Consider the following 72,089-nt stretch of genomic DNA (forward strand, 5'->3'; position numbering starts at 1 on the left):
TAATATTTATTTTTCTTATAACTTCTATCTTTTTGTAAGTAAATAATATTTTATCAGTGTCACTGTATCTTAAATAAAAGATAATATTATGTATACAAAACGACTAATAGCACAAATAATTCTTCGCAAAAATCAATAAAAGTATTTCAAAATTGCTTTACATAGATTATGTAATAGAGACTCAAAGAACATTCAAAGAATTTAATTTAAAAAATTTAATAAATGTCTTCTAACATTTTTTTTATATTTAAAATATTTAAACACATCAGAGAAAGAAATTAGTTGCGACAGCTAAATCGATTACTATTATATAGATAACAATTATTTTTAGCTGACGCACTAATAATTATTTTTTTCCTGACTATTTTAATGATACAGCTAATAATTTGCTTACATCTACACGCAGAGAAAAAGTTAATTTGACTTAACCAAACAGTTTAATTAACCTATTCTTTTGACATAATTAAAAAGTTTAGTTGATTTAGTTAAACGCAAGAAATCATCTTGTTCATTCAAATCAAATTATTCTATTGAATAATTTAGTTGAATCGACCAAACGTTTATTTATAACTGTATAGCAATGCATGTATTAGGTTAAGAGCATTTGAACCTTCGTGACGTCACAAATCATGGCGCATGACACGCAAACTTCTCAGGTATGTGAAAAACACAATTTTGAATATTTTTTAAAAAAACCTTTTGGAAAATGTTCAGAGAAACATAGACTATGTCTGTTATGTGCGAAAAATTCAAAATTTTGCGTATAAAACGTTTTTTAAACAATGCCTACATATAAGCAATTCATGTATTTTTCCTTACTTGTGACAACCAACTTAAACATTGTTTAAAAAACGTTTTATACGCAAAATTTTGAATTTTTCGCACATAACAGACATAGTCTATGTTTCTCTGAACATTTTCCAAAAGGTTTTTTTAAAAAATATTCAAAATTGTGTTTTTCACATACCTGAGAAGTTTGCGTGTCATGCGCCATGATTTGTGACGTCACGAAGGTTCAAATGCTCTTAATATTCAACCAAAATTTAGTTGTTTCAAACAAATTTTTCTCTGACAATGAGTGTAATGAATAGTTAGCTATTTTCCCAGATAGCACGTAAGTTTGCAGTAGCAAGCTTGTGGCCACGAAGTAATAATAAGGAGCTGGAACTCTATGGGCGATTGCCTGGCAAAAGCGTGCCGGTTTTCTAGGCATAGTACTTAGCAACTAGAATAAACGACAGTGGCGTTCCTTGCGGGTACTTGAAGAAGTTTAATGTTTCCAAGTTTGTTTGTCGTCTGCTTCACTGACAGCACGAAGGCTGACAAAATATAATTTAAACCGAAACATATAAAAGTGTGTTTTAAATATTTATTTTTAAGAAAGTTGTAAAAGTTTTATATATAATGAGTGTAGAAGAAGGGAAGAAATTCGTAGACGTAAGTATTTAATGTGATTACGTTTTGAATTAAAGTAAACAAAGTTGTAATTAATGTTTTCTGCAATGTTTGTTGATAGTTTTTCATTAAAGTTGTTATTGCATTGGTGAAAATTTATTCTTTTAGTTTTCAGTGTTATAAATTTTAATAAAATAAAAAAAGTGAAAATAAGTAAATGATGCCTGCAAATAATTTTTTTTTCGTTTGTAGGTTATGGTGCAGTGCCGTTTGGAAGAAAACCAAAATTTCGAGTTATTACAAGATAATTTGATGTCAGTACATCTTCCGTCAAAAAGCTGGGGTTATACAAGAGGAAATAAATTTTTTCTTGGTTTTGAGAAGGCTGAGAAAGAAGCATTGATTCGAAAAAGAATTGTATTAAGAATTTTCGACATTTATATTATTGTATATATGTTGAAAGAATGTGATTTTTACAAAAGAAATAAATTGTATATTATTTTTTAAGAATGTAGTTTATTTTAAATATTTTTAAATAAATATTCAATGTACTTTAAACATTTTCGAAGATACAGTAATTTTAAATTATAATTTAAACCAAAAACAAACAAAATGGCGATAAACACATTTCACTATTGATCACGTGATCATCCGTGATTCCACAATTACCCGCAAGGATCGCCACTATCGCTTATTCTAGCTTCTAAGTACTTTACCAAGGGAATCGGCACGCATTTTGCCCACGAGTTCCAGCTCCTTATTATTACTTCGTGCTTGTGGCTAGATTATCATGCAAGTTTTGTATAAGATTGCGGTCACAGAAAAAACCTGAATTCAAATTGAGTATAGATTCTATACTCAATTTGATTCGCAACAAAAATGAAACTGGTTGTCTCATTTCGAGTTCTAAGGTAAAAGTATCAAAATGAAACAGGCAAGTTTCATTTTGAGAAAAAGAAAAATCGAAAAATATTGTGAAATAACGAATAGTTTTGCACAAAAACATGAAAGATAATAATTACAAAGAAGTAAATAACACGCTAGACTTAATATATTTGATTAAAAATTGCTTGTAATCGCGTAATAAAATAATAAAGGAAATATGTTTTTAGGTTAGAAAAATGAAAACATGTGTTTTGACAACAGGAACGGTACTGCCAACTTAAATAATAGCGGTAAATTTAAAAACTTATGAAATTAATTATTATCTACGTAAATAATAATAAATAATTTTTATTTAAAAACTTCTAAATATTCGTACTGGTCAAAATAATCTTTCAGGTGTTGTTGAAATATTAGAAACAATAATTGAAATACAAAATTACTCTGCTTATGATGCCAACTTAGAAATCTGAAATTCCAGCCAATATCATTTTGAATAACATGAAGTTTGTCCCATACTCATTTCGATACCCAAAAGAAAATGAGTTGCAACAAAAATGAGTCCAAGTTTTTTCTGTGCGTGCAAACTTGCCACAAGCTTTAAATCTCTTATACCCTTAAGGGTCAGTCCATAAACTACGTTACCACTTCTTCATTCTTTTTAGACCCCCTCCCAACCCTCGTTACCATTGCGTTAAATGCATTTTTTTAGATTTTTTGACCCCCTCCCCCCTAAAATAGGTAACGTAGTTTATGGACGGCCCCTAACAGCATCGGTTTATCCGTTTATCCCAAGGACATCCGTATAGGATATCTTGAACATCCGGATGCTGTAAGGGACCTATATGGCAAGCTTGCAACAAACTTGCGCAACAAGGTTGCTTTTAAACTTGCAGAAAGTTTGATATAAATAATGTTATATTTTCTTAATTATTGGTATTATCAATAAATTATAAATATCAAATTAATTTATTATTGAAATTGTTTATTGAAATGAAATATAATTAAGTATAATCATGATAAAACACTGTATTAGATCTCTTTAATTCTTTAATTTTTGTCATAATATTTTGTTGACTCTTCAATATTTCATCAGAATTGTAAACATATTCTAAAGTTACTTCATTATATGTACCGTATAAAGACGAAGATAGGCTTCTAATATTAATTATTTTAAATTTAGTATCAGGAAGTAGGACCGTGTCAAATTTTTCTTCAAAATGAAGTTCTTCAATAGATGCTCTCAAATATTGTCCTTTGAAATTTATTTTATAAAGTATTTTTTTACTTTCATCGTCTGCAAAAGAATAATTTGGTGGTATTGTTTTCGATGCTAAAATAAATCTTCTAAATATGAATTCAATACCAGTCTCTAAAGACATTGCCGTCCATGCATTTTTAGACTTTAATTCCCATGTGTACAAAATTTTTGTGAAATTTTCATCAGAATCATCTAATTGCCTAATTGCTATTCTGTATAAGGCGTTCTTCATTCGCCTAGTTATATCTGTACTTTTTGTCATGTTTTTATATCCATTGAACAAAAAAAAATTTATTGCCAAAAAGTCCTCGAATTTTACTAACTCATATGCAGAAAATCTATCGTAAATTTCAACAAGATTTTCCAATGCATCATTGATGCCAAGTAGTTGCATTTGCACCGATGAATAAAGCTGATTGATTCTGCTTTCTAATTTGGAATGTATTACAACTGATTTATCAACGTATTTAGCAAATTTCAATTGAAAGAAAAGTTCAGGCTCATTTATTTTATATTTTGCACACCATGCGGGTGCTTCTAAGTTTTTAGTATTCAATATATCATCTATAAATTTGATTGCGTTATCTTGATTTGGAAAATTGTACTGTTTAAATTGTTTAAGAACTGCTTCCTTTGGCATTTTTTTATTTTCTATTATTTTTAAAATTTGCAACTCTTCACGTTGAAAGTGATCTCGAAGTTTATGTTTTCTATCTGCTGTTGAAATGTGTTTAACGTTTTTGTCAAAAGAAGAGGGAGTATGAACTATTTTTGGTTGAAATATATTATGCTCGAGAATTAATTTCGGTCCATAAGTTTTTCCAGTCAATACATCAAATGCTGAATATTCATTAGCTCCTATTTTTATCACTGGTTTTTTAGCATTTGAATAAGGAATTGATCTTAATGTCGCTTTAAATTCTTTATTAGTAATTTTAATATATTTATATCCGGAATTTAAAAAATTTGATGTACTTAGAGAATTAACGTAAACATCAGCTTTATCATATAATTGATTAAGTTTTTTTGAAATAATTGTGGGAATTTCTCTTGCCCTTGCCAGCAACAATTTGATAGATTCAAAAGAGATAAGATTTTTTATTTCCGCAATATTCAAGAGCATTTTCATTATTTTAATGCTTGATTTAGATAATAAATATATTAATTCAAATCCAGGATCTATTATACGAAGTAATTCTTTTCCTACTTTTAGTGCAATTTTTTTTGTAAATATCCCTGAAAATTGTTGTCCAACTGTTCGCGCTGTAAATTTTAATGTCGATTGAAATGATAATCTTAATGTAACAGTTCGTATTGTTAGTCCAACTGAAGATAAGAACGCTCGAAGTGTTGACGACATTAATTTTAAACTAATACCGGACAAAGTACCTATACCGGGAATTAAAAATACTGCGTCCATTAGACATGATATTGGAATAGTTTGTTCTTTTATTTCTGTTATACATGAGTAAAATGGAAGAAGAGAAAGAGAAAATTCAATCCAAAAATTTGTCTTCTCTTTTACGTGATGTGTTTCGATTATATTTAAATTTTCAAATAATGTAGTAGATCTTTTACTTGCAATTGCATTTGAAAAATCATCGAATGTTTCAATTGTATTTTTCAAACGTATAGCAGTAGATTTTGATAAATCTAAATTAAACAAAGGTTCTACAAATATTTCAGGATTATTGATTTGACTATATAATTTTAATTTTAATTCTGTTCTACTTAAAATATAGTATTCAACTGTATTGTTAAGATAATCAAACATTAAGAAATCGTCTTTACTTGTATTATTGAAATCATCACATATTATTTTATAAATAATAACCGTTAAATTATTTATCGTTTTTATAAATGTCTCTCCAAATTCTTCATAAATTGAATTATTTTCAAAATTGTAATGCTTGTATTTAATATTTAAATTCTGTTCCTCAAATAATTCGTTTAAATTAGGTAATACTATTTGTTCTTCTTTGTCATTTGTACAAAAACTATTGTTAGGAATTGCCTGATAATTTTCAATTTCATCATTGTTTATATTTAAACAATTTTCTTCTTGCATAATAAATGTGGCTAAAGCTGAATGATTTTTATACTCGTACAGAGATAAGTAAAATTGTTGTTTATAATCTTCTTCTTGAGATTTTTTTACCATAGCAAATGTATTACTTAAATATTTGAACAAATAATCGTAAGCTAGTGACCAGTAATAAGAGTCTGCAACTATGTCTTTTGTATCAATTAATTTAACAAAATCATCTTCAATAAAAAGATAATAGCAAAGAGCAGAAAATGAAAAAATTCTCATTGCTTCCGGTTCCAATTTATCTACAGTGACTGCATGCTCTATTGAAAGTGCTATGCCTATATATTGTTGATACATGATATCTGCTTGAGTTTTATTATTAACATCGTACAAATTTTTTTCATAAACATCTTTATCAATTAATTTCATTGATTGTACGAACGATAAACCTGATAGAGCATAAATATATTCAACTGAAAAAATATTATGATTTCGATCAAGTTGTAAAAAATGTGGATCAATTAAATTATGCATAATATAATTAATTGAATTAATCATCAACATTGAATTTGGACCATCTTCATTCTCAAAAGTTAATAAACTAAGTCCTAAGTAAGACTCCTCATGAATTTTCAAAGTGCTTGTGAATTTAGTTTTACGTACAATGTATGCTAAATATCCTTGTACATTGCCGTAATCTTCAAAAACAAAAATTTCAACAATATGATTAATTAATGCAGTCATATAATATTCATCTAGAATTTCATTGGGCATTTCTCCATATAAATCACTGTTTTTTAATATTGCCTGAGTCAATAAGCTTTTGCCAATTCTATCATAAGAATTATATTCCAAATAGTGAGAAAGAGCATTGACTATTGGTATTTGTTTATATTGATCTACTTCAGACAAGAAATGATTCTCAAATAAATAATCACTGAGAGCATTAATACAATTGTATATAGAAATTATTTGAATTACCTCAGGTGGACTCAATGATTTCAGTTCATTCATTTTTTAGTGATTAATCGTTAGAAAATTAAATTCGAATTCTGAAAATAAAAAAACGGGAAATATTATTAATTATTTCATTGTTATTATCTAATATTATACACTAAAAAATATTCCATTGAAAGTAAAAATGCTTTATAATTTTATAAATTTTAATTTGTCATATTTATATATCTGTTTGAATATATTAAAAATTTACTTTTCTCTGTGACATGCATAATTTCCTATACTTCCTCGAAATCGGAATGTACGCTAAATTCGTTGTACATTCGTTACACATTGGTTAAACATTTAGTTGGAGTGAAAATTGTGTAGAAACTGAGTGGAAACTGTGGAAAAGTGTAATGGAATTGAATAATAAAAGTATTTATAGTGATAGATTTGTTCTGTATTTGTGATAAATTAACGTGTTATTATTAAATAAATAAAGTTTAAAGTGTAAAATGTTCGCGTAAGTGAGTTTGACAGGCTAGGGAATTTTCTAGTGACATCCAAATTGATAGTCGATAAAGAAGTTGAGCCGCCGACTTTGCACGATAGGTGGCAGCATTCATACTTTCTCCTTTTTAAAATTTCTCTTTTTCAATTGTAAATAGAAAAATTAATTAATTAATAAGTTATATAGTTTCTATGTTGTCATTTTTTTAACAATTGAATTTTTGAAGATTGTTTAATGAGATAAATTAAACTTGTATAATCGATGCAAATTGTTGTTTTTTAATTAAATTCAATTAAATTAATTTAATCATAATTTTAATAAAGAAAACTTTTTTTATCTTTCTCTATTTTATTATTATTTATTTTTAATATAAATGTAATTAAAAGAAAAGATTTAATTTATGTCATTAAACAATCTTCAAAAATTCAATTGTTAAAAAAAATGACAACATAGAAACTATATAACTTATTAATTAATTAATTTTTCTATTTACAATTAAAACAGAGTATTTTTAAAAAGGAGAAAGTATGAATGCTGCCACCTATCGTGCAAAGTCGGCGGCTCAACTTCTTTATCGACTATCAATTTGGATGTCACTAGAAAATTCCCTAGCCTGTCAAACTCACTTACGCGAACATTTTACACTTTAAACTTTATTTATTTAATAATAACACGTTAATTTATCACAAATACAGAACAAATCTATCACTAAATACTTTTATTATTCAATTCCATTACACTTTTCCACAGTTTCCACTCAGTTTCTACACAATTTTCACTCCAACTAAATGTTTAACCAATGTGTAACGAATGTACAACGAATTCAGCTTACATTCCGATTTCGAGATCCGCCAGGGTAACATTACATTCATAATCAGCGTATTTTTTTCTATTAAAATTGCCAAAAAATTAAAATTCGATTTTTTGGTAGATAAGCATCTTTTTTTTAAATCGCGATCGCAATATTAATATATTTTGTGCAACACCAACAAAAAAAAACGCTACTTTACTTTAACGCAAATGCAGTACAAAGTTGTTGATTTTTGTATTCTGATAAAGCAAAGTACACTGTTTTGCACACTTTAAGGCATATATTAGGCAATATAATCTTAAATTTATTCTTTAAAACAGCATATAAAATAGCATTTCTCCAACGCCTGCTCTGAAAGTGCAACTTTCTTAATTAGAAAAGTATTTGGGAAGTTGAACATTTATTAACTCTTCGGCCAAGGAGTAAAAGTAAATTTGGCGTGGGGAAAGTAAATCGTAATATTTTTTTAGTTTTTCTTTGATCTGAGTAATCTGATTTGACTGCATGCAGGATTAGATTTCTTTGTGTTTTAAGGCCAGGTCCAAGTCGTGTCAGCTGTTTCATTGAAACTTCAAAGGAACAGCTGACTCGACTTGGACCTGGCCTTAAAGAAATGAAATAAATAAAAGAACTTATTACTAGCGACATCTAACGTGACTTAAACGAACTGCGTGATTAAAGTTTTAACTCTGAGTGTGCTCAGCTAATTCACGAAAACAACCATAGTGTTGTTTAGTACAAAAAATAGTGTTGACAATTTTGTTCTTGTTTTTCGTTTTAATTTTTGTGACAAGATAGACTTTGATATCGATGACGATATTAGTGATTTAATAGATAATTTAACTCAACCTGAAGAACGAAACGAGGCTCTTAATGCAGAAAAGGATCTAATTTCGGAAAAGTCACGTGGAATTCTTCCTAATTAATAAAAATGCATTTCCTCGCGAGGCGTTGGAGAAAACGTCGTATGAGACACGTGGGAAAGAATGATTTTTCTCGAGTGATTGCTACTCTCGCTGCACTCGAGCAGCAAACTTAACTCTCGAAAAATCATCCACTTTCCCCACTAGTTGCACAATGTACTATTTTCTTGCAGATGTTGCCCAAAGCAATGTGTGCAACTCGAGCGGAAAGTAGCATTTTCCAACGAGATTGACTGCTGCTCTCGTTTCGCTCGAGCATCAACTTACAAAAACTCGCCGGAAAACTGCTTCTTTCCACTTTCGTTGCACAATGTACTATTTTGAAATATTTTTTTGTTCTTATATTGTAATTTGCATGCACACAATGGTCTTTACTATAAAAAATAAATTTAAATATAACTTACCACTTTTAGTTTTTTTTTATATCGAATATGAGAATTTAAAGAAAGAAATAATTAAATTTGTTAGAATAATCAGTATAGTGTTAATTAAGATTTGTATTTTTAATTATTCTTAGTTTAGAAAAGTGTTATATTCTTAAACTTCTCTATCACTATGACAATTTTTCTTCAGTATTATATATATATACAGCTGTAATAATTTGACCTATAATAGTTATTGTAATCTAATTTCAATATTTACAGAATTATATTATTTAAAACGTGGAATCTTAATGTTTTAAAGTCACGTACGACAATAATTATTGTTCTCTAAAAACGATATATACTGAAAAAAATATAATAGTTAAACTTTCATTACAAACTGAATAAATACTCAGTTAATAAGGTATATATTATAATATTTTATTTAAAACAAGGGAAAAGAATTGATCATTGGTTCTCTCGGTATATCAGTCTGTTAAGGTGAAGAATCAATCACATAAACTTAAAAGTAAATTCTCAAAATTAATGTTTTGAATTCAAATTAAAAAGGAGTTAAATTGGATTAATAAAAATCTAAATCTATTCCCTACGCACACAAAAATAAGTATTACGTGTAGTTTATATATAGTGTTATTTTAACCGTTTTGTGTTAAAATAACACTGGCTAATATAAGATAATTATCACGTGGCTGCTAGCTTTAAATTTATACTTTTATTAAAATACTTAAATTTTAGATAATAAATATTCAATATTTATATTTATTTTTGAGTGAAATGACACTTCGTTTAAGGGACACTCTCTAAAACTGAATCAGTCATATTTTACTGATTAGCAGTAGAAATCTACTAATTACCATAGCGAGAATTGAGCAACTGAGCCTCCGGAAAGTAAAACCACACATAGAATTTCCACGGGCGTTTGAGTTGGCCCCTGATGATTAAAAAATCGATTTTCAAAAAATGCAATTTCATGATCACTATCTTATAGGAAATTTTATGGCGCATCTTTTTTTTCTTATGAAAAAAATTCATAACTCTTACCAATTTCGAGAAAAATGCAAAAAACTGTTTTTTTTGAAAACACAAATTTAATTAAATTTTTCACTTCAACTCGCTGGCAAATGAAAAGTTATGAATATTTTTGGATGAAATTTATATGGGATATAGTTTAAACTATCCTAAAGACAACAAACTTTGAATAAACGCAAATTTTTTCATTTGAAGAAAGTTAATATATTTTTTTATTGAGCAGTGTAAAAATTATGGTTTTCAAACTGCAGGCACTAGGTTTATCTGAAAAATTTTCACTTCGGAAAAACTTCCAGTGAAGAAATTGTTCATTAAGGTGTAATACAGATTTTTGTAAAATAGTTTTACAATCCGATTAACCGTTTAGAAAATATAAGTGAAAAACTATTTTCCGTCATCTGCGCGAGAGTCAACAATTGGCCGTTTCCACGGAGCAAGGCACGTTGCCGTCACAGCGGTCTCAAGGTCATTTTTGTTTACTATAATATGTACCAGAAGTCTTTTAACATCTAACTAATGACTTTCAAGAATGTAAAAAAAGTATTCTTTTTATTTAATTTTGGATAAGCAGTACGTAAATTCTTTTTTAAAAAAATGTCTGATTTCATCAGAAGCTCGGATCTTGGTAGAAAGAGACTACAGAATAAAGAATCTTGGTTAGATAATTTGCGAAAAATAAAAAGAAATAAGGTAAGTGAAGTTTCATTTTTTTCAATAGAAAATCTTTAGTGTTATTTATTGAAATTTATTTTATAATTAAATTTTTTAAATTAGATTGTGAATATATGAAGAAATTAGACTAAAATCAAAGTTTTACAGGTTTAAATAAAAATATTTTTTTTAAATGAAAAATATTCTACTAATTATTTTTTTAAATGTAAAATGTTTAATTAATTTTTTTAAAATAGTATTATGTCAAAGACTTAAAAAAAATCGTGTATTGTTTTTTCAATTAACAATACTAAATTTTTTTGAAACAGGAGTGCTGTGATTTCAAAAAACAGTATTACGCTTATACTGTTTAAGACTGCTGTTTAATCAAAAATGTAATAGGGTTAAGAAATAAAAAATTTTCTAGAATACATAAATAAATGTTACCTTTTCTATAGTAAGTAAATCCAAATGACCTTGAGACCGCTGCGATGGCAACGGGCCTTGCTCCGTGGAAACGGCCAATTGTTGACTCTCGCGCAGATGACGGAAAATAGTTTTTCACTTATACTTTCTAAACGGTTAATCGGATTGTAAAACTATTTTACAAAAATCTTTATTACACCTTAATGAACAACTTCTTCACTGGAAGTTTTTCCGAAGTGAAAATTTTTCAGATAAACCTAGCGCCTGAAGTTTAAAAACCGTAATTTTTACACTGCTCAATAAAAAAATTATTAACTTTCTTCAAATGAAACAATTTGCGTTTATTCAAAGTTTGTTGTCTTTAGGATAGTTTAAACTATATCCCTTATAAATTTCATCCAAAAATATTCATAACTTTTCATTTGCCAGCGAGTTGAAGTGAAAAATTTAATTAAATTTGTGTTTTAAAAAAAAACAGTTTTTTGCATTTTTCTCGAAATTGGTAAGAGTTATGAATTTTTTTCATAAGAAAAAAAGATGCGCCATAAAATTTCCTATAAGATAGTGGTCATGAAATTGCATTTTTTGAAAATCGATTTTTTAATCATCAGGGGCCAACTCAAACGCCCGTGGAAATTCTATGTGTGGTTTTACTTTCCGGAGGCTCAACTGACAATTAGTAGAATTTTACTGATTCAATTAGTAAAATATCAGTTACGGATTGAATCAGTAATATAAATATATGGCTGCGGTCACAAAATCTACTGATTTAATAGTTAATTTTAAAGGTTATATTATATATGCAAATTACTGATTTACATAAGTTATTTTCTATTGGTTGCATATTCACTAATTATATTAGTAAATTTCAAAAAATAACTGAAACTTCAGTTAAAATGAAAAGTACTGATTGAATTAGTAAAATTTCTACTGATTCAGATTTAGAGAGCACACCCAGAGAAATGATATATTTATTTTAACTAAAAATGTATATTTAAAATTTTTTTATTTGTTACAAATAAATTTTTTATTTAAAAGAAATAAACTGATATTTAATCGAAATATTTGTGGTTTATTCTCAGAAATATATAAAATTATTTGCATTTAATACAAAATGTTTATTTGTAAGAAATAAATGAATATTTGATTCAAATATAAGTATATTTGGTGCAATAATGCACGCCTGCGCAACTCGCTTCACTGTATGTATATCGTCTGCAGATCTCCGCCGCGATGGTGTGAATTTATCGTGCAAAAAAAATTCGTCGAATCTTAATTAAAGGTAAGATCAAAACATATTTCTATTTAACAAGCAATTAAATTAATTTAATCTAATATGTTTTATTTATTTCGTTGGGTATTTTTGGCGTCCCAACGAATAATATGCAGTCGTCTGTTCAAACACGATTTTAACACGAGGCATTCGTAACTTTCAGTATTTTTTATATTTTTAAATTGATAAACACAATAGAAACTTGGTTAACAATTTTTTAAATTTAATGGAAAAATTAATTGAATATTGGCGATTCAAACAGCTACACTAGCGCCACAGTTGAACTAACTTAGGCGTGACTCGCTCTGTAGCACTCCATGTGTTTTAAATTATTTTTTTTTATTTAACGCTTAAAAATTATTTTACAAACGCAATAAAAATATCAGAATAATTAAATAATTTGAAATAAACTGTCACAACAGAGACTGCTTTAGAGCGAGTCACACCTAAGTTAGTTCAACTGTGGCGCTAGTGTAGCTGTTTGAATCGCCAATTAATCATATATTATTATCTTTTTTGAAAAAGTTTTTATTTAGTTTGTCGAAGAACATAAGAACAGATTTCGCGCCTGAGTACTGCAGGAGGCATTAACATTATTTATTGACATTAACAATTTTTTTTATTTGTCCTAAATATAAATATATTTGTAACAAATAAGAAATTTATTTGAATCAAATAAAAAATATATTTAATTTAAATATACGAATTTAAATAAAAAATTTTATTTGAAACAAATAGAAGTTTAATAGGCTCTGAGACAAATATTTTTTTTTATTTAAGTCAAATAAATTTTATTTAATTCAAATAAATCATTTCTCTGGGTGCAATAAACTCGTTAAATAACAGTTGTATCAAATGAGAATTCGGTTGCCAATAGCAAATTTGATAATTTTATTTAAATGAAAATTATAAATATTATAATACAGAAAACGTAATTAACTTTCAGTTTTGAAAAAACTATGAAATAAGTAGTTTAAAGATTTTGTGAATAAAATTCATTTCATGCACAGCCTGTGTAATAGTGTTTTTATAAGCTCACATGCTATGATGGTTGCTATTTTATAGGCGTTACTATATTATACAAGAAAGTACAATTTTTTAAGAAATATTTTAAAAGGATGAAAAAATTTTATAATTTCTAGTTTTATTATATTAATCCAATTAATAATATAAAAATTACTTTTATTTATTTAAAAAAAATATGATACAGAATCATATTTTTATCGATAATGCAATCATATATTTTCTTAAATAAGTTATTATCATCAACATTTATTATTGATTACAATTATTATTTTATTTTACTCACGGTTTTAGTAAGAGATATGTATTTGTTAACTACTCCAAGAGCTGATGAGCGAATAAAGATTAAGAATTCCAGTCAGTCTCTTATACTTCAAATCTTATTCTTCATCAACTCTTTTTAATTGAGTTATTAAAGTCTAATTGCATTGATTTTATATTGAATGTGATTCTGGAGCATTCACACATATGTATATAGGTATCAGTATATTCTGATCATCATTTTTTATCTGATGAGCCTGTCACAATATAATTCTAATTTAATTCTCAATTATTAAAGAAATAATAATAATAATAATAATAATAATAATGTCATAAGAAACATTAAATATAATATAATATACGGAAAATTTAAGTATGAACATAAAAAGAAATATCTTACTTTCAGAAGAGATCTTAAACATCTTAATGTCTTAAAAATGCTACCAAAACATCTTAAAATAAGATACTTCTTTTTGCAGTGAATATTCTTTATTCCAGAATCATAAAAATTTTTACAATGATGAGCAGGCTTTTTTAAGTATTAGTTATTTTCGCATTGCTCTTTTGTTATGTTTAGATTTTTCAGTTTGACATATTTTTGGTTAAAATAGCCATCAAGTACGACTGTATCTATTCCAATAATTTTGTATGGTATAAACATACAAATAATTCTGTCAGTATTGACCAGTTATTTCTATCAGTGATTATACAAATATCTCGAAAGACTCCGTAAGATTTAACAGATTAAAAATTAAACTTCTTTTTTTAATGAAAGACTAATTGCTGACTATGGCGTCGATTTTAACATTTTATTGGATGATAATTGCTTCTGAATTGTCTAACATATAATAAGCTTCTCATGTACAATATTTTTTCTAGAATATTTAACAGAAGCTGCATTAATGACACAAAAATTTTTCGTACAATATAAAAACAATGGTAAATGAAAATTGAGTTGAATATAAACATTTGAATCCTATGTGATGAAATCACAATTTTAGAGATTATAAAAATAATAATTTCCCAATCTTAGAAAATATGAGATCCCATCCTTTTCCCATAATGGATAAAACAACTAATTTTGCTAAGTTGTTTTTAGACTCAATATAAGTTAATAATTATAGACCTTGATGTAGTTGCGTTGATTATATTAGTTATATTTGCAAATTGTGCCCCCTTCCAAAAGTATATTATTGTAAGTCCTTTCATCAAAGACAGGGTGATCCTTTCACCACTCACTCTTGATTATAAATTGCCTCTTATGGTATTTTTGAGATGACTATAGGTACTCTCTCTGATCGCGTCTATTCTATAACCGGAAATTGAGAGACTCACCTGACGGATATATCAATACGGAAGTGATAGTCCTTAAAATTAAATCTATTTTCTATCTTCTTTCTCCTGCAAAATAAACTTCATTTTTTTGTACAATTAATAGTCTTCTATTGTTTGGCTGACATGCTTGTTCAACCAGAACTGTGGTTTATAATTTATAACTCTATATATATATATATATCTGATATGATTGAATGCAACATTATGATAATTTAATCGAAATACCTACTATATAAATTTTATGTGAATTTTTAGTTGTACTTCATATACAATTCTTGTTATGATACTTTTTGTCTTTTCTCAACACTTCTTTCTTTTGTATTGAAAAAAAATAATGCTATATTGAATCAACATCATCGTCAAAACTATAAAAAATGTTGATTCAAAATATTATAGACTGTAAAATTTGTAGGTATATGATATAAATGGGTGATTCTCCTGAAAGTGTCTTTTTAGATGTCTCGATTAATTTTATAAAATCTATTTACTAATAATTATTGGCAATTTCCATAGTGAAAGTTTTGCGTTTATTAGAGTATTAGAAAAAAAAATTCATCAATTTTATTGAATAGATTTGCTATAAAAACTAAAATGATTTCATCTCATTTTGCCATGTCTCCAACACAACTTCTGTCACTATATTAACTTTTAGTATAGGTTTTTTAATCTATTCCCACATAGCACATTTTTAAAAATTTAAAAATTATACTTTTCAGAAACTATAGTGCATTTTCTATTACATACATATGTTAAAAATTTTTAGCCTGCTGCATTCTTGATAATAAAAATGTTTAAACTTTGTCTTTATTTTTAGATTAAAATTAAGGTAAATGCCCTAGTTACCGTCAACTTTGCTTCAGTATAATCGTCACATAAGTAATTTGAGAATTTCAAGCAATGTACTTAAATAATTGTTATTATAATTTATTATTTGTATAAAAGTAATTATTTAAAATTGAAAAACCATAATAAATAATAACAAAAAATTAACTGAATGTGATTTTTAAGCATGGTTTGTAATGGAATTTGTTTATTGGAGTAAAAACTATAATTTTACTCAAGAAAATAAGAACCAAAGGGCTGCAAAATTTTTCAAACCAATTTGGGGATTTTACTCTGCTGGGGTAGTGCTTTCATCCCATCATAGTAAAGTCTTAACCCAAAAAAATTTTTTCTAAAATTGTTCCACTGTGTTATTTTGACAATTAATAACCTGTTATAAAACAAAAATAACTTTGATTTTAGCAGCAAGTATCGAATTTTTGTTCATTTATTATTTATGAAGAATGAATTAAGAATTAATTGTCTTTTATAAACGTATATATTATAATGAGACAATAAAATTGTTTCAATTAGTAGCCCGTGTGGAAAAGTCGACTGGGCCCCAATCTGGTCCAGACTGGGTTCCCCAATGTCCAAAGTGGGCAACCCAGACAACGCCCAAACTAGGCGCGTAACGCTGATCCCAAAGATTTCCCAAGGTCGGGAAATCCCAGCTGGGGACAGATTGAGTTTATTTATTTATTTATTTATCAAATAAACGGGACATGCCCTTTCATACAGTAGTATTTATAAGAAAAGATTACAATTATACTTAAAAATACAGTAACTAACAACTAGGTTGGCTCAATACTTTCTATGCTAAACACTAATCTACGCAATGCTGAGGTGAATCTTTGTAAATTTATATCAAAAAAGTTAACTTGATCAGAAACTGTATTAGCCTCTCTACTAATTCTATTAATTAATTCATTATTTCCATAATTAGTTCTATAAAAAGTCACTCGAAACGGCAAATAGTTTCTAGTATTTCTTGTTGGAATGGCCAAATTAATTACAGATAAAAGAGGAGGACATTGAAAAAAGCCATTCAAAACTTTAAATAAAAAAACCAAATCAGAATAAAGAAATCTTGACAATACCAATGGAATATTCAAAACATCACGCAACTTATTATATTCATGGGAATGACTATTAAATGGTAAATTAAGTTGTCTTGCAGCAAATCTAAGAAATCGATTCTGAACATGTTCAATTCTTATAATATTAAAAACATACATTGGTGACCAAATAATAGAGGCATATTCAAGTATCGATCTAACAAGTGTGAGATCGTGTAAGAGTTATTCCATTTTTATTTATAATTGTTAATTAATAATTATATAAATAATTTAACAACAAAAGATTAAATTAAATGAATAAGTATAATTTCCTTTTAAATTAAATTGTATTAAAGATGACGACTAACAAACAATGTATATAGTAAAAAAAGTAAAAAAATATTTATATAATTTAAAAATTAAATAATAGTGTATGTATTAGATTTTCAAGTTTTGGTACAACTTATAAATTAAAATCTAGAAATAACGCAAACCTATGAAATAAAGAAAACTGCGCACGAGGGGAATCGAACCTACGACCTACGGACTTATAGATTAACGCTCTAACCACTATGCTAACAACGCGTACCTGCAGACAAGTTTTAATTTCTCAGTATCATTATATCATACAATTATTGAATCAAAGATGTGAAAAATATGATTAGGTTAGACAATAAATTAAAATATAATAAATTTTTAATTATTATAGTAAAAATATCACTTACTTAATTTCATTTATTTTAATTTAACATTTTTACCAGTAATAATTTGGATTAATAAGTACCAAAGTATAGTTGTCGTTGAAGTCAAAATTTTGTTTACAGTATAAGTTTGTTTAAATAATTTATTAAATTAGAAAATTATGTTCAATTATTATTAATAAATTGAATAAAAATAGGAAATAAATGATTGAGAATGGGGTCAGAGTGGGAAAGCCCAAACTCAATAAAACGACTAAGTTATTATTATTAATTAGCTTAGTTCAATAAATTAAAAACTAAGAACTTGACATACATTTTATTTATTCAGGGAAGGTATTATTTAAGCATTAGTGCGATTCCAAGTGAGATTTTGACTTTTTCGGAGTAGGTTAACCGATTGCAATGAAACTTTGGAATTTTGTTATATATAGTAAGACTAATCTTTAACGTAAATTTCAGCCTAAAATATTTGTTAGTTTACGAGATTTGCAATAATAACAAAAAATTTAAAACTGCTATATCTTTCGTTCTAATAAACGGATTGAGGTCTACTTTTTTTTAAAATGTCAAGGAAAATGAGAGCAATAAATCTCTTTCAGAACATTTTTTTATAATTTTACAACTAAAAAAATTATTAAATAATAATTGAATAACTTTCGCGCGACTAACTAAAATTCAATCACTTAAACGCTAAAATGATTTTACCTGTGTTTTCTTTAATGTTCCAAAGGATTTTTATTGTAAATGTAAGTTTAACTTAAGAAATTTTATTAATTTATTAGTATAAACAATTGAGATTTCTGCTAGTTGACGTGCAGACGACATTGCGCACGCAGCATTCTCACATAGCCAACTGACGTGATTCGTGGACTAAATTGGCTATGTGAGAATGCTGCGTGCGCAATGTCGTCTGCACGTCAACTAGCAGAAATCTCAATTGTTTATACTAATAAATTAATAAAATTTCTTAAGTTAAACTTACATTTACAATAAAAATCCTTTGGAACATTAAAGAAAACACAGGTAAAATCATTTTAGCGTTTAAGTGATTGAATTTTAGTTAGTCGCGCGAAAGTTATTCAATTATTATTTAATAATTTTTTTAGTTGTAAAATTATAAAAAAATGTTCTGAAAGAGATTTATTGCTCTCATTTTCCTTGACATTTTAAAAAAAAGTAGACCTCAATCCGTTTATTAGAACGAAAGATATAGCAGTTTTAAATTTTTTGTTATTATTGCAAATCTCGTAAACTAACAAATATTTTAGGCTGAAATTTACGTTAAAGATTAGTCTTACTATATATAACAAAATTCCAAAGTTTCATTGCAATCGGTTAACCTACTCCGAAAAAGTCAAAATCTCACTTGGAATCGCACATTAATATAATTAACTAAAGTTTTCAATTTCCTTATTTTTCCTTAAGGAAGTTCTCTCGCAAACAGAAATGACGAAGAGTTAATTATCAAACTTGATAAACTGATAGATAATGGTTTAAAGAAGATGTAGTTAAATTTTTAGAGGTCTAGGTGGATTTTGACAGAAGATATAAATAATTTTCTCTTTTCACATTTAACACGGGTTCTTATGGGAAATTGAATTTTTTGGTCTGAAATCTCAAATTGTGAAAAATCTGACGAAAAGATATTACTGGAACTTTATATACATAAAGTTTAATAGCCAATGTTCACTTACTTTTAATAAAATTGATCAGACCTGGCTTAGGAGACTCACAATTAATTATTTTGTCTAAAAAAACACCGTATTTTGACAATCAGAAATTACTTAGCACAACGCTTGGCAACGTTGCGTCTTGTAGGTTAGGTATAGAAAAAGCGCGAAATTTGAAAGTAATATAAGTAGTATATACATATAATAGTATATTCTTCAAAGATTCATAATAATGAATAATAATTTGAATTTGCTTATAAAAAATTAAGATTTGTAAAATAATAAATTATTATTATTATTATTTAACGAAAATAAATCAAACAATAGCAGACGACACGAAACGGAACGGGGAAAATATAATCCAACGTTGCCAAGCGTTGAGCTAGTACTACGTGATACAAATGAAAACTTAAATGGGCATTGATTTGACTGACGTTGGAGGGGGAGAACTTCCTTAAATGTGAATTTTGCCCAAATTGGCTTTTTGGAAAAATCTCCAAACATCATATAAATTAAATATAAATATAATTAACTAGTTTTATTATTTCTCATTTTTTCTCAAATTTTTTATTTATTTATAACAGAATATTAAATTAAATTTCAGTTTGGGAATACTTTGGAAAATCCCAGTTGGGGCCAGGTTGGGTTGACCCAAACTTTGCCCAAGTACAATGAAAAACAAAAATTTTTTCAGCTTTTCACAGTTGCGCTTTTTTGTACACGGAGAAAAAGAAAAAGTAATTTTTACTACTTTCAGAGTAAAACTGGACCAACTCGAAGTTTCTGCGCATCTCTGGCAATTTTTACTCCAAAAATAGTAAAATTTACTCTAGAAATAGTAAAACTTACTACGGAAACAGTAAAATTTACTACAGAAATAATAAATTTTACTATTTTTGGAGTAAAAATTGCCAGAGATGCGCAGAAACTTCGAGTTGGTCCAGTTTTACTCTGAAAGTAGTAAAAATTACTTTTTCTTTTTCTCCGTGTATATATATTTGTTCAGCATATTATTTAAATTATAATTTAATTAACTTAATTCTTTTATTTCTTCATTTTTCAAACTTTGGGAAGCCAAGTTGGGTCCAGATTGGCGCCCAGTCTCACTTTGGGCGACTTTGGGAAGATTTCCACACGGGAGGATACAAATCAGAAAGATATTATAATTAAACTAAGAGATTATATCTTACGATTATGTAATAGATGTAACACTTTGCATTAATATAATTATGTTTTTATAATTTCTGTACTGTAATAACACCTTTCACTTTTAAAGTGACTATATTATTATTCTTCTGTATATAATAAATTGATAAGATTTTTTTTCCTCCTAATGAAAGTCAAGGATTTTTAAAATTATTTAAATAAAAAATATACATGAAATAAATAAAAGAATGTAATAAAAAATAAAGTAAATAAAAAAAATACTAAAAGCAATATATCTTCCTAAATTACATTTAGTTAAATTTTCTTATTCAGGAAATGCAGAGTAACGTTGTATATATATATATATATATATATATGAAGTAAAGTCTTAAATTACTTAAATCACAGTTAATTCACAGTTTACAAAAATTATTTCTTTACGTGATTCATTTCTCTTTCTCCTTTCTAAATTGGTAAAAAAGATTAACAGAGAAAAACGGATATTTAGATTTTCTTCTTGAGAAAATAAATAAAAATTTTTGCTTTTTTTTGAAAATAATTTCAAATATGCAAAATTTAAATACAAAATTTAATTTAAAAAGTTTTTCTATTTCTCTTTTTACTTTATATATGCAATTTAGAATTTTTTTCTTAGCATTGTTATAACATTAAAAAAAGTTTATTTTTATATGAATAAATCTAGAGATTTAGACAATGGATCACGACAGCTTATCATGAAATCTGATTTTATCAGAGAAGAATAGTGGCTGGTTCATTGAACTTATTTGATGGAAGAAAAATTTTAAACTAGATTGTCGAATGCAATGTAGTAGGAGAGTGCTTTCTTCATAAATGACGGTGAAGGTCTTTGTATATAAGCAACAAATCTGATCTACAATTGTCAGTACGGCTCTTCTTTAAGAAAATAACTTTCTTTATATAGTGAAATGATGTTAAATATTGTAAGTTTTAATTAATTAAAAAAAATTCATTTTTATAAACTTTAAGTTTTAAACAGAAGTGTCTGTATAATATATGCTCTAAATTGAATTTAAAGTTGAACAGTGAAAATCAAAACAGATTTGTGATTATAATTGTTCAATTGATTTTCAACTAATTTTAATTATTATTAATGTTTTAAAATAAAGTAAAATTTTTGTTTTTTTTGTGAATAGTAGTAGATTTTTTGTTTTTTTTTTAAATAAATTTTTTTCTTTTTGTGAAGAGAAAAATAGATGAAATGCAAAGAAAATAGAAAAATTGTGTAATTTTTAATGAGTTGTATTTAGTTTTTAGTAATGACGGTCGTGGCCATGATAAAGGCCTCTCACTTTGAAATTGACGGTCATGGTCTTGATCATTTGCAAATTCATCCGAAGCTCATCTCCCAGTCAGTTCAATTAAAAGAAGTGCCAACTAAAATTATCAAGATCACTAAAACGATTGCAATCAGAGTCCCCGTACCATATCCTGTCAAGGTAGTTTTATTGCAAAATATTTCGAAAATATATACAGAAACCTATATTCAAACAGAAACATTCTTCAAATATTTGTCATTGATAATTATATAATTAAATAATAAAATTATTAGTTTAATAATTAAAATATAAATAATCCACTACATATAGAATTTTGTATCGAGTTTTATTTTTTGATTTTAATTATTTTTTTTTTCTTCGGTGAAAAAAATGAAATATTGACTTACTCAATAATTGAAAGCAATTAAAAGGTGACATGCGTCGAATTAAACGTCAGGGGGTATCATATATTTTAGTAGAATAATATTTTTAATTAAGCCAATAATTTACATGGAATTTATACGGCCATGAAGCAGAGATTATTAATCATTATAACTATATATGTATATATGTATATTTTGATCATGTACTTGTAAAATATTTTTTAATTTCATTCAGAAATGAAAGATCTTAATTAAAAAATTTTTCATTCTTAATAGTAAGCAAAGTAGAAGAATAACACAAATTATAAATTTTATTATGCAATACAAAATAATTAATAATCATCTTTATAAATTACCATTTTACAATTTATTAGTCATTTATAATATTTTATTCCACATTATTAATTTATTTAATTTTCAAGATTAAATGGTTTTTTAGGTACCTCACCATGTACCAGTTCCAGTTCCAGTGACACAACCTGTGGCAATTCCTGTTCCTCAGATAGTAAAAGTGCCTCATCATGTACCTGTTGAAGTTCAAAAACCTTATCCAGTTGAAGTTCATCAACAGGTGCCTTTACTTGTATCAAAGCCAATAGCAGTTCCTCATCCAGTTCCGGTTCCGCACCCTGTAACTATCAATAAACCCATCTATTATCCTGTCCCTCATCCAGTGCCTTATCATCATCATCAATCTGGCGAATCATCTCACAATGATTATAGTGACAGTAACGGTGGTTCTGATCACAACTACTTATCAAGATCTTTTCACCGTGATCTTAATAAAGATTCTACAAACGAGGGTGATGAATCTAATGCACAAACATATCAAGTTTCTCAACATGATTTAACACAAGAAAAAGATTATGGCTCTGAACAGGAATTTTCTTCATCATCAAATCAAAATTATGAGACGCCACAAGATTTTCCAAAAGAATCTAAAGCTGAAAAGGAAATTATTTCTGAACAAAATTATTCATCAAGTCAAGTTTATAGTGGCAAAAATTATGGAGGACAATATTAGAAACGGAATTATATTACAATTAAATATTTTTAAATTTCTTGTTAAAAATTGTAAATTTCTCCAAATTTTCAAATAACTTCCATTAGCTAATGGATTTTATGATAAAAATTTGTTTTTGTTATTAAATAATGATATCTACTTATTGTAAAGTTAGTTGTACAAAGAAATTGTTATTGACACAAAAATTTTACAAATCAAAAATGTTTGCTTCAAATTTTTAAAATATAATTCTTAATTAATTTCAAACAAATATTTTTGAATTGTTTAAAATTTGTTTTGTTTTTCATATTTGTGTAAATAATTTAATGTGAGAATAATAATATTATAAGTGTTATATTGTTATTTGTTATCAATACGGTTTTTGTAAGAAAAAGAAAATAAAAGTAAAAAAAATTTTAATTGTATCGTTCATTGTTTTTCTTGTAATAAAATAAAAAGGTTCTTTTATTTATAATGAAAAGTAAATCATTTCGTACATGAATTGCAATAAATATTAAATTGCATTTGTTCAACCATGACAAAATGATAAAAATAAGAGAAAATTGTGCACTTAAAAACATGAACTCATTTTAAGTCCATTTCAAGTCTTTTATATTATAAATTTGAAAAGAGAATAAACACATATTCAAAATTTCATGTAAAAATATATACTGTAATCTATATGGGTGTTAGGTACGTATGAGAAACTTCTCATATCACGACCGTTAAATTAATAATAGTCGTACAGGATATAAAAATGAATTCGAAACTGGTTGGGTTAATACATATATTTAACATAATAAGTAAACATTGTTACAATTTCTATTGCGCGAGTTAACATGGTTTTCGTGTTACTTCTCAATTTTGAGTGATGTGATGACAAGATGCAAAAAAAAACAAGATACCAAAATTTTGTGAGTGGGAGACAAATTACATAGTGGGGGAAATGTTGGAAACGCCCATTGATAAAATGCATTAAAAACGCCCCATAAGGTAAAGGGACTTAAATTCATAAACTTGACCTGAAATAGAATTTAGCTACTTTAATGACTTAATTGCCTCATAAAAGGCTAAAGACTCGTCAAGCTGATCCTTGATTGTTGACAATAGCAATGGTTTTATAGTTTTCGTCCGAAACGTGAGATATCTTATTTTTGTCATCTTATGTTTATTATTTGTTATTTTTACTTTCTAAATTGAAGAGTGTCAAGCTATTTACAATTTAAAAAAGGTGTAATAAATATGACGATTACATTTCTTTGCTAACTTATACAGAGTATTTTTGTTTGTGAATAGAAAATTTAATACTTTTCGATAAATAAAAGATTTCATTTAACAATGGGTTTTCTAAAGTATTTTTATATGAAGACCACGAAGTAAGAATAAGGAGTCTTCACTTCAATGGAAAAATGTCCCCAATTCTGGTAACACCATTCCGGAAAATTAGAATAGTCGGAGGTGGCGTTCGTGTAACGGGAAAAACCTTAAACTATTGATTTCCCTAATGAAAGTCGTCTGCTATTTTTTAAAAGTATATTTTAAAATAACATAATTTCATATTTTTGAAAAATAAAGTAATTGAATAAATAGTAAATGTTAAATATGAAATATTATTTGTAAATAAAAAGTCATTTACAAATTAATTATTTTTAATGAAGTTCTTTAAAAATTATCTAACTTTAAACTTCTTTTTAATACACATTCTTTAACAATCAATTATTGTTTTTACAATAAATTATTTAATTTTACTTAATTATGATTAAAAATATTTTTATTACATTTACATTCACAAAGAATTTTAATAATTTTAAAAATAATTGAATTTCGGAAAAGTCATATGTTCGCAAGATTCTTAGATAGAATTAATTCAATTTTAAGAGATTTTTAATGGAAAATTTTTTTACAATTAAATAGCTACAGATTACTGTAAAAACAAAAAAAACAATATTTGATTGTTAAGGGGGCATATACAGTCACGAGGCCAAAAAGACGCTTTTTCTTGATTTTTTTTCTCTTAAATGGTTCAATATATTTATTTAAAAAGTTTTGCATGTTATTAGTAATGTTTTAAAGAAGAGATTTTTATTTTTGTGTAGAAAAATATGAATAATTTGCTTAGTTATTAACAATTATTTTACATGAGTTTAAAAAATCGATGTTTAGCGTGGACACGATAACAGATGCCATGATCATCTGAAATCAAAAAGCAAAAAAGATTTTGTTATTAGAGTCCTTTCTCTCGGGAGTGGACGAAGGAATTTCAAAAAAATTGAATTTTAGATTTTTTAGAAAAGTTTAAATTTTAGCTAGTGATTTTTGTTTAAACAATCGACTTTTTTTGTTGTTGTAAAATGTGTTCCAGTAATTGAAAAAAAAATCCTTCGTCCACTCCCGAGTAAATCTTATCTAAAAAAAGTGTGTAAAATTTTAAAAAGATCGGTTCACAATTTTGTGAGATATCATGTCCACCGACTTTGAAAACACTGTTTCGAGAAAAACGCGTTTAAAGTTTTTAAAGAGGATAAGACTCATAATTTTTTTATTTTTAACTTACTCAATATTTTCGATTCCAGGACCATAGTATAACTCCTCCAAAGTCTCTCCAAAGTCTAATATATCAGTTTGGTGCTGCCTCCGAAGAATTTTTGCCTCCCGCGTAGCAAGTTGCGCTTTTCGTTCGGCTTCAGATATTCTCTTCTCATCCGCTTGACAGGCGCTTCAAAATATTCTATCTCATACAATTTTCGTTCAAATCTATTCAAACCTTCGGGAGAAGTGTTTTGAAATGTTGTAGATTAATAAAAAAAAATATTTGAAAAATCGATTTTTTCAAAATTGTGACTGTATATGCCCCCTTAAAGAATGGGTATTAAAAAAAAGTTTAAAGTTAGTGAATTTTTAAAGAACTTCATTAAAATTAATAAAATAAATTAATTTGTAAATGACTTTTTAGATACAAATAATATTTCATATTTAACATTTGTGACCTGGACAGTTAAAAGGGACCTTTTGTCCGAAAAAATTGATTTTTTATTGATTGGTGATTCTGATAGAGAAAACTTTTTTCTATCAGAATCACCAATCAATAAAAAATTAATTTTTTCGGACAAAAGGTCCCTTTTAACTGTCCAGGTCACATTTACTATTTCTTCAATTACTTTATTTTCAAAAATATGAAATTATGTGATTTTATAATATACTTTTCAAAAATAGCAGACGACTTTTATTAGGGAAATCAATAGTTTAAAGTTTTTCCCGTTACGAACGCCACGTCCGACTATTCTAATATAATTTTCTAATATAATTTTAATACTAATTTTCCGGAGTGATGTTACCAGAATTGAGGACATTTTTCCTCCAATCCACGCATGAAGTGAAGACTCCTTATTCTTACTTCGTGATGAAGACATATAATGAATAAAAGTAACTTATTTCTACGAAAATATTTATGAAACATGTGAATACATTAAAATTTTAAATATATAGGTTTTTACCTGTTAGTTCCGAATCTTCTCGCGCGTTGCGTTACTATTGCATAGATACCAGAAGTTCTGAAAGCAGTCAATTAACATATAACTTGAAAGCACGAATTTCATTTGTATTTGAATTTCTTATTTATTAATTTCAAATGTTTTAAAAATTATTTATTCTTTTTAAAATTTTTTCATTTTTTGTCAATATTTTTTTTTTTAGAAATAAATGACATGTTTGAATATTGATTCTGGATATAACCTTAAAATTGTCTCTTTAAATTTACCTACATTGTAACTTTAATTAAACTTTAACTTTGGATAAATTATTTATTTTCAATCTAATTTAAAAATCATTCTCTAGGATAAAATATACCTAAATTCAGGTTCTGTTATTGGAAACTCTGACGATAATTCTTAACATGCGTGCGTTGGTGGTGTTATGTCTCAAATAGAGAAATAATTAACGAAACAATATTTTATTTGTGGCCGATCGGTGATTCAGTGAATTCCTGTTTCATTTACAGAGCAGAAGGCACTGTGCTAAGGGTACAGGGAAGAAAGAGAATATTGATTTTTAATCACAAGGTTACAAGTTTATTTAGATAAATATTTAGAGTTATAAAATTGATCTTTAAGAGAGAGTATCTTAAAGCAACCATTCTTGTAATAAGGAAGTCAGCATTCCACTGTAACAAGGAATGTAAAGGTTACTACAAATTTTATAAGGAGTTAGGAAGGAATTAGATAAAAAGTATTACTACTTACCTTAAAAATTAAGATGTAAGATGTATGAAAAAGGACCACTGATGTGTCCTTAAATATTGCAGGAAAGGCTGGTACCAGATGTAGCTTATGAGCTAACAGGAAGGTTGACGGGCCTTGGTGATGACCACAGGTCTGGAGTTCAGTTGACCGTGATGAAAACCCAAATAATTAAATTCTATCAGAAAAGGAAGAATAGATGATTTCCATATATTATGCGAAAGTCAAAGCCTTGAATACTTGGATGAGTTCTTCTTGATATAAAGACTTTTAACACTTGACGCAGAGATTCTTCTAAGTCTAACTTGAGTATAAAATTGGGAAGAGTAACAGTACTTCTGCAAGATTCTGGACTGGATGTAGTGGGTTTGGTGACAAATTCTGAACTGAACTCTCCAGGCAAATGTGGATCTTTTTATACAAAATTTTCACAAAGAGAGCGAACAAATTTTCAGATGCGGGTTGCATTTTACACCCTTTTTAATTAATTAGAAACCAACTAAATGTTATGGATTAGAGTGACTCTTCTTTAGATTCCAAAGGTTTGTGATAATACAAGGTATTTTCTCTCAGTAGAACATGATATTAAAGTAATCTTACAAATTTTATATTTTCTGAATTCGAAGAGAAACTAATGCGATGGCCCCTGTATAAAGTTCCCCGGTCTCCCAGCATAGAAGAGAGGCCACTGGGGGACTGGTCCAGAAGAGGCGATGCTGCCATAGCTCCGTTGAGGGAATTCGCGATTGGTAAGTACTTTTTTTCTACTAACATAGTGACATAAACAGAAATGTTCAATTTCTAAAATAAATTCGATTTTGGATATTAATTGTGCCGCCGGATATCAAAACGACACATAAAATCAGACAATATTTACTTGCATCACTTATGATTGTAATATCGTCTCGTTTAATCTTATTTTCGGGTGATTTTCATCTTTGAGCATACGCTTTAGATTTTGACCAACAGCACTTAGTGTTTTTGTTATTGTTTTTGTGTTGCAACTTGATAATAATATAATTAGGTTTTAATTTAGTTACACTCATGATTGATTTGACCTCTAGATTTACTATTTACGCTTTCATCATTGGGTAATTTTCAGCCGGAGGGTATTTATCTATGATTTTTTTTCGAATCTATTTGATCAGACTTTTCGACATAATTTTTTAAGACATTTGAGCGATTGTTTAATTTATTTTTTGTTTCTGTTTACAAACTTTGCGAACTCCAGAATTCACTTCTTTTGCACATTAACATCATGTGATTGTCAGGTACATGGTGTTAATTTTATCGGAAATTTTACTCTTAAAATATTAAATGGATTGATCTGATATTTTGTTGAAATGTCTAAAATATGATGAGGAACGGCTGTTATGTGAGAAAATTGCATAGAGATATAAGAATAGAATAAACATCAGTGAAACAAAATGAATATTGTCAATCTAACAATCACATGCTGTTAAAGATCGACAGATATCATTCCTATTAGTATAATTTTTAAAGTATAATATGGTTTGAATAAACAAAAGTACAACGTATAATAATTTTATACGAAAATTGTATATTTAAACGAAAATAAATTCCAGTCAATAATACAGGACAATGAAAGTTCAAGTAAAAACATTAATCTAGCGCAATAGAAAAGATATTCTTGTTTTATAGATTTCACCATAAGCATTTGGACAGGAAAAATGTTTGTCAAAATGAAGGTCGATTGATAACAATAGTGAAAATGTGATTAATTATTAATATATAGGTACATTACAAGAATATAAAAAAATTTTACGATATCAACACGTTTTTTCTTGAACTCTCCAAAAAAGATGTTACCTTAAAAATTAATAAAACATAAAGAGAAATGTGTATTTTTATTTCAATTCACACAGATTCTCAGTCATAATTAAGAGTAGTGGTTTTTTTTACAAGTCGCAATAATTATTTTTAATGTTCCTTGAAATTTATTTTTTTTTCTTTCATCACAAAAATTAAGATTATATCAATTTCCTGAGATCGTTGATCTTGAAAAATTCAATCCCATCCGAGTAGGCCTCAATATTTATTTAAAAATTTAATTCCAGCCAGAGGTGTAAGTTTGTTTCTCAACTATTAATGGTTGGGTGTGTTTTTCAACTACTAAGGGTTGGGTATTTTTTTCAACTAGGTAGGGCACAGCAACATGCTTTACAATAGGGACTGCATAAGGTTCAGGAACCTTTACTGGATATGGGGCTGGAACTGGAACTTTAACTGGGACCTTGACAGCATACGGTACTAGACGATCAACTGGCACTGCAACGTGTTTGGTCACTTCTACTGGATATGGTTTTGGTATATGAACTGGGTATGGCCTATCGACTGGTACAGCATATGGAACCTGTAAGTAATTACATATTTCATTAAAAATTTTAATCTTCAAAAGTGCTGGTGCTTAAAAATTACGCTTAGTACTTTTCCTGGTCTATCAGACTGCTATTTCTTTTTTATGTTTGTCTCTAGTGATTTTAAATTATTTAACGACAACTGTCGTATTTTTTTTTATTTTTATATATTGAAAAGTCGATTTCATCATTTTATTTATGAAGAATTGAATAGTAGTTACATGGTTATAGAATCACGAAAACGTCAAAACAATATTTGCAGGTTATTATAACTGACAGAACTAGTTGCGTAGAAGTTATCTATACAACAATATTTTACTTACACTTACGTCTAATATTGGTATCACATACTATTATACACGACATTTTTATTGATATAAAATTTAACCAATTTTAAACTTTGAAACAATTGTCACCTAAAAGATTTTTAATTTGGGGTTTTCTGGGACGCTGATTACTAAATCAATGTTAGTTTTTCAAAATTCAAAATGTCGGAGACAATATAGTAGACAATATTGTAGATTATGAATTTGATATTAAATTTGTAATTAGTGACTACAAAAACCCACGAGTAATAAGTTTCAAGGGAATTGGATGAATTTTAAAAAATATTTTAGCTATATTGGATCGGCCATATTGAATTTTGAAAAACTGACATTGGATTTATAATCAGCAAATCTTACAAAGAACCAATTTTTAATTTTATTGTTATTATTAAAAAGTAGTTTGAAATGGTATTTCAATAGTCAAAAATTTAATTATAAATTAATAAATATTAAAAAATAAATAAAAAATATCAATAAATAATGTCGAGAAATGAATCTAAAACTAGATAAATTGAATTTCTGTAAATAATAGAAAGAGAGAGAAGATATCTATAGATAACACAATGAAAATGTAAACAGGAAAAATAATAAAAAGAGAAGAAAGATATAAATTCGAATAAAAAGAATTGTTAATTTAAATTTAAAGATTTTTTTTTAATAGAATAAAGAATTTTTATATATTATTGTTAAATGAATAAATTTTATTTAATATTTTTTAAAAATATTTAGAAAATAAAATAATAAAAATTAATTTATTTTGTTGCTTAAATTAATAATAATATGATAAATAATATTTTATATTAAATTAAAAATTATTTTAAAATTATTGGTAAAAGTTAAATAATCCTAAAATTATTATTTTTCGAGAAATTAAAGATTTTTGGAAACAAAAGTCAGTTAAAGGAAAATGATAGACAATGGCATTCACAACTCGGGGATTCTCGCTCAATTAATTTAAAATTTCCTACTCGCACATTTTGAATTTTACTTGCCCCAAAAAATTATCAGTAAGGAAGTGACTATATAAGCCGAGGAAATGCACATTTCTGTTTCTTTGATCTGAACAGTTTTTACACTGGTAAGAGCTTTCTTTTATATTTTAAATATAAAGAAATTTTTCAATCCAATAAAAAACTACAATGTCAAGTCTTTCAAACTTGGGAATTTCTGATTGTCAGGAGCTTTCGCAAGATTTCTACCAACACAATCTGTCGTTTTCGGCATTAAAGATAAAAGGATCTAATCGTAAAAAGTAGTTTCAAATTATTAATTTTGTAAAAACCGATTGTCAAAAGCTTTCTAACGATTTCTACCAACACGATAATATTTAATAATACCAACTAATAATACTATAATTTTTGAAAAAATTATGAATTTTTGAATGCTAAAGTAGTTTTGATTTAAATCAGTGAGCATTAAACAGTCAAACTTGTTCTTATAAATGAATTTCTTTATATTCATATATGCTTTCCATATTAATCTGCTCTAATTATTGCTAAGGCGTTCTGTGATCAATGAAGCGTAATTTGATGCACAAGGACTCACGCAGGATGTTTTAAAACATCTATGCAGCCTTGTACCAAATTATAATGCCAAGATTATACTTTGCAAATCTCTTTTGATGAAATTCTCATTTGTTTATATATGCAAATGGATCGGTTTTCGTAATAGATTCGAAAAAAATAGTTTCATTTCTAGATATCTATGGATTATTACATAATTTTGAGTTAGAAAAACATTAGAGCAAGTTGCAAAAAATAGTGATCTAATTTATTTGATATACACTACTATTAGTGGATATTCAAAAGAAAATTTTGTTTATTAAAGAGTACTTCAGTGAAAATTAGAAATGTTTATCAAATTTTAGATTATAAATTATATATAAATATAAATCGTGTTTCAATTTAGAAATAATTTTAATCCTTTTTCTGTTGTAAATTTTAATTGTTTAATATGTGGTAAAAATAATTTTTTTACACTTTCATTGAAATAGTTTTTATAAACAAAAATTATTTTTTTTTAAAAATGAAATATTTTATTTCAATAAATTTTTATTGATGAGAATAAGTTAAATGATTAATATTAAGATGATTAGAAGAGTTTACCTTGACGGCGTATGGTACATGTTTTTCAACAGGTACAGCAATAGGTTGCGGAACGGGAACCGCTACTTCCTTAGTGATAACAGTGTGAGTGTGAGTTGAGGGTTCACTTAATTGATATGTGGAAATTTCAGGTATTGATGCGTAAGTAAGATCACTGTAACCGTAACCGAGTCCAATTAACCCTCTTTTTGGTTTTGCCTTGTCATCGGGTTTCTTCTCTTCCTCCTTCTTCACCTCTTCAGCAAAAGCCAAAGCAAGAAGTGCAAAGAGAACTAAAAACTATACAACAAAAAGAATTTTTTTTAATGGAATATTGTACCAAAATCCCTTAATAATTATATTATTATAAGATTAGTCTGAAATTTTGCACATATTTTAATATATTGATATAATTTAATTAACTATAAAAACTTGATGTAGGTGAGGCATTTTACGTGTAATGTCCTGAGTTAAAAAATTGATTTTTTTTCGAGAAATCAATTTTTTAACTCAGGACATTACACGTAAAATGCCTCAGGTGTATTATTACTAAAAGTTAACAAATTATAAATAAATTTTTTCTCTGATTTACAGGACTCAATTTTGTAAGAAATTTTGTAAGTTATAAAGTTAATGATCTGTCACGTCGTGGTTTTAATTTTTAAGATTAGAACAATTTTTATTTATGTAATATGATCAAAAAAATTAATAATAATTAATATATTAACACACTTTAAGCTATAGGGGAATATACTCAGGGTTGGACACTTCGCTTTTCTTAGAATAAGAACACTAGCGCCATCTATGCGCGGACGTGACGAAGCTTCTCGTAGTGAAACCTAACTTTTTGTGCAATTACATTTTTGGAGGATCAAAAGTACCGTCTGCTGTGACGTCAGTGCATTTGTAGGAACGAAAAAAATTTTGTGAGCGATGTGATTAAACATAAAAAATGAATAAAGAAAACAAGAAATCGGTAAGGTAAATTTATTGCATGTATTGTGGGGTTCATGATTGAAGAAAAAAATGTTACTACTACTTAGGGTTGGACACTTTATACACTTAGGATTGGACACTTTGTTAATTATGAATTTGACATAATTTATAAATAAATATACAAATAAACATTGACTCACACACATCTGCACACCCACACAGCACATATTCTGCCAAAGATATTAGAAAAATAATAATAACGTTAAAATTGAAAAAATGAATCTAAAAATCGTTTTTAATAACGTTATAAATAATATTTATTGCAATTATAAATGATAATAATGTAAATATGAAAAAATAAAGATAAAAGACGTTTTCAGTAACGTTATAAATGTTATTTTATTTTTGTACACATAGGAGTTCGCTTCGATTTTCACAAAGTGTCCAAACCTGAGTATAATGTCCAACCCTGACGAGATTTTTTTTTTGAATGATCAGAACTTTTTTTTAATTTTAGACCAATCAATTTACGATCTTTAGAAAAAGTATTCCTCTTTTGTACATCTTTCTAACAATATAACTCAATTGACTAAATTTATTTTTTTAAAAAAGATTATAAACAAAGTCCAAAACGGTGTCCAACCATGAGTATATTCCCCTATTTTAAAATATTAAAATTGTTTTTAATGATTAAAGTCCATAAAAAATTGTAATTTAAAATTTTAATTTTTTGTAATAAATATTAGTTTAATTTTAAAAATAAATATCATTAAGTTAACTACACTCACAATCAGAGAAAAATTTTGCTTGAACCAAATATACCATTTTTTTCTATTAAAAAATTTTTTTTTAGTTATTTCAAACAAAGTTTGTTTGATTCAAAAAAATATTTATTTTATATAAATAAACGTTTTGTTTATTTTAATAAATTTTTCGAAAAAGGAAAGAATGTGATTGAGCCAAATATAAACTTTTGGTTAATTTAAACAAAAGTTTGGTTAACTTTACCTATATTATTTATTTGGTTTATTCAACAAAAATTTGGTTGTTTCAAATTATTTTATAATAATAATTATATAATATAAATATCATATTTTATAAATTTATATCTAATTGTCATATACTCTTTAAAGAGAGGAAATTTGAATTACCTAGGGAACGAATTCTCACTAATTCTTTAGAGAATTGGAAAAACCAAAATGATATTTGTGAATTTTTTTTTTTTATAAAAAATATTTTATTTAAAAGTAAAAACATTTAAATTATTGAAAAGAATATTATAATTAAAAAATATTTTTAAAAAATTTAGGTGTACTAGCTTTTTGAAGAAAAAAAACATTCTTTAGAATTGTTTTACGTTGGCCAAGATTTTCCAAAAGCACTGATCGGTTTCAAATTTACAGGGCTTATTGCATATACATATATAAATGACCAATTTGTGAACGAAGAATTTTTTTTATTTCAATAGAGATTTTCAATTTTATTACTTAAATACCCAAAATTATTAATTATGCAAAACTTTATTTTTCAACTAAACTAATGGAATTTTGTTACAAATTAAAACTTTTTTAAAATAGTTTTTTCAAAAAACTAATATCCCTAAAATATTTAAAAAATATTTTTTGTCTGTAACATTCTTTTAAATAACTTAATGTAATTTAAAATAAAATGTTTTTTATTAAATTATTGAAATTGTAACTCTAATTAGAAGGATTTCTGATGGATATATTTTTATTATCATTATCGTTATTATTATTATTATTATTATTATTATTATTATTATTATTATTATTATTATTATTATTATTATTATTATTATTTTTACCATTATTATTATATTTTTATAAATTTCTATTTAGATACTAGAATTTTGTTATCAAATGGAACAAAAAAGAACCTTAATTTTTGAAATTATTATTATTATTTATTGCTGTTAACACAATTTAAAGGAGCGTTTAAAGAATAAGGCAGAAGGGGTTGATGCAAATATTGTTAATTTACCTTGGAATCCATGATGCTGATGTCTTGATTTGCAACTGAAGAATTTTGCGAGGACCCCCGCTTATATAGGATTGGTTCTCATGAACCCTCATATGATGAGGCGGTGTTGGGAGGTGGACCCCATGGGAGGTTAGTATGGGGAGGAAAGGCCCAAAAGAAATCGACTGTGTGTGTCTGAAATTCATATTTGACGAGAAGTTCCAAACATTTCTCATTTTGTTGCACAACTTATTTTGCTATATACGTGTACATATACGCATACTGCGATTACGTTACACGCGCGCGAATTTCATTTATATAGATTTTTATTTTTGACAGCAATTTATTGGGTCCGGTTACTTGTTATTTGCACTTTGGATATTTCGGATAAATGCGTTATAAAATTTTTACGTTCAGTCACATGTTATTCATTCGAGACTTTCAGAATTGTCACTCCTACATTTATTTTTTCGGATACTGAGATTTTAATTTCTGATTCTTATTATTATCTTGTGATTGAGATAAATAAAAGTTGAAAAGAAAGAAAAAGAAATAATTTCTTTTTAGATTCTTCACAGAGGTTGAGATTTTCTTGACAGATTCTTCTTAGAAAGAAAGAGATTCAAATTTTTTTGATAATCTTGTCGAAATTTTGGGAATTTTTTTTTCTGCGAATTCCGACGAAAGGTGATGTGTAAAATAATAGGGCACTAACTGTTAGGTAAGATTTATTTTGAATAATTTTAGTTGAAGTTTTTATAACATTTTTATTAAAATTTGTGATTTATTAATTATAAGTATACCTACTAAAACTAATAACTAAAAATTGACAGAAATATTTACTAAATTACTAAAATGCTCTTTTTCTTATTGTTTTTTCTTATCTTTTTGTTATTCTTCGCATTTTATAATTAATTTTTAAACTTGTTTTCCTTTTCTTAATTTGTCAATAATACCACTTTAAAAGTGATTTGCCAATTAAAGATATAATAAAATCTTAATTTTAACAAACTCATATAAATAAAAAAATTGTTTTCAGTTATCTAATTAATGATTTTTAATTTATTTAATATACACATAAAAAAGCTATTAAAATTTTATTCTAAAAATATTGTTGTTTTCACATTCAGTGATCTAGTTTTTTTGCATAAAACTCTTGATGGAAACATTAATTAATGTTGTAAAACAAAAAGAAGTTTAATTATTTGTCCTGTTTGTGATTTCTAAATTTGTAATCATGAGTGAATTTATATATATATATATATATATATATATATATATATATATATATATAGTTACATAAAATGCCAGCTTTCATTCGGTTTTGTCGTTTTAACGAAAATTATACGATTCGTTTTATAAGTACCAAATTAGTGGAATTTCCGATGTCTCAAACGACTTGAAGGATATAAAAGAACCCCAATTTTGTACCTTTGGTTCCATTTATAATTGACTGCACCTGTAAAAAAAAGAAAACGTCCCAAAAAGAATTTTAATCCTTACCCCTCTTTGTACGCACTATGGATCCCTTTTTGCAGACCTAAATTTTGTTCTATTATTATAATTTTATAGGACATAATTTTCAGAAGTACTGACACTAAAAAGCATGATTTTCATTTTTTTTTACCTTTATAAGTCTCTGCTTAGATATAAAAGATAATTGACAATGACAAAAAAAAAATATATTTTTTAAATTATAGTTTACTAACCTCGTGTCAAAGACAAAGGTATTTTCGAAGTAACGAATTTTTTACTTTTTTTTAGACGTTGGAAATTGTAAAATTTTTAAATAATGACAAAAATATAGGTACTCTGTTATATTTTGCCTTGTTATATCAAAAACAATAAAATGCAACAAATATAAAATAATTTTTATATTTCTCTAGAAGAGATGTAATTTTTTTTATATTTTTCTTTGAAATAAATTTTTCGATGTTAAAAATAAAATTCAACTTTTTTCAATATTAAAACAAGATAGAATAAAATTAATATCTTTGGCTAAATTATTCATTGACTAGGATGCATTTCTTTGAATTCTGTATTTCCATAATACCTGGACGGGTGATTAAAATTCATGATTATAACGCTGGTCAAAAAAGTACGTGTAATAATATAATGGATAGAAAAATATGTTTATTGATAAATATTTAAATAATAATAATCATTGAAAGTCAATAACATGAACTTTATTCTTTTGATTTTAATCAAACATTTTTTGAAACTTAAATAGTAATTCAATTAAAAAATATTAAAAAATGTATATTAAAATGTACATAAAATATTTTAAATTAGAATTAGTAAAATTTTTAACTTATTTGAATTAGTGAATCACTTTTTGCTTTTGAATTAGTAAAATTTAATTAATAGTAAAAAGAAAATTTACTATCGAATTAGTAAAATTTAACTGATTCTAAAGAAAAAAGTGAGTTGTTAATTCAAATTGGTTAAAAAGTTTTTACTAAATAAAATTTATAGAGAGAATGATAAAACATAATTTTAAACATTCAATTTGTCATGATGAGAGAGAGGGAGAGGTTCTTCATTTTTTTCTCTGTTATAAAATGCATAAAAACGATTAGAAGGTCGAGATAATAAATTTGCCGTTGAAAAAGAATGTGCGGATGGACCAACTGGTTAGGAGTTGTGTTGGTCAGGAAAGATCAAGAGTCTAGACTTCTTGAGAGAATATTTAGACCGGATATGTTAGCTTTTTCACATTTGGAAGCTGACTTGAATGTGTTTTTTCATTTTTTTTTCTTTCCCACTAATGCAAATTCTATCCTCGCCTTAATTTGACCAAAAATTTGCATTCGACATTCCCTTTTAGAACTAGCTTGCAAAAGTCACACTAGATTCTTCTGAATTTGTATATATAAGAGATTTGCATTCACATTTGCATCTGCACATTTCATAGACTATATATACAGTCTATCCAAGAATAGAAGATATGGAGTGTATAGTTTCGTATAATAGTCGGTCCATGAGAGTCTTTAAGGATTTATTTCTTCCAAGGATTTGTCCTGGTAAATGCATCCAGTCGAAAAGACAAGGAATTTTTGTCGACGAACATTCTGAAGTGACCTTGCGATCCTTTTATCCGAACTAGAAGATTTTCGACACAATAATCCGCTGTGTGATCTCTGCTCTGATTAGGGAATTAGTATATAGTAAACATATATATTTAGGGAAGCTGAAAAAACGTTTGGTAATTACTGTGTCACTATTTGTCAGTCATTTCTTATTTATGTCATGCGTCTTTGAACCTGGAGAAAAAAAATTTATTTATTTCCAGACTTAAATAACTATATTATTTATTTATTTTATAGAAAAATTTCATTTCTGCTTTAATAAAATACTGACAACTTTTAACAAAATAAAGATACAAATACAAATTTGTTATGTTAATTAAATTAATTCTTTTCTTATTATATTATCATTTAGATTTATATTGTTTATTAGTTATTTAAATTTTCAAACTAAATTTTCAAACTTCAAATTAAATCAGTGAATACGACGCAGGCACAGAAGCTATATTGACAAAAAAATCGACTTTCGTTTACCAATGCGTCTGTATCCTAACTTTGTGTTGTATTTTTTGATATTGAATAAAATTGTTTTTACTATTGTAAAACATTAATAATTAATAATAATAAATAAATTAATTAATAATTAATAATAATTAATAATTATTGTAAAATAGTTGTCCGACCCTACTGAAAATCCCTGTATAAGATCTTGTACAATTTCCTGTACAGGATCAGCAACTGAACTTGTACAAGTTCTGACCAGTTCCTGTACAGGAAAATGCATACGAATTTGGAACAAGTTCATGTGTGAGATCTTGTACAAGATCTGGTGCAAGATCTTGTACAAGAAAGATACTTGTACAAGAAAATGTACATGATCTTGTACAATTTCATGTATAAGTACTTGTACATGAACACGTTCATGTTCTTGCACATGAAATAGTTGTAAAATTTTTTTTTTTAATAAAATTTGAGATTTTGATAATTTTTAACCACTAAGATTCGTAACTCATGCATGCTAAAAACTATTGCGCAGCTGTAAATGTTAAAGTAAACTATTGCGCAGCCTTTGAAGTTTTTAATTTTTAGTAAAGAAAAACATGAATTAACATGTGCAAGAACATGGACGTGTTCATGTACAAGTACTTATACATGAAATTGTACATGAACATTTTCTTGTGCAAGCATCTTTCTTGTACAAGATCTTGCACCAGATCTTGTACAAGATCTCACACATGAACTTGTTCCAAATTCGTATGCATTTTCCTGTACAGGAACTGGTCAGAACTTGTACAAGTTCAGTTGCTGATCCTGTACAGGAAATTGTACAAGATCTTATACAGGGATTTTCAGTAGGGGAAACATTAAAACTGTAGTTCGAAAGTATTTTACTAATTATTTATTTCAGTATTTGTGTAGTAGTTACAAATAAATTTTATTGCTTATCTCAAAGTAAAAATCTAACCTAAAATTTAGTATTATTTGTAAACAAGATTTTCAAGTTATTTTTGATAAAAGTTATACTTTTTATACTATATGTTAAAAGATAACAATTATATTCTAAATTGTATTGTATAAATTATGAGATCTGACAATAGAAATTGATGTGCTTTATTTATAGTTTAAATAGAGAAAAATCAGATTGTGGTGCAAACAATTTTTGGATTGTTGTCAGTAGATTTGTTGATATTACAATTCGAAATGTTAATATTACAATTCGGATTGTTGTCAATACAAATGTATGTTGTTTTAACAACAATACGAATTTTTTGTTGTCAGTTTTGTTCAGTTTGAAATTCCGTACAGTTGCAGAAGTAAACTCTCTGTCGATTGCTGATGGAACAATCCGGATTTGTTCAGCTGACAGGTTTATTGTTCCATGTCACGTGGTCATCTTGAATTCTCGCAAACTGGCGTGCAAATCGCGTCGTTTGCTTCTGGCACATGTGCCACTTTTGCTTTTAATATTAGTTTTTTTAATGACAAAGTGATGTTAAATAATGAATCCGATTAAAGTGAGAAATATATTGCAAGTGTAGTGTATGGATGAAGAGACAATTTCATCGTTTATCGGTAAGTTATACTCGGTTACTATTGAACATAACCTCACCTTAAAAAATACAAAATGTATATTAAATATTATTTAACAACAAATTTCAACTCAAAATAATTCTTTGGTTTCAGGTCAAAGAATTTGATTCAAAAGCTGCATGTTCCACAGATTTTAATGCAAATGAAATTAGTGATATGACCTACGGAAATCTGCTATCGATTATTTTAGAAGGCGAAGAAACTGAACAAATTGTATTAGACGGATCGAAGCTTTGTTAATACAACGAATTGTATTGCCGATTTAACAATTTAGTTTTGTTATTTTAACTGTTCCATAACAATTTTCTTTGTTCATCAAATAATTCTTTTTGTTCACCAAATAATCCGAATAGTTTTAATAACAATCCCATTTTAACAGTTTTTTTTTGTCCCAAAAACAAATAGAACTGCTGGTTCTATATTGACAATCTGGAATTGTTGTGTGGACTTAATTTTTAGTAACCACAACAATTCTTTTTTCTCCGTGATAACTATAGAAAAAATGTCAAGAATGAATATTCTTCAATATATTTTACAATTAAGTAAATTAAGTAAATTATATATATTCTGCAACCCAAGCAGCACGGTAAATTCCCTGAATATTCCTTGAGTACCACAGCGGAATATTCTCATGATTTTCTAGGAAAATCAAAATGTCCGCATCATGGGAATATTCCACAGTGACATTCAGGGTATATTCCAGTGACATTGAGGGAATATTCCTCAGTGTCATACATGGAATATTCCAGTGACATTAAGGGGATATTCAGGTGATATTGAGGGAATATTCCAGTGATATTGAGAGAATATTCCACGGTTATATTGAATTTTTTTTTTAAATGTGTTTTTAATCTTCCTGCTTATTTAAATAACAATTTATAACACATTTTTATTATTTCAACACTTTAAAAAAAAATTCAATATAACCGTAGAATATTCCCTCAATATCACTGGAATATTCCTTTAATATTACCTTTAATGTCACTGGAATATTCCCTGAATGTCACCGTGGAATATTTCCATGAGGCGGACATTTTGATTTTCCTGGAAGATCATGGGAATATTTCACGATGGTATTTAAGGGATATTCAGGGGATATACCGTGCTGCTCGGGAAAGCTTTATATATATTTTTATATTATTTATTAATTTTTTTGTTAAATTACATTTAACCTTTTAAATTTTGTTTTACTTTCTATAAACCGTTGAAAATGTTTTATCAGCTGGAGAATTAATTTTTTAATTCAATATTACAGTTCTGAATAACATTTAAAATATTTATGTTTTCTAATTTAAATTTTACAATTTTTAACATAAAACACCGTCAGATGTGTGCTTTGTTTTTCGTAAAATTATAAAGAAAATTAAATTATAATGAATGATTTAACCTTACATTGTGTAAAAGATAGAATTAATGTTATTATTTGAATAATCATCATATTGAACTGAAAATTAAATTAACATTTTATTGAACTCAATTTCAATTGATATTATATTGTTATATTCGGTTCCTGCGAGCGTTACAAATTTTCAAATGTTTAAACAATTGTGGTTTCTGTCAGGAATGGAATTACAGATGTATAATGAATTAGTTAGTTAATTAATTAATAATTAAACTTTGACAATACTGGGCCACTAATGGCAGCCAAGGTTGAGGCAGTAAGGGCGTCTGATACTTGGCTGCCGACGTCCAACCACAGTTAACACCACAAAAGTCGGACCAATATTGTCTATCAAGGCTCGTTGCCTGTTTTGCCAATACTGGGCCAGTATTGGGCCGTTTTGGTTTTCGCATTTGGGTTATTGCATTGGAGTTTGAATTAACACTTTATCATCAGGGAGCGTCAAAAAATTAAACTCATTTTAAAACTTTTTTTTCATTTTTACTGATATTCTTTAGGTTTTTTAAAAAGTTGATACCTTTTTTTGTTAACTTGAAAAAAGTAGAAATTAAATATTTCAATATTTCGAAAAATATTTAAAACATTGCAAAATTAGAAATTTCTTTTTTTTGAAATAAATCCAACATGAAGAATTACGTAAGGAAAAGTATGTTTGATAGTGACGATAGAATAAGCCTATAAGACTATATACAGTGAGATTGATTTCCAAGAGGAGAAAACAAGAATCGGAAGTCGATGGTTTTGTGTAGTGGACAGTGAATTTTTTTTTCTTTTTTTAAATAATACAGGAAATAATTTTTCGATATTTTGCAACAAAAATGATATGCGTACTTTATATCAAATTTTTTTTAACAATTTTTGAATCTTGTATATATGCGACAAAGCATGGAACAATTCTTATGAAATGTTGCGAAATTAAGAAAAATTTACGAAATTCTTTATAGGACACAGTTACTATTGTCATGCTAATTATCATGACATAGTTCCTGTTTAAACGAAATTATGCTTTCCTTGTTATGATAATGTTCCTATATATATAATGGACTTGACAAATGTCGCGTTTTGTCACACGTTGTCAGAATATTATTCAAGGAAAGTTGCGGATATTAATTTTTTTTTTTAATTCAAACTACATATTGTAGTCAGGAAAGTTTTGCAAAACTCTCTGCGTATATACATATATATGCACGGAGAAATTTTATCAAAAACAAAAAATTACTTTCACTGCATTATATTACTTAAAGGATTTTCAAATACATTTTTTGATACTTTTTTTTCTAAATACTCTTTCATGCTATTTTTTTATTTTGCTAAAATCATAAATAATATTGTATCAGTTTTTTTCGGCAAAAAAAAAAAAAAAAAAAATGGCGAAAATGTTATATTTATTTATGACATTGTACTGAAAAAAATGATTTAATTTAAATAATCAGTCTATTATCAAGTAAATATTTACTTGCACGAAATATTTTTTATTTAAACTAATAATTTCTGTATTTGATAAAAATTTAATTTAATTTACTTAGGAATTATTTGATAGTGATATAAATATAAAATTGACATTCAATGTATAGTCAAGAAACTGATTATTTTAAACAGATAATTTTTTTTCAGTGTATAAGTGAAAAATTTTATTTAAAAAAAAAAAAATTGAGCTATAAAAGTTTATTCAACACGACATTTTTTGTTGTTATTTTTTTCTAATTACGAAATTATTATGCAACGGAAGATTGTAAAGTTTATATGTATATATATAAAATTAAGATACCATAAAGTTCAGACTTGAAGTAATAAAGCACCTTTTTTCTATGTTAAATAATTTCTTCATCATCATCATCATCATCTTCATCAAGAATAGATCAGATAAAACTGAACGCACCCTTATATCAAGCATAGAAAACATATTCTATTTGTACTTAATTATTATTCTTTGTGCTACCACCAAAGATTTCAAAACCAAGTTTTCTTCACCAATCGTTTGCATATATAATATAAATCTTGTATAAATGTTTATTCTTTATAACGTCGCGCATTGAAATCATTATTATTCGATTAGCTAATAATGCAAAAAAAAAAAGAATGATCACAAGAGTAAAGTATACAGTTGTGCTATATGTAAAGATTGCAAGAGAAATACATGCAATCCAGATAAAATGTATACTATATATAAAATGAAATGTCATATTATTGTGGGAAGGTAATGTAATTAAAAATCCCATAAATTTTAAACATGAGGATATTAATTTATTTCGCTCCAAATCGAACATTTGGCGTGAAAGTTGTTGTACTTTTATTTTTTTATATATCCGGATATTTTCATCCACATAAATAAAAATTTTATTTATTCTCATATATTGACTTCTTATAAGGATGTGTTAATAATAATAATAATAATAATAATAAGCGATGACATGTGAGATCATGCACATGATTTTCTTTATAAAAGAATGTCAAGACACTAATTTTTAGTCAACGCTGTCAGTATTTATATATTATAAAAAGAGTTTTGATTGAAATGTCGAAGATAAAACACATCATATTTGCGGTGAAAACACAAAGTTTTATAGATAATGGACGTTTTTTTTTAAATGTATAATGAGTGAGCGACTTTTCGAAATGATACAAGGAAAATATTATATTCATCTAATAGTGACCATAGTGACCGTGACCGTGACCATGACCGTGAACAAGAACAGGAACTGTTTCCTTCACGACCACAGGATGTGGAACAGCAACTGGAACTGGAACCGTGTGATGAACTGGAACCTGAAAAGTTAAATTATTTTTAATAACATTAACAACTATTTGAAAAAAGCGATATTTTTTAAAAATTTATAAAAATTATTACTATTATAAATTATTATGAATTACCTATACTTAATATTAAATATAATTTTAAAAACAACAATATTTTTGGTATTTGTTATTTTATTTATTTTTGACGATTGGTATTATTAATTAATTTGAATGCAATTACTTTAACGGGATATGGGGCTGGAACGGCAACCTTGACAGGAACGGGAACATGAACTGGTCTGTCAACATGAACTGGAACTGCTACTGTTTTGGTGTGTACAACTGGATAGGGTTGAGGTACAGGAACTGCCACTGGATAGGGTTTGGGGACAGCGACTGGTACCTGAAACAAAAATTAATAACAATAGTTTAAAAAATGTTTAAAAATCGTTGCGATGGTAGCACACAAAAAATATCAAATATTTGAAGCAAATGATTTTTCTTCTCATTTTTGTTTTCAATACATTTTTCCTGATTTTAAATAATTTTTCATGTACACTGGTAAAAATTTTTATAAAAGTATTTTATAATTTAGGGTAAATATACTAAATAAGTGTGAAATTTTCATATGAAAATTTTTAACTTCAAACAATTTTTATTCGCAACTTAGTATAATTAGGGTAAGTGCACTAATTACGGCGCGTTCATAAAAAATAACTGTTATTACTATTATATTTATAATAACTGTTGCAAAATGATTAAAAAAAAATTATTGCAATCTTTTTTTTTTGATATAATTACTAACAAAGATGCATATTTAAAAAATTATTAATTTAATTATTTGATATCAAATTTTTTCCCTTGCCTTAATTGAAACATTTTTATGATTTCCATTAGCTTCAATTACGGTTGGCAAAGTATCTTCAAAATACACGTAATTTTAGTCACCGTAATTGATACAAACGCGCCGTAATAGAAAATTACGGTATTAGTATCATTTAGTACTAAAATTTGTATATTAATAAAATTTTTATATTCTTAGAATTTTTTGTATAAGATTTTCAAAAATTAAAAAATTTTATTTTAAATTCCCTTTTCAGTATATTTTTCTTAAATTATGAAATACTTTCTATCAAAAATTTGATAATTATTTTCTTTCATTGTACACTTGTAATTCCGCTATATTCGAACAAAAAGTTTCGAAACATTCATTCAATGGCTTTTGTTAATCTAAAGAAATTATTACCTAATAATATCGTTAAAATAAACTTTCGAAAATTGACCGGAAATTCCAATATTGTATTATGTGATAAATTTTCTAATTTTAACAAAACTTTTATTCAATTTCAGTAAAAATTAATATAGAAAAATGAAAAAAAAGCATAAATAAATTTTATTACTATTAGCAATTATATCCTAGAAAATTGTGAGTTATTAAAATAAGATGCATATCTCTTATTTTAATTTAATTTGAATTAATAACGCTGCATATTATTTTAATATCTCAAAATTCTCTGTGAATATTACTTTTCTATTGACAAGAAATAATATAAATTTAAGCATATATGCCGGGATCAATTATATATTCCTTTAAAATAATTCAATAATATCATAAAAGAGTTGATAAATTCTTGTATGCTGCTAATTTCTGACCTTTACTGGATATGGTCGATCAACAGGGACATGAACTGGAACATGAACAGGTACGGCATGTGGGACAGCGACAGTTTTAGTCAAAACAGTTGTGTGATGATCATTTGCCCAACCACCATGAGCCCAACCTCCATGTGCCCAACCACCATCAACTATTCCATGTACCCCATGTCCTCCATATCCTCCATAACCTCCATATCCATAACCAAGACCGAGGAGACCACGTTTTTTAACATTCTTGTCATCTGCCTTGTCTTCTACGGCATACGCAACCGTGACAAGAAGTAAACAAATCTAAAAAATAAAAAATATTCTTTGAATAAACAACGGTTTGCTTATTGAATTTAAAAAATGTTTATTAAATTAAAATTAAGTTTTTTAAAAAATTTTCTATACGTTCCATTAAAAAAGTAAATATGTATTTAATTACTCTCTAAATTTGAATCAGTGAAAAAGTCACTGATCTCAAATCAGTCGCTAAATCCTAGCTATTTGAATCAGTAACATTTCAGTCACTAACTGTCAGTGAAAAACACTGATTCAAATAGCTAGAATTTAGCGATTGATTTGAGACCAGTGCAGTGACTTTTTCACAAAATTCATATTTAGAGAGTATAAAAATATAGCAAAGAAAATGTAATGGTATAATTTTGAGAGTACATTTTTGGCTTAAGACAGTTTAAACTTTAAATTAATTTAAATAACAATTGAATTTAAGAGAAAATTATATTTTACAAAAGTTTACATAAAACTAGTTTGAATAAAAAACAAATTTATATCAGTAAATTATGAACTGAATTCGATTAATGAATATCATCATTTAAAATATAGAAATCACTATTATTTATTCGAATCCAAGTATAGGTATTTTATATTAAAAATCACGATATCAATTTTCCACTATAGTAGTATAATAATATACACTCCGAAAATAATATAAGCGATTTATCACAAAATTTAATATTATATAAACACGCATTTTTCTTTTTGTAAATAATTAATTTTGAGATTGAAAAATGAAAAAAAACAACAAACACGTACCAAGACCCTCATGTCTAAACTGACAATGTTTAAGGTAGATAAATAAGATACGTTCTGTTTAATAATGTCAGAAAACAACCCTTTATATAGGGAATGGACTTTCCTTTCAATCGTGTGCGCCACCCCTCCATTAGCTGTTTAGTTTTCTAACGCCACACCTACAAATGCACACTTATTTACCCACGATATTGTATGATAGTGCAAATACCGTACACATTGTAATATATAATGTGACTTCACGATTGTATAACACGTTAAACTTAAGCCAATCCATAGACTCTTGTCAATAGACACTTGATGCATGTAGGCGTTTTTTTCTAAGCAACTTCTCTGCTTATATATATATATATATATATATATATAATCAATAACTATTTCAAATCTGATCAAATTTCCAATCGGGTAATTCTTACAGAATTTTTTTTTCAATTACATTTTTAGATTGCACTTGTTGCTTATCCCTTTCAGTCACACATTTTTTTCACTAAATTCGCTTGAAACTTGTTACTCAGGGGTTTTTGGGCTCGCTGAATACGAATTTGATGTCAGTTTTCAAAAATTCAAAATGGAAGATCAAATATGGCGGACATAAAAATTGAAAATCGAATGAATTCGAATAAAATTCTTTACTCCGGGATAGTAATGAATTGTAATAATTTTCCCTTAACATGTAAATATCAGATTCAATGAAACAAATGACGATAGTTACATTTACTCTTTCCTTAGCATGACTCGAGTAATAATGAACCTTAGAGTGATCATTTAAAAAAAGATATTATTTTGTACAGTAGAAATAGGCTTAGAGGTGGTGTTTTTTTTTACTGTAGATTCTGGAACAAATATTCTATATTAAGTTTACACCCGATATAAATGACATTCTACTTGAACAAAGTAATCTATATGTGAGTCAAAAAAGGTACATTAGATTCAGTAACAAAAAGATTAATGTAACCGTTTTTATTAATAATAATATTGATGGGTGAAGGCTAAGTACTAAATATTGTCAAGTACATGATAAATGTAATCGTCTTTTATTTTCATTTAACCGTGTTCTGAATGCTTTAAATATTATACTTTCGTTTTTTGTTTTCGGCGACCTGAAAAACCCCTGAGTAACGAGTTTTATGCAAATTCAGTCGATTTTCAATTTTCATGTCCGCCATATTGGATCCCCCATTTAAAATTTTTGAAAACTGACTGAAATACTTTTATTTAATAAAATATTACATACAATTTTTATTTATTGTTTATTTAAATAGTTTAACGTCCGAGAAATATATTAATTAGAAGGTTTCGTTACAAAAATGACACTTTTTCACACTTTATAAAATGGGATGAATTTAAGATATTGCATGTTGAATCAAATCTAAAAAAGCGATTATTTGCTGAAATGTGTTTTATTAAAAAAGAAGGAAAAAATAGCTTAAATAAAATGACAGACTTGGAAAATTTTGATAAGTCGTATGAAATAATTTTGAATTTTATTTCTAACAATTTAAAATGAAAAATTGCTCATTTTAGTTATTCTCTATTTCTTATACAATTGTTTTTGTTTTTATTTTCGTTTTGTTCAATTGATAATTTATTGTAAAGAGTCGATAGTGTTTGGAGATCAGTTTTAAAGTTGACGTTGGGAACAGAACACATAATATTTTATTTTATTTATTTCATTTTATATTGTTTATTTATAGATTGTGTGATTTATTTATTTATTTATTTATCATATGTTTTATTTATAATGTGTCTGTTCAGTTATTACTTGTTTTTAAAAAATGAATTGATTGGTATGTAATCTATTATTTTAATTTTCGAATTTTAAATTATTAATTTATTCTTTATATAATTTTTAATTTATAGTGAATTTGATTCATTCAATTTTAGATTTGAACTCCAAACTCTATGTTTTCTCCAACGTTAGGGTGGTTTTGTTTTTATTAATTTGACACCGCAATTGACCATTATTTCTATGACTTGACATATGTTTCTTATTTGGTAAGATTATTTGAAATTGATTGTATTTAATTTATTGCTTATTATTGTTATTTTATTTATTTTTTACTATCTATTGTGTTTATTCTTATTTTTATTGTATTTGTTTTTATTTCTATTTTCATTATTATTATTGTATTTAATTTATCATTGACTGTATTTATTTTTGATGTTTCACTGTATTTATTTTAATTATTTTTTTGTATTTATTTATTTGACAATTTATTGTAATTTTGATAGACTTCCTGAAGAGAAAATTATTTAGATTTCGAAACGTTGGAGTAAACCTTTATTAAAACAACAATGGTCCGAATGTTATCGTTTTATTCATACGAAACCTTCTAATTAATTTATTGTTTAAAATTATTGTAAAAGCTTAGAAAAAAAATGTTTGAAATATAGTTTAGGATCTGATAAGTTTACATTTTGACCAGAACGACTGTATTTTAAAAAATCGATATAGTAATAGTTTTCCTATTATTTATACACTCTTGTTTCAAGTGTAAAATTGTAGAAAATTGATACTGCCTGTGAAGATTTTCATTTATTTGAATTTATGTCGTATTAATGTAGATTTGTAAAACTACATATGCAAGGAATACCCCGAGCGAGTAGAGGTTGTAAATTATATTTTTAATCCAGGGGTTTAATCACCTAGCAGAAATAATAAATTAGTGCGAAAGAATTTTAATCATATTCGTTAAACGTAAATAAAAAAAATATGAATGATACACATAATTTGTACACCAATTTAAAAATATATATGCGTAATTTTAGTACGTGCGATGATAATAATAAAAGTGTGTTACATAATGTGATTCAATTATCACCATTAAAAAAGGAAAGTTCGTTAAAAGTTTTATAAGGTGTTTTAAATTGTAACGAAATGAAATGTTTATCAAGAAACATCTGTGGAGAGAAAACAATTATTATTATAAACTATAATCCAAGTTGACAAACGAGTTTTTTTTAATGTTTATAAAAATTGGAACTGTGTCAGTATGTTGCATTTGTATAATCATACACAATTACAAGCAAATAAAAAATATTAAATAATGAAATTTTTTTGCAAAAGATGAATAAGTTATTAATTATTATTCAGTGCAACTTTATTATAGTACAATATTTCTGAGATACATTTAGTGTCAATAATATGTATATAAAGAAAAAATTTAGAAAATTTATCTAGATAATTTTAAATTATATCCAGATAAATGTTTTGGATTGTTCTTTTATTATAGTAGAATTTCTGTTACGCCAAACAATTTAGTGTACATATTTACAGACAATTCATGAGGAAAATTAAAAATTTATAAAATTTTATTTTATAATTGAGTAATTTAGAAAGTTTTTATTAAAAATTTTATTTAAATAGTATAGGTAATTTATTTCTTCTCAATTAAAAATTTTTTTTTAAACATAAGAACCCAGGTAGCACGTAAGCTTCAAATATCCCACCTGACCGAAAGTTTGCATGCTAAACTTACCGAAAGATTGCAGTGTAAGATTACTGCAAGATTGCACAGTAAAATTATCGCAAGATTGCTTAGTACATGGAGAAAAAAGAATTGTTGTGTGGTGACTAAAAATTAAGTCGACACAACAATTCCAGATTGTCAATATAGAACCAGTAGTTCTATTTGTTTATATGGAACAAAAAAAATTGTTAAAATGGGATTGTTATTAAAACTATTCGGATTGTTCGGTGAACAAACAGAATTATTTGTTGAACAAAGAAAATTGTTATGGAACAGTTAAATTAACAAAACTAAATTGTTAAATCGGCAATACAATTTGTTCTATTAACAAAGCTTTGATCCGTTTAATACAATTCTTTGAACTGTAACCAAAAAATTATTTTGAGTTGAAATTTATTCTTAAATAATATTTAATATACATTTTGTATTTTTTAAGGTGAGTTTATGTTCAACAATTAACCGAGTATAACTTACCGATAAATTATGAAATTGTCTCTTCATCCATTCACTACACTTGAATTAGATTTCTCACTTCCCCCACAGCACCGAAAATTTCCTAAAGATTTATTTGCAAACTTCGGAAACTTTAATTGCAAAGTTTAGAGAAAATTGTATAAAGATTTAAATGTCCAAAATGAGTAAATGTTTGGCGTAAAACTTGACGGAAGATTTAAATTAAATTTTCCAGAAATTTTCGATGCGAAAATTGAGTGAAGATTTAAATTAAAGTTTCGTGAAATGTTTGGCGTAAAAGTTGACTAAAAATTTAAATTAAATATTTATTAAAAATTTATACCGAAAGTTGAGTGAAAATGTAATTTAAATATTCAGTCAATTTTTGTGATGAACATTTCCTAAAAATTTAAATTAAATTTTCAGAAAAGGTTGGACGAAAATATTTGTAAAAAATACAAAAATAATATTTAAGAAGTATTAATATTATTATTAATATTAATAATAATAATAATAATACATAGATAGATAGATAGATAGATAGATAACTGAACAAAACTGACAACAAAAAATTCTTGTTGTTAAAACAACATACATTTGTATTGACAACAATCCGAATTGTAATATTAACATTTCGAATTGTAATATCAACAAATCTACTGACAACAATCCAAAAATTGTTTGCAGCACAATCACATTTTTCTTCGTGTAAGCTTGTATGGTAATATCCTTTGAACCTAAAATTTTTTTTTTTAATGTTTCGTCTAATTTATATAAATTTATTATGTAAATTAGACGAAACATTACAAAAAAATTTTAAGTTTAAAGCAATGTTGTTTGGCAACCTTGCACTAACTTTGCTACAAGAGTGAATAAATCATTTACATCTATCTTTTTCATCCGGTGACGAATATTACTTATAATATATGGAAAACAAGAATTTGGCACAGTATATATTAGAGGCAATTGCGCTCTGTTATGAATTTTTAAGTTAAAAAAAAATTTAAACATATATGTAGGTGAGTCAAATATAATTTACGATGTAAAGAACACCTTTTTTCATGTTTAATTTTCTCTCACTTTATTCACTTGATGCTGTGAACCTATAGCGTTAATCGATTTTTAATTTGTGAAAAAGAAAAGTAGGTATCGATTTCGTTAAGATTTTATTATCGACTAGCTGTCGCACCCGTCTTCGACGGTTATAATATTTAGATTTAATAAATTTTGAAATTTATAATTACATCCAACTATACGTGTTCTCCTGTATTAAAATATCTTTTTATAAATTTTTAATTATTATTTATTCAATTCAATTTAATTTTTTCACTGCTTTTAATAAAATTAAAATAATTTAAAATTGTATTTAATTTTATAGTATTGAAAATAAAAATTATTTTAATCAATACCATTTAAATTAAAATTTTAAAAAACTTTAAAAATTATTTGAAGAATAAATTTTTAATAGAAAAATTTCTTTTAAATAAAATGAATATAATTTAATTTTATTATATTTATTATATTATATTTAAGTTTATTTAGTTTTATTATATTTAAAAATAATTTGTATCTATAATAATAATAATAATAATAATATTAATAATAATATTCCATAATAATAATAATAATAATTTAAATATAATAATTGTTAATTTCAAAGAGTAAAAAAGTAATTTTCGATTTTTTATTTTTACAATATCTGATTTCATATTCAGATTTGCAATTATTAATTTTAAAATTCTGATAAAATTCTTAAATTAAAATTCTTAAAATTTCTTGTTAAAAGCATACTTAATTGGTCACAAAATTTTAAATAAAGAACGTTTAGTAAAGAATTATCAAAAAATAAAAAATGTTAAATTTTTTAAATTTTTTGAAAGTGTCATATTTTTGTTTAAATTAATATTTTTCATTGGTGTGCAGCTAAGATTGCGTTTAATACCCAACAGACTAAAAACATTATTGTTTTACTTATAAAAAAGTTGAACATAACGAATTCTTATATTACAATGTTATTAAAAAAATTGGAAATTCAAAAATTTGATTTAGACTTTTAAATTCAGACTATTTACTTAATTTAATAAAAAAATTGATTGTATTTATGTGAAAAAATTAGGTACAAATAGTTTCAAATCAATCTGTCAAAAAATAAAAAAATTGCATTTTTTTGATTTTTTTAAATTTTTTGAAAAAATGTCATAACTTTCGTTCATGTTAATATTTTTTAATCAAATATGGATAAGATTTTAAGTTACGTTAAGACTGAATACGCTGCCAAGTTTTACCTTAATCGGTTGAGCCGTTTTAAAGTTGTGCCGGTACAAAATATTGACGACAGACAGACAGATAGACAGACAGACAGACAGAATTTTTATTTATGGCATATTTGTTATCTTTACTACTTAAAATGATAAACTATGCAAGAAAAAATTAATTTGGAGCAATGTACAGACAAAAGTCTGATTTTATTAATATAGATTGAGAAGATTTATAATTATTTCGCCTTCAACTACTTTTACAACCTACTTTTTAAATTATTATGCACTGAAGTACATATTTTTATTACCTTAGAAGAATAATAATTTTTTTTAAATATTTAAATATGATAAAACTTTTGCTTCCTCGTGGAGGAAGCTTTGTAGTCCTTTCGTTTATAAAAGTTTTCAAAGTGGCGGAAACAAATTTTTTTCTTTATAGAAACATGTTATATGAGATCCTAATCAATTGTCCGGATGTATGTATATGTGTGTGTGTGGATCCCTATTTTGTTTAGAAGATATCTTTATCAGGTTTTAATGGATTAAGATAAAATTTGGTAGGCTCATTTATCATATTAATATCCTAAATCTGACCAAAGGATTTTTAAAAATACCCCCAAAAAAAAATTTTATCGTCTAAAAAATAAAAAATTCACATTTTGGCAATAAAATTTTGCTTTCTCCACGAGGAAGCAAATTTTTTTGCTGATCGTAAAGAGGCAGCAAAATGTTCATGTAATGAACATCTGAATTTACAACTTGTTTTGATTGTCTCCATAAACCCATTAACGCCTATGCTTAGAAACATAGAAATATCTGCAAAATCAAAATTAGAAATAGGACTGCGGTCCGAAACAATGACTTTTGACGTTAAAAATTGTTTAAAATATAATTTGTTTAAACAAATTGTTTTATAAGCAAATAAAATGAACATTTGAAAAAAGTCATACACGTTCCTTTAGTGATTTTTTCCGTAGAATCGAATGGCGACGTTACTTTTTGAAAATACATCAATTTTGTTTATTTGTTTATAACAATTTGTTTAAACAAATTATTTTTTAAACACTTTTTAACGTCAAAAGTCATTGTTTGGACCGCAGTTTTATTTTCAATTTTGCAGATATTTTTATGTGTCTAAGCATGGGCGTTTATGGGTTAATTTTTTTTTAGTCAGACTAATCAACATCAATTTGCTAAACTTACCTGAACTATAATTTACAAAATTGGTTGAATTCTTTATCTACAATTTTCAATAAAGTTATGAAATCAATTTAGAAACAATAGAAATATATCCTTACAATTTGCGGCTTAGACAGTCAATGACCGATATATAATTTCCTTTATTCTCGAGTTATCGGAAGCTTGGTCTAAATTCGAAAGCTGTCTGACATGTTGATCGGGTCACACTCGCATGAATCAGATATATATTTTCTTCTCAAGAGCAGAGGTTTCAGGAAGTGGGTATATATAGGGGAGAGCAGGGCAACGGCGTTTTTCAAAATATCTTCCTTCTTTTTGATCTATAACAACTTTCGTTTACAATTTATTGTTAATATGATTAAAGCAATTGATTAGAAAAGAAAAAACTCGAAAAAATATTAAGTATACCTATATTATAAAATATAATATAAAATAAGTTTTTGCAATAATTTTGAGGTTATGTTTAAAACCTTTAGACTTTGCGGTCTAAAAACATAACCTCCAAATTAGGTGATAAGTAACGGTCAAAATGCAACCCATATAGCACCAAAGTAGTTTAAAGTTAACAGTGTTAACTTCCGGACTTATGGCCGTTAAGTTCCTGAAAACTTTGGTGCTATCTGAGAAACATAACCTCATAATTCAAGGTCAAATGTTAATGACATAGGTCAAGAGGACGGTGGGTATGAGGTTAAAATTTTGGTTAGTTAGTATTTTGACCCTGAACTTTGACCTAATTTTGAGGTTATTTTTTAACCTCCCAAGCAGCACGGTATATTCCCTGAATATCCGTTGAATACCACAGTGGAATATTCTCATGATCTTCTAGGAGTTAAAATTGAATAACATAAACTCAAAATTAGATCAATTTGTAGGTCAAGAAGCAACTGAATTTGAGGTTAAAATCGAACTTAAAGTACCAACAGATCTGAAAACATAAATTTTTAAAATAGTTTCGGCAATGAGATCTTTTTGTAATATAGGAACGGCTATATCCACGTCTTTAAACAGAAGTGTCAATAAAAGTTTGAGTGATTATTAATTATTAATTAATAATTATTAATTATATTAATAATAATCATAATACATAGAAATATATTTTTAAAAAAATTTTATTCTAAAAAAACGTGAGACACTTTTGATTTAAAAAGCTCTTTAAAGACATCATTCAATTAAAGTTTTTATAGCATATCTGAAATGAAATTTCATTGTGAGAACTTTCAATTGTTCTTTAGATTGTCACGGAGAACGTTTATAATAAAGGAAATATTTTTTATTTCTTTAACAAGAGATGCGAGAGATTTCTGATAGAGTGAAACAGGTTGCCACCCAATGAAGCAAGTAACCTGTCTTATCAAAGGTGACGGTCTCTCGTATGAAAGAGAAAAAGAGAGAACTTGTTTAAACCACCTCATTAATATAAATGTGTTCAGGTTAATGGAACCTCGATGAACAATAGCAAGGTTAAAAATCGATCATTTCTCACTATTAGTGAACTGTAAAATAAATGTAACTCGCTCCTGACCCTGACAGAGAATTTCTTTATTGTGTTAGGTCATATTTTCCAATTAGTTACAGAATATACTGCAACATATATATATGCATTGTTTTCTTATCTCGAGAAAAAATGGTCATTGGTTTTTTTTATTTATTTATGTACTATTTAATTAATTCTTTTAAAAATTTATTCTTTCAGTCCAAAAAAATGATTTATTACTATTTAACAAGTAGAATTTTAAATTTAAGTTATTCGATACAAATTTAAAATGATCTAAAGTTTAATACTCATTTAAAAATGTTAAGTTTTTTGTTTTTAATGTTTTCAAAAAAAAAAAAAAAATTCTGCTGATTTTTAATATATAAATATATACATTTTCCGTATATCATAAAATAATATTACTAAATAAATAATATAATAATAATTATCAAAGTTTTTGAAGTATTTAAAAAATAATTATTCATTTGCTTTGAATATCATGTTTTAAGAACCATTTTTATAATCATTTTAAAAAAAGAATCTAATTCTTCAAATTTATGAAATTGAAATTTATTTAATTTTTAAAATCTTAGTTTATGTTACGTCTGTAAAATTTTAATATAAAATTATTTTGTTAGAAGTTATTAAAAGTCCAAAATTTTACTTACTTATTTTTATTTTGAAATATATGGAATCATTTTTAAATAATATGAATTTATTATAAATGTATGAGAAAATTAAATTTTAAAAATAATTTTTGATTGGAACTTCTCATTATAAATTGATTCGAAACTTATTAGAGAAGATTATAGAAGATTGGAATATAGCAAATTGAGAAGACAAGAAACCCTTCCATAAGACTATGCTCGTTAATCACCTCGATCTATGTAGAAGCTGGACATCTGTGAGATTCTCGAGACCTACTCTCTTACATATGTGGACGGATTTGCGAATGGGAATATTTTCAGGTGAAGGGCGATCTAGCAATAAATAGGATATTCAGTGCCGGATGAATAACTTTATTATTATTATTATTATTATTATTATTATTATTATTATTATACTTCTTATTATCCCTATAAATTCTCAATAACAAAAGAAGCAATTTTGCAAAAAAAAAAGAAATATATTCACGAAAAATGAGAATTTGCAGATTTCATTTAAGCTACACTCAGAAAAAAGATTTCTTTCATTCAAAGAAATCAATTTCTTTGAAAAATTTTTCTTTGATACAAAGAAAATTTATTTGTTTCAAACAAATTATCTTTAATTCAAAAAAATTTATCTTCGTTTCAAAGAAATTTTTTATTTCATTCAAATAAATGTTACTTTGACCCTATATCAATGTTAGAATTTTTTTGATTTAATGCACAAATTTCTTTCATTCAAAGAAAATTTCTTTGAAACTGATTGTAAAAAACTTTTTTTGCAAAGAAAATTTCATTATGTATTAAAGAAACCAAGTCAAAGAAATTGGTTTCTTTAAATCAAACAAATCTTTTCTCACTGTTTTTTTGTATAAAAAATATAAAATTACTTTATTCTTAATGAGATACAACTGTGAATGAGATATAGGTTAATCACGATACATTCACTTCATTTTATAATTATTATTGTTTACACTTATAAAGTTATGTTTCCTTTTTCTCGATTTCAGTAGTGCATTTCTTTGTTTATAATGAATATCAGAATGTGGTTAATGCTCTCTTTCAACAAGGGACTGGATTAATTTTCAATCAATTTACAGTGGTGAGTGCAAAGAACCAACCACTGTTTTTTTTTTTTTTCATTTTTTCAACAAAGATATTCATATTCAATATTACTCAATTATGAGTTTCTATTTCATCGTTTCGCAACAGAGATTCTATTTTACATCCCGCGAGTCATAAATAAATATATATAAGAAATATTGCTTTCAATTAGATTGACGGTTTTTTTTTAATTTCACAAAATTTCACAATTTATGATGTTACAATTGAAACCAAAATTATTTTAAAAAATTTAAATTTATTATTATTATTTATTTAGTGATAAATTATTATTTTGCCTTCTTAGAGAGGAAGGATTATATTAATTCTAACAATATAGAGAAATGTTAAAATATAGTTTGTATTATAAGTGTATTCTTGTGTTAAAACAGAGAGTTTAAATAGAAATAGACGTTCCTGACTTTGTACTTTACGAGTGCAATGTTTACCTTTCGAACCTGCATAAATACATAAACTTAGCTTTCTGTGAGAATAGAATACTGTTCACAGTAATCTACACTTTAAAGTATCAAAAGGTTGAATAAACTGTATATTTTGTATAAAAATAATATTAATATATATGTGACCACGTTTAACAACAACAAAAATCGAATTTCACTTCTTTGATGATTTTAATAGACAAAAGTACGCTGATTATGAATTTCATGTTAGATTTTTAATATTCAAAATGGCAGATCCAATATGGCAGAATTTTTTAAGTCATTAGATTCGCTTGTCGTTACTCAGGGAGGGGGGAGGGGGTTTCAAAGTCGCTTATCTGAAATCCAATGACAATTTTTCAAAATTCAAAATAGTGAATCCGATATAGCAGAAAAGAATGTTTAATTGGTCGGATTCATTTGCAAATTCTTTACTTGAGAGTTTTCAGTGTAACTAATTACGAATTTGATGAATTTGAAAAAAGTTCGCCATATTGAATTCGTAATTTTGAATTTTAAAAATCTGATTTCATATTCGTAATCAGTGACCCTAAAAACAAGTAACAAGTTTTTAAGCGAATCCGATCAATTTATTACAAAAATTTCCACCCTATTGTATCCGCCATTTTGAATTTTGAAAAATTAACATCGGATTCTTAATCAGTAAACTCGGAAACCTCAATGCAAAAGCGCACTACTATTGACTTGTTTACTTTAAATGTATTTTTCTCGAAACTTAAGAAGAAAAAAAATTATAGGTTATGTTTATGATTGATTTGAGGTGAAAATACAAACAAAAAGAATCAACTCTCAATACAAACCATTGATGTTTTAAGTCTTCATTAGTCTTAAGTCTTCACTCAGCAAGAGTAAAAACTGATTTTCATTTTGCATATTTAAAAAGGATGCTGTAAAACTATCATAAACATAACCTATAATTTTTGTCTTCTTAGGTCCCTTTCTTAAGAGCACGTCATATTTATTTAGCTCTGAAACAAATATATTTTTTTCTTTGAATGCAACAAAGCATAATAATCCCTTAATGAAGTGCTAAATAAAGATAATCGCTGTTTTTCTAAACCATAAAATCCCCTACAATGTGCGGTCATTAATTTAAAAAAAAAAACAAAATATTTGAATGCTATTTGCAGCATATAAAGTGCACAAAAATGGCAAATACCTGGAAGAATATAATAACCAAAAAAAGAAAGTGTGTTGTTACATTTCCCTATGTAATAAATCGGATAATTTACGGAATTTAACGAACGTAAAAAGAGGGTCCACTGTCGTATGCACCAGATAAAAGGAAAATGGTTCCGACAGAGTTTTGGACGCCTTTTTTTCCATGCGATTAAATCCTTCACGGACATATTTCTTGCAACTGTATGTTCATAATAACTATTCTCTCTCGAGCTGAGGAAATATTGGCAGCAGTGATTTTGCTTGTATTTGCATTTGGTTCAAAATACGGGATAACGCTTTATTTTTTATGCAATTATGGAATAGGAATTTGGATGAACGATCGTCGAAGCGCGATAAACATGAAAGGAAAATCTCGGGCTTTTAAAAGATCCCTTCCTATTCCACATGAATGATTCCTGCAGGATTTTGCGAGTGTGCGGTCTCTTCCCAATAATACATCAGATATATAGTATAATTCTCTGTGCGCCAAAAAAGAATTCACTGCACGATATTTGCCCAAGTGGAAAGTATAATATTTGTCGAACTTCTCATTGGCGATAAATACACATGAAAAGGAAATAGAACCCAAGAAATTCCTTCTTCATGCCTCAGCTTATATATGATATGATCTCGAAAACACTTTCTTGTTTTCTGTTTTTTTTTTTTTATATTCTCGAGGGATCTTTCGCCCATTTGATCATTTTGTTATTTAGGCAATATTACCAAGACTGAAAATTTCAATTTAAAAAAAAAACTTAAGTCTTTGATCTTATAAATAAATACAAAGACTTGTTTGCAACAAAATCGTTTGATTAGGCAATTTTGATTGTCGTAACCAAATTTTGACTCAACATTTTGTTAGGCCAACAAAATAAGTTGGTTGAGCATTTTTAAATTCCATCCAAAATTTAGTTACGCCATTGGGCCGGATTTTTGAATTTCATTTTACAAAATTTTTTATTTACACAAATAAGTTGAAAAATGAGCCTACAATGACAATATTTGTTGTTTATTTTTGAAAAAAATGTTTAAATAAACTATTTAAGTATCTTTTCACTCACATATATGGCCAAGGATAGTTGCATTATGGAGATGCAAAGCCTGCCGTAACAAAAAAACCAACTTAAAATATAATAAAAGATATATAATAATTTACCAAAATATAATATGAAAAGCGAAACAAACAAAGAAAAATGGGAGAAACAAATATGTAATTTGTGAATGGAATTATTCTTCTGTTAATATTTTTATAATGCGTTTATTCTTTTTAATTATATAAAAATTAAATATTTTGAAAAGTACCGTGATCGCGTCATTTGCGTCATGGAGTAGTATAAAGAGACCAAACGACGTACATTGAAAGTGGATCAAATTTTGGTACCCGCGCTTAGTTTCATGAAAATACAGAATGGAACACAAGCGCTCCCGTGGGAAGTACTATGTAAACAGTGGGAAAAATTGGAAGTACGTTGAACATAACCCAAAAATACATTGCTCATTATTTTTAAAACTTTTACAATAGCTGACTGTGCGAGAATAAGAGTTTGACACAATCAGTGGCGCTAGTGTTCAATTCCGTATTTTTTTAAGGTTTAAGACCAACGCACAATAGATTCGCGAACGATATGCAAGAAATAGAAAGTATTCTGCTTAGACCTTTAGCGGGTACCTACCAAAAAGTGGTCCAATTTTAACGCAGATTTAACATAGTCGTTTGGTCTCCTTATACTACTCCATGATTTGCGTTTTGAGAAATTGTCATAGGTTAGATACGAGTACGAGTAAAATGTACTAACCATCCAGAAAAATTCTATTCGGTCTGTAAAGAGCAACTTACCATTGGCTAAATAGATGGCGTAAAGTGTCCATAACATACTTGTGTTGCATAAATTAATTAATTTCATTTTTCTTTAAATTATATATTTTTAATTATTATTATTATATATTTTTTGCAATGATAATATTATTTACTTTATCGATATGTTAATATTCTCGCATTGATGTAATAATAATGATAATGATCTGTGAATCTGGGTCGAGTCGTTCTAGAAAGAACTGTCAATTCGCATTAACGGGATTTATTCGATGTATGTACATACTCTCGTTTTCAATATGTTTCGTATATACATATATATATGCATGAAAAGCAGTGGCGCTTAAAGGTGTGTCCCACACAATATAGAATTATTATCTTTTCTCAAAAAATTATTTAAAAAAAAATAATTTTTTTTTACATATTTAAAAAAAAACATGACAAGATTTACGCAAGAGAATGAGATTTTATGTTATTTGATATGATTCATAAATTGTAAAAATTATATATATACAGATCACGCAAAGAAATATAAGGAGCTTAAATGTTACGTTACATTATTTTACCGGCTTTTGAAAAAATATGAAAATAAATATTACATATAATAATCGTGAATATCTTTCGTTCATTCTGTCCACACCTGAAGTTAGTATTTGTTATAGGTCTTTTGTTTTTTTAAATGTGTTGTTTGACATTATTTTGTGTTGGTTAAAATTTTTCAATGTTTTGACATTGTCATTTGTGCGGTCGTATTTTAATTATTAAAAAATAATTTTTTTCTCAGAGATAAATAAATATAATAATAAAAACAGTACCTAATAGTGGTAAATGCAAGTTTATGTAAAAATTATATTAGTTATTATTATATAAGGTTATTGATGTCTTTATAAAAGTTTTTCTATTATTTGTTTTTTTTTATTTATGTTATTTTTTACTGGCAATAATTTTTTTCGATCGAATTTTTTTTTGTCTACTGAAAGAACGCATATCGCATCGTGATAAAAATCAGCATCAGAGTATCGCGTATATAAATCTTTTAGGGGAAAATAAAAAAAGTGATGTTTTATACGCCATAAATTGTCCAAGCTAGCGTGAATTCCCTAAAGATAGCTGGCCATTCTGGAACATGCTTATAAATAAAGTGCTAATAGGCAACATAATATTCTATATCTTAGTATCGAATTTATCTTTTTTTTTCTCTTGGTTTGAAAAAAACTAGTTTAGGGCCGTTTGAGAATTTTAAATGATGACTAGTTCTGAAGTGTTTATTAAATGTCAAAATTGATATATATATATATATATATATATATATATATATATATATATATATATATATATTGCATTTTTATGTAAATCACATATATTATATATAATAAATGTGGAATTTTTAAGTATATTATAATTAGAGTTAAAAAATAGTACGATTAAAATGTTGCAATTTTACAGCTTATTTGCTTTTCTGCAAAATTATTTGTCTTGATTTTAAAAAATAGAAAAAAATTTATTATTTGAAATTAACATGTTTATTTTAAATTTTACTTAATTTTCTTTTTTAATACTGAAAACCGTTATTTTTAAACATTTGGGTCATGATCAAATTTAACGTAGGTTTTTTTTATATATAACAAACAAAATGTGTACCTATCGTGAAAAAGGTTTTTTTTTTCTTTTTGTTGAAGAAAGTTGATGGTTTGTCGTGAATTAAATTAATCTTTATGGATATATATTAATTTGAAAGACGATTATAACGATTGTGAATGCATGGTATCAATTTTGGAAAGTTCTTATACGACAGCGAAATAATTTATTGAAAAGTATACCTATACGGCAAAGGTATTGAATTTACTTCCATGTTCTTATAATGAAGAATATTGGTTTTCATTTTATTTTTTCATTTATTAATTAATTTTAAATAATTAATTACATTTCATTCACTTTTATTTCATTAAAAATAATATTTAATAAATATTAATTGTTATTAACTAACGTTATTTATTTTAATTTAGAATTTTTTAAATTTATTGTATTTTATTTTATTCGCAAATTCTTTAATTGTACAAACCTTGAATAAAAATAAAATTATTTTTTTAATTCAATGAGGTAATCGATTATATCACCAGGTGAATTTTTTTTGCAATATTACAGTGCGATTGTATTTTTATAAATAGAAAAAAGTAGAATGCTGCTAGAACAATTGATAATTATCAATTGAGTGTATTGTCTGAGGCATGATAAAAGTAAAATAACGTTAAGTGATAAAAGATAAGTGAGACAACTTTAATTCATGGTGAAAATACAAATGATTTGTATCACAACATTTATATATATATATATATATATATATATATATATATATATAAACGAGAATTCCGTAACTGAGATTTTTTTCTCACGAAAAATCTGGTTTACTTGCAATGCTAATTTTTCTATGGGAGATAACGAAATTGTTCTGCATTGAATAGCCTTTGATTCCCGTCAATTGATTTAAAAGATAAGTAAACCTTTATGTATATAGAGTTTTCAGATAACTTACATTTCTCTCTCTCTTCCTTTTTTAATGTAGTTTCACTAAAAGCTATTCTCTTTTAAGATTTTATTTATTTATGTATTTTTATTTAGTTTTAATGAATTTCTTAAAAGTTTTTTCAAAAACATTCTGAATCATAAAATTTTTTCAATTTTTATAGAAATAGTCGAACAATTTTATATTTGTCAATACAGTTTTGTTATAGGTACCTATTGAATGAATTATACTGATTTTTAAGATCGTTAAAATTACTTTAGCAAAAAATTTTATTTTTTGAAGTCCCGCAAGGTGAAATTGTTTCACTTGTTACAAAATGTAAAATTAACTATAATTATATAAAAAAAAATTATATATGCGTAAAAAGTAAGTGAATCGTAATCAACCTGCTTACAAGGCGACTTAAAATGGCGTTGCTACCAAACTTCTAGCCTAACGAACAATGTGTAACGTTTTCTCTATTTTGATCGTTTTAACTTCTTTTTTCGTTACTTTCTATTGATTGTTTACGTTAAATTTCATTGCCTTTTTTTCGTTAATGTAAATATGTAATATAGGTTATGTTTTCCGTTTTATGCAAATATTCATTTTTCGAATTTATCTGTAATTTGAATTGTTATTATTTGTCATTTTTCAAACCCAGGTCCAAAGAGCATCTGTTTATTGCAAATTATTCTTTAACATTTATTACAATATTTGAAAAGATTTCCATGTTTAAAAATTTTTGTCGTTCTTTTTTTCATTCATTGACTTTTTTTAATATCGTATTTTGTTATATTAATATAATATCATTTTGTGATAAAAATAGATAAATTAAAAATTTTAGTTACTGAAATTAATGACATATTTAGTATTTGTTAATTCACCCTTATTGTCCCTGCCGTTGGTTGTCCGCTACCAAAAGTCTTGTAAATTCTTGGTAGACTTTGTCGTGGTGGCGGGGCTTTTCACTAAAGGACTTCCAAAAACAAAGATGTAAAGTCGGGAGAAATATATATATATGGAAAGCAAAGGATTGAATAAGGACATTTTCTGTGCAGGGGAGGGATACCCCAGTGCTGCCGATGCTGGAGATGAGCAAGTTGGCTTGCCAGCGTCAAAATCCAGTGAGAATAGTGCTGCCGTATTGGACACCTTGGGTGCTGCAACATTCTATCCCACACAGCACAATATATTTCCTAAACATTTCGTGAATATTTCAATACAAGGTTCATGAAACGTTAATGAAAACCGGGAAATGTCCGCCTATAAGAAATATTGCCATGCAATTTTGCTGAAATATTACACTCTAAGACTCATGCAATATTACACATAAAGACTCTGCAATATTCAAGAAATATTTCAAAGAAAGTTAGAAACTTTTTGAAATATGAAATCAATTATTATTTTCTAGCCTGATCAACACCCTAGGATCCTAGAAAATTAAAAAATACTGCGCAACTGTACAGGCCATAGAAACTGAGATCGACCAGTGCGCATCATTTATGTTGGAAACTTTCTAGAATATTTTTTTTAGAAATATTTTAGCAAAATTACAAGGCAATATTTCCTATAGGCGGACATTTCCCTAATTTCAGCAATATTTCAAGGTCTTCGCATTGGAATATTTCAAAATTTCAATGAAATATTTCAGAAAATTTTAGGTAATATCATGTGTTGTGTGGGATGCCACAAGGAGGATTGACCATGAAGGCACTTAGTTTCTTAAGGTTGCCCAGGTCCGTTTGGAAAGACTTGGAAGTAGAAGAAGAAGTGCTCCAAGCGTTTCAAGGAACGCGAAATATGCGTCAGTTTGAGGAAGGAAGAATCTGAGTTTCTTCTGAGGATCGAAGAGGAGGTCGTCATGATGGTGAAATCTTGCGACATCCAGAAAAACGTTAATCGAACGATCAAGGATGAATTAAAGGTTCTTCAGGACCTTGTAAATATAGTGAATCAGAAGCACGCAGAAGCTGATAAAGAGGATGTAAAATTGAACTCCGCTTTAGGCTATGCAGCATGCAACCGGGAAGACTGGACCAACAAGAGAGAGCGTATCCATGAGGAACGTCTTCGACGCGCGGTCATGGAGGCGAAAAAAAAGAAGAAACGAAGTACCGGCAGTCCGGAAGAGACAAAAGCCAAAATAAAAAAAAGAAGGGAGCATCTCCATTGAGAAAGGATGCCAAGGTGACGGAGGCACCGTAGTCGAAGCAGTACAATAACACGAAGGATTCGAGGGGATCAACAGTGGTTGTCCAAATCCAAATCCTGACACCAGGCACACGAGAGTCTTGGGGGGCAAGGCCCACTAAAAAGGGAGACCTCTTCATCAGGGTCAGAGGTGATTCGGACAAGGTAGCTTTTATCGCCAAGGTGATTAAGGCTGTTGGTAGCATGGGTAAGATGGAGACGGTGGATCGAAAGGTTACACTCGAGATGCGCGACCTGGATTTTCCTACCCATGAAGCATAAGTCCAGGAAGTGCTGGTACGAGAACTCGGAAAGCCAAGAAGCAGTATGGTGACGGTCTTAGTACCCAACAATCGAGGGATGAAGCTCGCAGTTGTTAGTTGTCACCGACAAAGAAGAGGCTGTCAGACTGGAGGAATTGGGGCGCATAAAGATTAACTATATGTGCTGACAAATAAGAAACAGAGTCATGGTCGTCCGGTGTCACCGATTCCTGGGTTACGGCCTGTATGGAAGCAGAAAGATTGGCTGCGTGCTTCAAGTGCGAGAAAGCAGATCATAAGTTTGCAGATTGCAAGAGCAGCCCCAGTTGCTGTTTGTGCCAAAAAGACTCTCGCAAGAGTGGGTTTTTTAGTGGGTCGTCCAAAACAAGAACGGTCTTCCCCACATAACCTCGGAGCACCAGGCTCCAGGTATCTGTCTTGGATACCAAGGGTTATGCAGATTTTCCACTTTCCTCGTAACAAAAATTGACCCTTATTGTAATTAATTGCTGATTTAAGTTTAATTTTTACCTTTTTTTCCCAGTTACATTATTTTCTTAATTTATACAATGTTGATATGTAATTTGTTTTATAGTTAACAATAGAGTGTTCATTAAAATTTATAGAAATAAAATTTGATGATTTATTTGAGAAAGTTATAATTTTTATTGCAGACTTTATAACTTTAATGTTTTTCAATTTAAGAAGATGCATTAATTATTTATTAAAATTAATAAGTCAATTACATGATATAAAATGTGGGTATCAATTTTATTTAAATAATAAAATCTTGGAGAAAAAAGTTAAAATAAACAATTCATTTTATTTGGTTGTCAAAATAGAAATCCATATATAAAAGATTCTTTTGTCATTGTTGAAGATAATAAATATTATCATGAATTATTTTACAAAAATATTGTTAAAAATACATTATTATAAATATCATTATGGATATGATTATAAATATATTGTCGATAAGATTATAAATATGATGATAGGATATATTATAATTATAAATATAATTATAAATATTATTACAAATACTGTTATAAATAATTGATTGTATTTTGCATGTGATGAGTCGAAGTTTTTTTTCTAAATTAATACACAAAATAAAACACGTTAAAAAATATGTACATAGATATTGCTGAAACATTTACTGCAACCTTGTAATTATTTTTTCAAAGCATCAAAAGTTATAAATATAGATATTTCAGTGAATGTTTCAGCTGTTATAGATAAATTTTTGTTTTTTCGTGTACGATTAAATAAATAATAAATTATTATAATATGAAATTAATTGAATAATTAACAATTTTTAAATAAATATTAAATGTACAATATTTTGGAAACTTTAAAGAATCTTGTGGAGAAACAAAATAATAATAATGCTATCTAGTTCTTAACATTGATATTGTCATAAGAATTGTGTTACGACTGTTGTAATAAATTCCAATCTTTTTTACAATTCTTACTTTTAGTACAAAAGGGCATTTTTTTCTTTCTTAGACCCAAATTAATTAATTTCCATAAAAAATTGTTAAGAAAATTATAGAATTACTATTATTAATAAAAGATCTAAAATGTTTTGAAATTAATTATCCTGTCAAGGATATATTATCATAACAATAATTTTAAAAAAAGTCATAATCTTTGAGGAATGTATAAAATGATAATTGACTTGTATACATAGGTATTTTTCTTTTTTTAGTAGAAAATTTAAGTTTCATTTTCAGCATCTCTTTCGCTAGACGGCGATTCTGTAGGTCGTTCTGTTGGCCACTTGCCTGCTGTAGCCGCAGGATCAATTTCCGGAGCGGTCGTGATAACAATTGGTTTTATGAGCACAACACTGGGCTCATTATTATCTAAAGTTTCGTCTTTTTCTTTATCCGGATTAATTTCCGCTTGCGGTTTACCTCCCAATTCTTCATCATCGACTAAAATTCCCACCTCAGGAAGTGTGTCTGGCTTTGGTGGTTTCAATTCCATATCCGGCATTTGCATTTCAAATTGACACTGACGTCCAGAGAAACCAAATGGACAAATGCATCTAATCAGAAAAATAAAATTTGCCTTAATATTTTTGTTATTTATTTAAAACATTTTTATTTACAAAAAAAATTGACTGAATTTATTTTCCATTAACAGCATTGTCTCATCTGTTTTACATATATAAATGTTGAGCGGTTTTTTTTGTTCAAATAAATTTTGTAATTTTAACATCTGGCAAATAATTTTCTAGACTATGTTTTATTAGACAACACTCTTTCATTGTAAAAAATCTCAATGGAATTCTACAAAAGTCGCACCCTTTTGGATTTAAAGTAGCTAAAGGGAATTAATTTTATGCCTATGGAAAGTTAATGATAAGGAAAAGTTAATCTAATGTTACCTCACTTTTGGTATTGATTTTTAATTCCAAAAATTTTACTCCCAACTTTGGTTGTCATTAACTCTTTAAATTTTTTACAGTGTACCGTGAAGGAAAATGTCGAATCTTTTCATTAGTCGCGGATTTTTTTCAAAATGGACCTACTACAAAATATCACGGAGAAAAATGAATTGTACTTACTAAACCTGGAACTAAGAAATTTTATTTGGTCGCTTTAACAAATCTGTATTGTTGTACTAACAATATATTTGTTACTACAACAAATTTTTGATTACAATAAAATTTTATTGTTTCTTACAACAAATTTTTATTGTTATACCAACGAATATATTGTTAATATTAAAAAGATAATTGTTAGTACAACAATACAGATTTGTTGTGAGAAACAATAAAAAATTTGTTAGTTCCAACTTTAGTAAGTACAATAATTCATTTTTTCCGTGTGTGCATGACTGAATCAAATAAATAAAAAGAAAATTGTTAAATAGAATTTTTGACAAAAATGTTAAAGGGATTATACATTGTTTATAGAGAAGATTAAAATTAGTCTGACCTGTAATTGCCATCTTCTTTCGTCATGCTGATGCAGGTGCCATTGTTTTTGCATAGGTCATCATGCTGGTCGCAGTAGGTGAGTTTTTCTTCGCAAAGGTCTCCGGTCCAGCCTGGCTGACATCTGCATTCCCATGGCCTTTTGCAGGTACCATGAACACAGCCAGGATAAGGAAAGCACTCTGTGCAATTTGGACCTGTCCAACCCATTCGACACCTACAAGTTCCTGGCCTCCGACAACTGCCGTGTTCTCGACTACAACCTTGAGCGCATACCGCTGCAAGAAGAAAAAAAGTTAAATATTTACAATTTTATGGCATCACTATTATATATCCATAATGGATTTTTTCTTCTTCTTTAAATATTGTACAGCCTTTCGAAAGCTATACATATATATTGCGGCTTATAGTTCCGCTTTAATTAAATCATAAAATATCGTACGATAAAAATTGCTTTTATCTTTCTTAAAACGTTTATTGCTTCTCTATCGATTGAAGGATTGTAAAATTCTCATTAACATCTTTAGAAATTGTGATGAATACTTAAAGCACGTTATTTAAATATGGAATGTTTGCAGTTAAATGGTATATAATAATAAAAAGATTGGTAAATGGACCGATAAACATTTAATACATAGTTAAAAAGTTTTTTTTTCGTTTAGAGGTAATTTTATGCTTGATCTGCGATTGAGTAAATTTTTTTTTCTTTAGTAAAATGGTATTTATAAATATTTGTAAGTTTAATTTTGTTAATTATTATTAATTAGAATTCATTCTTCATTTGTAATAAATGATTCTTACAGTTGAAATATACTTTCTAAATTTGAATTAGTAAAATTTTTAACTAATTAGTAAAACTGAACTAATTACCAACTAAAATGAGTTAAAATTTTTACTAATTTAAAATTATAGAGTAGAATACTGCCGTCCTGATTTAAAAAGACACAATTTACATTTGTCGCTTACATGGAAAAAAATTTTCTGGTAATTCTTTAACATCCATTTAGAGATTTTACATGTTCCTAAATCTGTTAATTCTACAGATATTTTCTGTAAGGATTTAACGCATGCGCGAAAACAATGCAGTGATTCGACTAAGGCTGAGTACGATTGAGTGCGAGAGGTTAAGGCGAATTTAGTGTTTTTATTATTATCATAGTGTCGGCAAGAAAGTTTAATTAAAAAGGAAACGTCTTAAGTATATAAACATTATTATAGAAATAAATTATTACAAATTTTTTATTTTAAAATTAACTGTAGTGATTAAGTGAGAAAAGTCGTTTGTTTCAATTTCTCGACATAAGAAAAAGTGGATTTATCATAAGTTTTGAAAACTTGCTCCTCATTTTTTTTGTTAGAAAATTATTGAAGGATGAATTTATTTACATAGAAGTTATACTAATTTATACAATAATGTTCCGCGAATTTAATGTATTCGGAGGAGAATATTAACCTATAAGAAATACTCTACCAAATATATATATTATCCCCATATAGTATACATAATTTGGTCACTCAACAGTTTTTAAGAACTGTAGCTCAAACTTGTAGAATTAACAGATTTTAATGCCAATGATTCTACATATTTCTCTATTTGGAGAAACATCAGTAGATGGCGCAGGAGTTTCTGTAAATTCTACAGAAAATTTTTTTCCGTGTAGGTTGTTATTCAGTAGTGTTAACACACAAAAGTGAGCCGAAGCGACAAATGTACACGGAGAAAAATGGAATTGTGGTCCAAACAATTTTTGGATTGTTATCAGTAGATTTGTTGATATTACCATTCGAAATGTTAATATTATAATTCAGATTGTTGACAATACAAAATTTATGTTGTTTTAACAACAATACGAATTTTTAGTTGTCAGTTTTGTTCAGTTTGCAATTCCGTACAGTTGCAGAAGCAAACTTTCTGTCGATTGCTGATGGAACAATCCGGATTTGTTCAGCTGACAGATTTATTGTTCCATGTCACATGGTCATCTTGAATTCTCGCAAACTGGCGTGCAGATCGTCGTGTCGTTTGCTTCTGGCACATGGGTCACTTTTGCTTTTATTATTAGTTTTTTTTAATGACAAAGTGCTGTTAAATAATGAATCCGGTTAAAGTGAGAAATCTAATTCAAGTGTAGTGAATGGATGAAGAGATAATTTCATCGTTTATCGGTAAGTTAGACTCGGTTACTATTGAACATAACTTCACCTTAAAAAATACAAAATGTATATTAAATATTATTTAACAAAAAATTTCAACTCAAAATAATTTTTTGGTTTCAGGTCAAAGAATTTGATTCAGAAGCTGCATGTTCCACAGATTTTAATACAAATGAAACTGGTGATATGACCTACGGAAATCTGCTATCGATTATTTTAGAAGGCGAAGAAACTGAACAAATTGTATTAGACGGATCAAAGCTTTGTTAATGCAACGAATTGTATTGACGATTTAATAATTTAGTTTTGTTATATCAACTGTTCCATAACAATTTTCTTTGTTCATTAAACAATTCTGTTTGTTCACCAAACAATCCGCATAGTTTTAATAACAATTTTTATTTTAACAATTTTTTTTTGTCCTAAAAACAAATAGGACTGCTGGTTCTATATTGACAATCCGGAATTGTTGTGTAGACTTAATTTTTAGTAACCACAACAATTCATTTTTCTCCGTGTAGATAGTGTATTTTTAAATCAGGACGGCAGAATAGTTTTATCAGCTTTCAGAAAATACAAATGAAAATTTAGTTTCTTTATTTTCTAAATTAAAGGTGATCTTTTAGGGTCAGTTTCACCAACTCCGGTTAAAAGTTAATCGGCGATTAAAGCCAATTTAACTGCTCATGATTGGTCGGTTAGGGATTTAATCGCTGATTAACTTTTAACCGGAGTGGGTGAAACTAATCCTTAGTCGCATAAAAGAGGACTTAATTGCAAAAACAAATTTAAATTAAATTAGAAGAAAATTAATATTTAATTTTGTCCCATTTTTTTCTTTAGAAATTACAGAAAAGATGTAATAACAATAAGGAGCTAATCGGGCT

General features: G+C 26.9%; 4 protein-coding genes across 4 annotated transcripts in view; 1 reads left to right on the plus strand and 3 right to left on the minus strand.

Moving 5' to 3' along the window:
* Positions 1–3,241: 3,241 nt before the first annotated feature.
* On the minus strand, positions 3,242–9,297 carry LOC127276789 (uncharacterized). Its single transcript, XM_051297440.1, has 2 exons — positions 9,159–9,297; positions 3,242–6,622 (listed from the first exon to the last, which is right to left on the minus strand). Exon 2 carries the CDS (start codon positions 6,582–6,584, stop codon positions 3,282–3,284), a length of 3,303 nt encoding a protein of 1,100 aa, XP_051153397.1. The 5' UTR covers positions 6,585–6,622; positions 9,159–9,297; the 3' UTR covers positions 3,242–3,281.
* A 12,076-nt stretch (positions 9,298–21,373) lies between these two features.
* Positions 21,374–23,418, plus strand: LOC127276795 (cyclin-dependent kinase inhibitor 1C-like). The gene is made up of 3 exons (XM_051297445.1): positions 21,374–21,494; positions 21,822–22,010; positions 22,653–23,418. The coding sequence occupies exons 1-3, from the start codon at positions 21,480–21,482 to the stop codon at positions 23,235–23,237; spliced, it is 789 nt and encodes a 262-aa protein (XP_051153402.1). The 5' UTR covers positions 21,374–21,479; the 3' UTR covers positions 23,238–23,418.
* Positions 23,419–28,992: 5,574 nt separating this feature from the next.
* On the minus strand, positions 28,993–47,271 carry LOC127276803 (uncharacterized). The gene is made up of 8 exons (XM_051297457.1): positions 47,105–47,271; positions 46,064–46,357; positions 44,652–44,813; positions 44,329–44,440; positions 38,224–38,300; positions 35,177–35,236; positions 32,261–32,539; positions 28,993–29,825 (listed from the first exon to the last, which is right to left on the minus strand). The coding sequence occupies exons 1-8, from the start codon at positions 47,114–47,116 to the stop codon at positions 29,520–29,522; spliced, it is 1,302 nt and encodes a 433-aa protein (XP_051153414.1). The 5' UTR covers positions 47,117–47,271; the 3' UTR covers positions 28,993–29,519.
* A 19,889-nt stretch (positions 47,272–67,160) lies between these two features.
* LOC127276802 (delta-like protein C) overlaps positions 67,161–72,089 on the minus strand; it is a 9,544-nt gene continuing 4,615 nt past the window's right edge. The window contains exons 6-7 of the mRNA XM_051297456.1: positions 69,050–69,326; positions 67,161–68,154 (exon numbers count right to left, since the gene is read on the minus strand). Of these exons, the coding sequence (XP_051153413.1) occupies positions 67,821–68,154; positions 69,050–69,326 (611 nt within the window). The 3' untranslated portion in view covers positions 67,161–67,820. The remainder of the gene's footprint in view (positions 68,155–69,049; positions 69,327–72,089) is intronic.

The sequence above is a fragment of the Leptopilina boulardi genome, unplaced genomic scaffold (genome assembly GCF_019393585.1).
Source record: "Leptopilina boulardi isolate dan_hultmark-lab unplaced genomic scaffold, ZJU_Lbou_2.1 LbouV2_154, whole genome shotgun sequence".
Lineage (NCBI taxonomy): Eukaryota > Metazoa > Arthropoda > Insecta > Hymenoptera > Figitidae > Leptopilina > Leptopilina boulardi.

What these genes read in the sequence shown, in the direction of transcription:
- LOC127276789 (XM_051297440.1), bottom strand. Translation starts at nt 6,584, where the DNA reads ATGAATGAACTGAAATCATTGAGTCCACCTGAGGTAATTCAAATAATT.
- LOC127276795 (XM_051297445.1), top strand. An exon ending in CCGTACCATATCCTGTCAAG is followed by an intron (nt 22,011 to 22,652) that starts GTAGTTTTATTG and finishes ATGGTTTTTTAG; the next exon opens with GTACCTCACCATGTACCAGT.
- LOC127276803 (XM_051297457.1), bottom strand. An exon ending in ATCGACCATATCCAGTAAAG is followed by an intron (nt 44,814 to 46,063) that starts GTCAGAAATTAG and finishes TTTTTGTTTCAG; the next exon opens with GTACCAGTCGCTGTCCCCAA. An exon ending in TCGCAAGGTCACTTCAGAAT is followed by an intron (nt 35,237 to 38,223) that starts GTTCGTCGACAA and finishes ATCCTATATAAG; the next exon opens with CGGGGGTCCTCGCAAAATTC.